The 72,089-nt window shown below is 37.3% G+C and overlaps 2 protein-coding genes and 1 long non-coding RNA gene across 3 annotated transcripts; all 3 read left to right on the top strand.

Moving 5' to 3' along the window:
* The first annotated feature begins 2,872 nt into the window (after nt 1-2,872).
* On the top strand, nt 2,873-4,986 carry LOC113709686 (uncharacterized). The gene is made up of 2 exons (XR_003452768.2): nt 2,873-3,161; nt 4,641-4,986. It is a non-coding gene; the product is annotated as an uncharacterized lncRNA (long non-coding RNA).
* A 31,793-nt stretch (nt 4,987-36,779) lies between these two features.
* LOC113710484 (protein THALLO) lies at nt 36,780-59,470 on the top strand. The gene is given in 19 exon segments (XM_072065645.1): nt 36,780-36,891; nt 37,052-37,143; nt 37,237-37,324; nt 38,014-38,162; nt 38,301-38,447; nt 38,547-38,686; nt 52,722-52,809; nt 53,455-53,634; nt 55,237-55,410; nt 55,525-55,602; nt 55,751-55,890; nt 55,998-56,139; nt 56,906-56,973; nt 57,113-57,125; nt 57,396-57,419; nt 57,421-57,659; nt 58,839-58,902; nt 58,983-59,051; nt 59,140-59,470. Coding segments are annotated over 19 exon segments (2,139 nt in total). The 3' UTR covers nt 59,272-59,470.
* Nucleotides 59,471-68,058: 8,588 nt separating this feature from the next.
* On the top strand, nt 68,059-68,900 carry LOC113709539 (uncharacterized). Its single transcript, XM_027232328.2, has 2 exons — nt 68,059-68,545; nt 68,824-68,900. Exons 1-2 carry the CDS (start codon nt 68,059-68,061, stop codon nt 68,859-68,861), a joined length of 525 nt encoding a protein of 174 aa, XP_027088129.1. The 3' UTR covers nt 68,862-68,900.
* Nucleotides 68,901-72,089: the final 3,189 nt, after the last annotated feature.

Here is a 72,089-nt window from a genome sequence, read left to right as displayed (position 1 = left end):
CTATTCAACTTTTTTTATTTGGGCTTATATGTTACACAAAAGTTCCAAATAAGGGAGTTAAATGAGGTTTTTAAAACTTGAGGGAGCTAAGTAAAACTATGAGAAATCTCAAGGGAATTTTTAAAATTATCCTTATGCTCTAAGAATTATAAAATATTTATTCAAGTTATTTTCCCTTATTTTTGTGCCTAGGGCCGTAAACGAATCAAGCTGCTTGCGAGCCAATCATGAGCGACTCGAGTACGAGCTCGAGTCGAGGTCTAGTTGATCAAGTCGAACTCAAGTTCAAAAATACTAAACTTGTTAGCTTGCAAGTGGCTCACGAATTCGATTATATATATATATATATATTTATTTATTTATTTTAATAGTTAAACTACATATATATCTCTAATATTTTATTATTTGTTAAGAAAAAATATTATTTTATTCATTTTTTAAAAATAAAATATTTTTTTTAATTTTTAAACTCTAGTACAAGTTCGAGATTCGTAAAATTAAGTTGAGACTCGACTCAATTCGGCTCGTTTGCACCCTTATTTGTGCCATATCTACCAAAGTCATATGTTCGTATACAATCATTAATGTATAATTTCCCATTTATTGAATAATTTCTCTAATGTTGTAGTCCAATTTCTCCTCAAGTAAATAATCTGTTTTTTTGGTGTAAGTGAGAAGCTTAAACCCGGGACCTTTCACTTGCACTTCTTCTTTCGAATCACCTGATCCATCCCTCCTCCCAGTCCATCTTACTTCTATTTTATTTTCTTCTTCTCATTTTCAATTATTTATGGGTAGTTACACTAACTTCTCCTCTAGATTATGTAAAAGTTAGGAACCCCCCTCTTGTTTTCAAAATAACATGTATCTCCCCTGTCAATGCTTTCCATCAATCCAACGTTTATTATAGTTTTGATTTTAAATCTTTATCCCTTACTTTTGTTATTAATGTCCTTTACATGTAATAAAAGAAAATTTTCAACACAAACAGTTTTAATTCTCTTCCAAAAGAAGAATAAGAACAATGAGGAGAGTTTTATCATGGAAATTGAAGACCTCTCATATTTGTCATTTCATTCCAGATTTTCATACTAACCTATCAAAATACAAAGATATGTACACGTATTTATTTGTATGATAAAACCAATTTTTGCAATTATAAAGTTAAAAAAAGCTAGCACTACAAAAAGTTGTTTTCTTCGTCACAAACTTTTTGTGATAATCAGCCTATTCATTACAAAATGCCAAGCTCTATTCATTACAAAATGCCAAGCTCTATGTGACACGGGTCATGCAACGGGCCTCCAAAGTTCAAAACGTGCTACAATTTTAAGCATCTTTTTCTATTTATTTTATTGTTTAGAATTGCTTTCCCCACATCATGATTCAACCAACAGGAAAAGCCTTCATCCTCTCCTAATTTTTCCACCACTTTTTTTGTTTTTCCAACTTTTGGACCAAAAATTTAGAAATTTTATAGTCAAATGAGCTTAAAACGACACCGTTAGCGAACAGTTATCTAGATCCATACAATTTAGAAAACATTAACACTTTTCCCATCCCCTCCCTCTCTGCTTCTTCAACTACAGCAACACATAAACAATGGGTGTGTTTGGATAACTAATTCAATAGTGTCAATTTAGTTCTAAACTTTATTCCTAAATAATTTTGATACGTGAACTTATTTTGCTGTTCCAATTAAGGATCTCTGTGGTGACACCATCACATAAAATAAAGCTGATTCATAATTGATCAACTAAATAGGAATATTTTGGAAATGACGCTCATGGCACAGTAATAAATTAAGTAAATTGTGTTAAAAATTACAAGATTAAACTTTAAAAAAGTTTTATCTGATAAATTTTTTATATGATTTGAAAATTTTATCTGATATTTTTTAGATGATTTACTAGTTTTATTGCAATGCCGTGAGTGACATTTCTATAATACCCATATTTAGTTAGTCAACGAGGAGCTAGATGGATTTTAGGTAATGCTGTCATTGTGGAGGTCCTTAATTGAAACTGCAAAATAAGTTCAAGTATCAAATTGATCAGAAATAAAAGTTAGGAACTAAATCGGTAACAAGGTTCAAGAATGAAATTAGCCATTTGCCCTTTTTCTTATTTGCGCTACTGTGGCAGACGAAATCAATGGAAAGGGGAAAGTGAAAAGGTTTTCTAGAAAATTGCATTTTTCTAGGATACTTTGGAATTTTAGTAAGATTTTAAGGGCAAATCGGGCAAATCAGTTGTGTCACTCTTTTATCCCATTGGATTTAGCTTTATTTTAAATCATGTGAAAAATTAAGAGTCGGAGGTAGGAAATTGTGAAAATTAAAAGTTTGGGGTACAAATAGGCCTGTCGACGACCCGGATCCGGACCGGATCTGTGAAATTATTGCGGGTACGGGTAGGGATTTAATTCCGTTATCCGAACCCGAACCCGGATCCATATCGGAATCCGTTTTGTCAAACAAAAAACGGATCGGATACGAAATATAATATTCCGACCCGTATTAGACCCGAATCCGGATATAAATTGATTAATAATTTAAAAAATATATATTTATCAATATAATTTGATGAGGGTGATGTATTTGAGTAAGTCAATTTGATTTCTTGTCTTATTTGATTTTTTTGTATTAGTTAGAAATTAGTTTACAAATATATTTTTTTCTCATTTTTATTAGAAATTGTAAGTTTTGATAAATTTTCGGATCCGGATCCGAATCCGTAACATAGAGTAGAAGACCTATCGGATAAATGGATCGAATCCGGGTCGGGTATGATGCGTCGGGTCCGGGTCCGGAATAATGAATTCCGGCCCGTTGACAGGCTTAGGTACAAACTTCAGTCTAGACATAGTTGGGGAGGGCGAAATGCAATTAACCCACCGAAGAGTCCACAATCCAACGCAACTGCTTGTCTTACTCCATCCCAAAAAAAAAATTCTTCTTTTCTCCTCTCCTCTCCTATCCTTCTTTCATGGACGCCTCGAGGCAGCTGCCAAAAGCCCCTGCAAAAACATTTTCTCTCAAGAACTATATGTTGTACCAGTTTGTTAAAAATCCTCACCTTGAATAAAAAAAAATTTACTTACTTTGTGTGTGCTGCTGATTATTTTCATCCTCTGCTCGGATTTCTCTTGTCCTCTTCACCGTAAGGTTCTTCACTTTTGCTCTTTTTTTTTTGGCTTTTGATTTATTGTTTTAATCCATGTACAGGCTAAAGTCCACCACCTGAACATGTGTATGGATGTGTTTTGGCTTGATTTTTTTATTCTTTTTTGATGCTATGTGGTTCATGGTTTTTTTTCTTTTTTTCCTTTGATTCATTGATGTGATTATTATTGAGATGTGTTCAAATTTTTTTTTTTAAAATCAGAGTTGCGATGTTGTTTATAAAGGCTAGAATTCTGCATAAATTGGTCAATTTGCTCCAAAAAAAAAAAAAAAAACTAGTTGGTTTATCTGCATTTTGGGTATGCATGCCTTTCCTTTCTGTAATGTTTTAAGTTCTCATTTGACGAGCCATTTTGGTAACGAATGGAATTGGAATTGATGTTCAATTGTCTCTCTTTCCTAGCTGGATAATTGTGGATTTTTTGGTATTTTTTTCCTTAAGCGTTATTTTGTTTTGGGGACAATTCTGGAGTCGGTGAGTTGTTATTTATCCCCTTGTTGTTTGAAGCAATTTTGGATATTGTGATTGATTCTGAAGAATAGTTTTGTGTTAGCCGTAAGAGTTCTTTTTTCTCCATAAGTGTGCACAGGCATTTTTGGGTGAATCAGGAAGGAGATTAAATGGTGGTGTGTGAAGGGATTTGAACATTATGGATGATCCCGGAGTAGAGTTTTTTTTTATGGTTTTTATAGTACTTTTTTCCATGTATGGGTGCACGCACTTTTCTTGACGATTATTGAAAGAGATGAATGGTGTTATGAAGGGATTTGGTTGTTGTGGACGATTTTGGAGTAGGGTTTTGTGCTTGCTGTAGTGGTACTTTTTTCTGGGGTTGGGTGCATGGGTGAATGCATGTTTTTTTGGGTGATTTTGAAAGATGGAATGGCGTTTTTCTTGTGTTCTTGAAGGATTTGTGGATTGCTAATGAGTTTGTAGTGGGTTTTTGTGTTGGATCTAAGATTGGTTATTTATTTGTCATGGTTTGAAGCGGGTTCAAAAGGTCAACTCTATGGGGTCTTATCATGTGACAATTCACATAGACCAGTCAAAATTTGGAAAACTGTTTTTTTGGCCTAATTAAATTTCTATGGGTTGCTTCTTTTAGTGACATCTTGCACTTAATCATATGTTGCTTGTGCTTTCTTTTTTCTTTTCCTTAAAAAGAGGCTAGATATTTGTGGGTGTTGAGCCGCTCTTTATGCCTACCTCGTATAAGTGTAGCTGTGATTGTTTTGATGCAACTCTTTTATCTGGTAGATTAACTGCAACACTTTTTTGCAAGTTTCGATGCTTGGGTATCTAATATAAAAGCTGCAAATTTTAGCTTGCCCATTTGATGAAAGAACGATGTTTTATGAGATAGAATCACTATTTATACAATGCCCAGTTTGTCCATCAAATATGAGACAATCTTAACATTTTCAGTGATTCTATTTTTTTTTTTGCCTGACGGAGGGGGTTATCCGGGCCATCGGGTAAATTATACCTGATTAATCCCCCACCGGCCCGAGAGGAGAGGTCCCATCCCCCCGAACACGATAACCATGGGACTCGAACCCTGGCGGGACTGGACAACAGCTCCTAAAGAGGCATGCTGTGACCAACCGAGCTGCCCATGAGGGGCATTTTCAGTGATTCTATTTGAATGCTTGATCTTTAAAATTTACTGTGTTGGTTGAAGTTGTATAAGTTTATAATTGTTTGAAATTATTTGTGTTTGTTAAAGCTATTAATTGTGGAGACACTAGTTCGGTTGTGGGATTGGTAGTTCAATAAATTGAGAGCTAATGTTAGTTTTCAATCTCCAAATGCTTATTTAAACAATGACATTTGAATGATCCGGTTGTTGTCACTTTTATGAAGTGGACATAGACATTAAGTGAATTAGGACCATTTAGTGACAACGCTTTTCATTCTTTTATGGTAAAATTATTATTTGCGTGACATGGTGGCTATTAAGTTTATAAAGATGTAGACTAAGAGCATGTTACATAAATTCCAATCAAGTTTCTGGATATTTCCTTGGGGTTGTATGTCCTAGTCAGCTTATTGGTCATTGAATTAGAAGTGTTTCTGGATATAGCTTAATTAGAAGTTTCTGGGTATTTCCAATTAAGCTTGAACCCCGCTGTGTTCTGGTCAGATTATTGGTCATTGATATTTAAACCAATTAAGTTTTTTGGATACAGCTTCACCCTTTTCTAATTTTTTGAAAATAATTACTCATATTATTGGACTTGTAATTTGGAAAAATTGAGTGAATCCATGACAAACGAGCTTTCTCCATCAATTAACAAACAAGAGAGTAGTTAGTTGTTATTACAAAATCAACAGGATAGATACCTGACTTTTGCAAAAGGGGATCTTACTGTAGTTTACCCATTATTTATTAGGTTAATCTCAAAAACTTCCTTTAAGGTAGGGCTGTCAACGGGTCGGGTCCGGGTCGGAATTCATTATTTCGGACCCGAACCCGAATTACTATACCGGACCCGGATCCGGCCCGTTTACCCGACGGGTCTTTTATTCTATGTTTCAGATCCGGATCCGGATCCGGCGGGTCCCGGATCTTGGTCGGGTCTACCCGAACAAATTTAGCAAAACTTATAATTTCTAATAAAAATGAGAAAAAAATATATTTGTAAACTAATTTCTAACTAATGCAAAGAAAAAACCAAATAAGAAAAGAAATCAAATTGATTTTATTCAAATACATCACCCTAATCAAATTATATTGATAAATATATATTTTTTAAATTATTAATTCATTTATATCCGGATCCGGGTCTAATACGGGTCGGAATACTATATTCCGTATCCGACCCGTTTTTTTGTTTGACAAAACGGATCCGAAAAACGGAATTAAATCCCTACCCATACCCGCAATAATTTCACGGATCCGGTCCGGATCCGGGTCTAGACCCGACCCGTTGACAGGCTTACTTTAAGGTTTGGTCAAAATTGCAGCTTACCCCTTAACGTTTATTTCTTCTCACTTTACCTTTTATTTCCATCCAACTCATTTAGTTGACCATTAAAACATTTGATTTGATCAATATGCCCTTCTATATGGTTTATAAGGGTAGACCACAGTAAGATTCCTTCCGACGTTCGGATTACAAGGCTTGATTTTCATCATGGACTAATTATTTTTTTTTTTTATAAAATAAATTGGAATACCAATATTTTTTTTCTGTTCAGAATCATCATGCATGTCAATAATATTAGGGGGTAGACATTGAACTTTGAGGAAAAAAGGGAGGAAAGTGTGTGTTGTATTGCAGTCAACAGTTGTGTAAGAAAGTTAAACTTTATAGCAGACCACATATTTTTGTTCCTTGATTGCCATGGAGCACATATTTCTCTTTCTTTCTTTTTTATTTTGCAAAGTGCAGAATCTTTTGATTTAAAGTAATTACATGCATTACAATTTTGGGTAAAAAAATATTAATAATTCCAATTTATTTTATATAAAAGTTCAAAAATAAAACAATTATTCTATTGTAAAAATCATATCTTGTAATTTGAACATACAAAAGATCTTGCGAGGCTTACTTTATAAACCATGTAGAGAGATATTTTCGTCAATTCAATTGTTTAATGGAAAATGTCGCGCCCCACTTTTCGAATGAATGGTGTGAATGTGATGTGTGGTGTGTAATGTGTGAACGTGTGCAAAGTGAAAAGTAAAAGGCCATGGGACTTAGAATGCGACGATTTGGCCAAGTGAAGTTCAAAAGGGTTTTTTGTATCAAAAATGGAGTCGCCACTTAGTATAGAGTTAGGGTGTACCAAGTCACCCAAAAATGATTTTTGTTTTTGAATAATAAAAAAAAGTAAATAAACCCTTTTTGAGAACTTTTGGGTCTACGTAACCAAAAGAGGGATCGGGGGTCACATTTGACGAAGGGGAAGGCAAGGATAAAAAATCCAAGGCACCCCTTCGACCTAGCCAAGGCTAGTTGCGTGACTTAAACCAATTTTTCCTAATTTTTCTACCCAAGGTATGTATCGCGTATTGGATATGTCTATATGAATGCAAAAACCTAGACCTAGGGGGACATGGGGGAAATTTCTCTTCAAAGGTTGAGCGGTGCCAATCACATTAATTGTGAAGCCCAACAATGATCCTTTTGGAGAGGTCACACCTAAACCTAAATGACGTGAAAAATGAGTGGAATGCATGCCATGTGAAAGTGTGAGTTTGTGTGAAGTGAGAAAAATGATAAAAGTAATAAGATAAGAGTGAAGGTGTGCAAATGTAGATGAAAGTACTCGTGTGCGAGTGAAGATAAAAATGCTCGTGTGCAAGTGGAGACAAAAATGTGTTCGTGTGCAAGTGAAGGTGATAAAAAGGTGCATGTGTGCAAATGAGACAAAAGTGAAAGTGTAACGATAGAGTGGATTGAGAATGCATGAGCCTAGGGAATTCATGCATATTGGGTACGGGGAGACCTAAATCGTGACTTGATTTTCCCTTTGATTAGAAGGCGAAACTAGCGTGCTAAGGCTATCGAGTAGCCACACTCGCTCGTTTCCCTTATCGGAAGGGGACTCTCAGGCAAATGTACACTATACTAGTATGAGGTGCAAAAATCCTAAAATGAGGGGAAAAGGGGCTCGAGGAGCATGCCAGATGATAAAACTAAGGAAAATGCATGACATGTAGTGAACAAGCAAATGATATGCTAATGAGGGGAAATCCCTAAGGGTCTAGCGTTGGACTAGCCCATTCTATGAATTCCGACTAGCGTTGGACTAGCGGAAACGTACATTCATCCATTCCATTCATTCATGGCTATGAAAGCAAGTAGACATGCCAAAATACTCGTAAACACATAGCACATAGCATTTAGCATGCTCGACTAGATGCAAGAGCCTAATAAAGCAATTAAACATGTAGCAACAAAAACAAGCAAGCAAGGGGAAGGGGAAGTGGACCAGATGCTCTCCGAGCCCTATCTATTACAAGCCAAGAGGTGTACACATACCCCATGAAAGCATAAAGGGGAAAGGGAAATGGACCAAATGCTCTCCGAGCCCTATCTATTACAAGCCAAGAGGTGTACACATACCCCATAAAAACTTAAATAAAAGTAAAAGCAAGTAAATGCATGCAAGGAGGTAAGGAAAGCGGAGTAGGCAGGCATATTCACATAGCACGTAGGAGCACATAGGGTCAAATGAAGTGCAAGTGAGGGATAGAATGTACCTCCCTTGAAGCGACGCCCTAACGTAGTGAAATTACTAACTTACCCTCCAAAATAATAAAAGGGTCAAGGTACCTCAAATAGTAGAATATAACAAAGTCACCAAAGAAAAGGACGGCTTAAGCTAAGACCATCAAAACAAAAGGTTAAGGCACCACTTTAATGATAAAATATAAATAATCCAAATGGCATTCATCAAATCATCAAAAATTTCCTCAATCACAACTTAAATGTAGTCAAAGGTACTTAAAGATCAAGGAGAAAGCATGGCCTATTCAATTTCCAAGTAAAGCATCTATTAAGGACTCAAACATAACCCTTACCCAAACATTCGAGTCAATCGAACATTTAAGAACTTGACAAGGGTCAAACAAGGGTCAAACAAGGGTCAAACAATCCAACACATAAACACGGAATTTGAACAATTAGAAGCATTTAAACGCCTGAGATTTCCATGTTCATGAAATAAAGCCCCCAACTATTGACTGAATCATCAAAACATCTAAAATTCATACAAATGCACATTACCACATAAATCTAGACGAAGCTCTTGAAACCCTTTGAACTCATCCTAAAACCCTTTACCAATCTATCCAAGAGTCAACCCCAAAACATATAACCATCAATTAAGATCCTAGAACGGCAAGGTTAACCAAATAATTCAAGTAATTGAGCCATGGTAGAACTAAGGTAGACATGGAAGTTTCGTTGCCGTTGTTTTAGGACCTAATTGCAAACACATGAAGTCATTCAAGTTCAAATGAAACGCTCAAGAGTCTCAAAGATTTCCCAAACGATAGAATGCCAAACAAAATGAGACATTTTAGGAATTTTAAAAATCCAAGAGCCAAGGAAAGTCAAGCAAGAACTTAAAATGTAACTATTTCATGACCCAATTGCAAGAACTTAGAGTATTGGTGGGCTTTTGTGGCACAAAGAGAAACTTAGAGGGATCAAATTGATTAAATGTTCCAATTACTTGGGCCTTAGTAGAACAAAAAGGGACTTGGGGGGGTTCAAAGGCAATTTTGAAACAATTTCCATGCAAGTTCATGCAAGCTACGTGAGCAAACATTCTGCAACCAAAACAAATATTTCTGCAGCCAAGAAACCATCGCAACTTGCATTCTCACAAGCAGATATCAACCTCAACACTAATTCTGATCAAAAATTTTTCAACCAAACATTCAAAGTTAATCTAAACATCATAACACACACATTCAGAATTCAAACAAGCTCAAATATAGAAGAAAACTGATGCAAAGACACAAGGAAGCTCATGCATTCAGCAGATTCCAGCCACGGCATTTCTTTTCTTTTTCATCATGCAAACCAGATTTTTGATTCAAACACGCAGTTTTGACTAGATATGTTCCTATCCAACATCACAACTTAAACCAAGTAACCGGCTACATAATGATCACAATCTAGATGACCAGAAAACATGGAAATATATCATGCCAAAACTCTAAAATTTATGCAGAAATGGTTTCGGCAGCCTGCTTGTTTGCTTTTCAGCAAATTGTTCAATCATGATCCAAACATGTAAATATGCAGACTCAACACCCAACCCTCCATTGCTTCCCTTCGACACAAGATCAAACATGAAACTGAAGTGCAAAACTCAACTAGCAACCAAGGGAAAGGAAACGCAGTAGAGGAAAGAAAGAAAAAAAATGCAGCAGCTTTTGCTTGCTTTGTTTTTGAAAGGAGGAACTCTTAAATAACTTGGTAACTTCAGCAATTTCATACCATGAGTTTCTAACAAACTTTCAGTTTCAAAATACATCAGAAATGGTCTACATTCACGCTAAACTCTGACCCAAACGAATCAGGAAACAAGTCGCCAACTTCTGCATTTTCCAATTACAACATTGCCGCAGCTTTATCAAGAAAAGCAGAAAATTTTACAACTCAAGATTCACCATGTTCACCATGAATGCACACCTAGACAAACAAACAAGGGATTCCGGGGATAGAGAGGGGCTAAAATATGCATTTTCCAGACATGACAAAGAAAACACCAAACTCCAGCTAATGCGTCAAAATGCAGCGATGGGCAAGAAGCAAATAACATGTTGCGGCAAGCTATATTGCAGCTGGACTCTATCTCAAAACATAACTCCACTTCACTGCATACATACGCATGGTATTCCAATCAAATGGCCAACCAATCAAACACTTTAACTATATGAACTTCAGCAAACGGACAGGTAAGCCTGCTGCCTTTTCGTTTCCAAACTCAAATTGCTTACCCAAACATTCAGCTTTGCTTTACAAATTTTTATCAAAATCATAACTTGAGACCGAGCAGCAAAATGTACAACTTCAACGTTCAAACAGGCAAGAACATATGCTGAAATGAAGCAGATTCTTGGAAGTCTTCATACAAAAATGATTCGGCCAAGATGCACACATGTAAGATGCCGACTCAAATTTCAGTTTTCTCGATACTCAATCAGCCACGTTGAAGCAAAAATAGAACCATGAAACAACCAAGAAATGCAAGCAATCAACTAAAGATAGCAACTTTCGGGCTGTACAATAAAAGGCAGGCATGAAACAGTCTACGTCTGCAATCAATCTCACGGTGTAAGAGCCCAAAACCTTCTGGTTACACAGACCAGATTTCATACGAAAAATAGTCCAGAAAACGAGTTGAATACCTGAATCGAGTAATGGAGAACAGGCTCAGGTGATTCGGCCAACACCTTCTGGTCTTGCTTTCCTTCAGCAATCCGCAGCCCCCCAGCAATCCTCCTTTCTCTCTGGTTTGGTTGCGGCTTCCCTTCTCTTTCAGCCGTAGCCTCGCCTCCCCTTTTCAATCTACCCCAGCTTCACTCTCCACTCTCTTTCACTCTCAGACCTCAGCCCAGATTTCTCTCCTTTCTCTCCTCTCTCCTATCCTCCGTTGTCCAAAAAACCCCAGGCCCTCCTCCGTAACTGCCTTCTTTTGTTTTTTTTTTCCGTTCTCTCTTCTGCTCTTGTTTTTTTTTTTTGTTCCGTTAGCTCTCCAATGAAGCCCCCCCCCTTGCGGCTGCCTTTCTTTTTGCTATTTTATATTCACTTCCCAATCTCCTAAACCTGCTCTCAATGGTGAGGATGAAGGCTTGTCCTTCCCTTTCCATCCAGCCATCCGATGGCTATTGAAATTGTACCTTTGCACGCTGCAAAAAATTGCAGCGTGCATGCTGCGAAAACAATTTTTTTTTTTTTTTTTTTTTTTAACTTTCAACTTAATAAATACAGAAATGATAAAATATAAATAATAATAATAAAAAATTGACAAAAACCAAGTAATAATAATGAAAATAATAATAATGAAAATAATTTAAAAAACTAAACAACTAAAAACAACAAAAATGGCCATTTTTCCATCTTTTTTTGTTTCATTTTTCATTTTTTTCATTTTTTTCAAGAAAGCATTGAATTTAAATTACAAACGACTAAATCATATTTTTTTGAATGCTTTTTCTTTTCCTTTTTTTCTTTTTCAACAAATTCTATGATAAAACTTAAAAATAAAAATAAAACTGGAAACTAAAAACTAAAAATGAACACGACAAACAAATAAAAAACTAAAAAATGAAATTACACCAAAAATTTGGTGTCTACAGTTTGCCCCTCTTTGTCTGAGTTTTGAAAAAACTTGAGACAAAGAAGTAGACACCAAATACTTACCTGTGTTATTGGGCTGCAAAAGATTCCAACGAACAGGAATTCTAAAATGGGACTGACCCGAACATGAATCTAAAATTGGGGATAGACCCACGGGATAGACCCGGGCAGAAATGTAAAATTGGGATGGACCCACGGGATAGACCCGGACAGAAATTTAAAATTGGGATAGACCCACGGGATAGACCCGGACAGAAATTTAAAATTGTTTGGGATAGACCCACGGGATAGACCCGAACAGAAATTTAAAATTGGGATGGACCCACGGGATAGACCCGAACAGAAATTTAAAATTGGGATGGACCCACGGGATAGACCCGGACTAAAATTTAAAATTGGGATGGACCCACGGGATAGACCCGGACAGAAATTTAAAATTGGGATAGACCCAGGGGATAGACCCGAACAGAAATTTAAAATTGGAATAGACCCACGGGATAGACCCGGACTAAAATTTAAAATTGGGATAGACCCACGGGATAGACCCGGACAGAAATGTAAAATTGGGATGGACCCACGGGATAGACCCGAACAGAAATTTAAAATTGGGATAGACCCACGGGATAGACCCGGACTAAAATTTAAAATTGGGATAGACCCACGGGATAGACCCGGACAGAAATTTAAAATTGGGATGGACCCACGGGATAGACCCGGACAGAAATTTAAAATTGGGATAGACCCACGGGATAGACCCGAACAGAAATTTAAAATTGGGATAGACCCACGGGATAGACCCGGACTGAAGTTTAAATTGGGATAGACCCACGGGATAGACCCGGACAGAAATTTTAAATTGGGATAGACCCACGGGATAGACCCGGACTAAAATTCAGAAATTTAAAATTGGGATAGACCCACGGGATAGACCCGGACAGAAATGTAAAATTGGGATAGACCCACGGGATAGACCCGGACTGAAGTTTAAATTGGGATAGACCCACGGGATAGACCCGGACAGAAATTTTAAATTGGGATAGACCCACGGGATAGACCCGAACAGAAATTTTAAATTGGGATAGACCCACGGGATAGACCCGAACAGAAATTTAAAATTGGGATAGACCCACGGGATAGACCCGGACAGAAATTTAAATTGGATTTGATCTATCAAGATATAAGAAATTAAATTTTGATTTTCCAAGAAACAAAAATTTGAACTTGATTTTCGATTTTTGACTTTTGAATTTTTCTGATTTTTCGAGAGAATCTTTTTTTTCAAAAATAATTTGCCCCAGTGTAGGGCCCTTTTCCCTTATTTCTTCTCTTTCTTCGGCATCGGCCTTCTACATCGCCAGATGCTTTTCGTCGACTTCAACTGTGAATACCTGCACAGGGCTTACGTGCACTCAAATGAGCGTGACTGATTTGAAAAATGCATTATTTTGATTCTTGGACGAAATCCTCAATTGTACTACAAAAATATTTGCCCCTGTGTGGGCTTATTTTGCAAAATTTTGCAAATAAAAATTTTGCCCCAGTTTGGGCCCATTTGATTGCAAAAATTGGTTTAGATGATTTCCCATTTACTTGAACAAAGAAAAACCGCACTTTCTAAAATTTAGAAAAGAGTGCACATACAACAATGTGAAGAAACTTTAATCGTCAAGTTTGAACTCATGCAGAAATTTCATGATGAATTCCTCAAAATAATGCCAAATTACAAGATATTTCTTCCTTACCTTAGCATCGAAGCTTTGGGTAATGGGCGTTATTTCTGACTTGGAAATGGGAGGCCAAGATTTGTCTTATTTTGTGCTCATTCGATATCACGTCTTCATGAAAGCAAAATAGTTTGTCACCCTTATTTTCCAAGAAAACTTAGTCAACATACAAGCTTGATAGGCTTGCAATAAAATGGGTAGAAACGATAGCTAAACCTGTGAAAACTGGTTATACTCCCATGATCACAAATGATTGATGGCTTACGAGCATAATCGCCACTTTGGATTGTCATGAAGGAATAAGTCAACGATGGACTTTATCAGCTTGTAATTTGGCTTGAAAACGATAGCTAAAGAAAGAAATAATTTTCAAGGACATTGCACCGAAGATCGCGTTTTTCTCAAAATTACCCTCAATTTGGACTCCAAGATCTTGGACTTTGTTTGACTTTTGTCATCACTCAACAGGGTCTTTCGGCATCAAATCTTTTTTTGCACCTTTCTTTTGCATTCATTTCGCTCATTTTTCTTTTCTTTTTCCCCCTTCGCGGGGTTTCACATGAAGAGCAGTGTCAACCTCACACCTAATCAATTCAGAATACAGCAAAAATTTTCGACATCAGAAATTTTCTTGACAGGGCCATTGCAAAGAACAGAAGTCAGGGCTTTCGGCTTTTGTACTGGGGTCAGGTGGGGTGCTTAGAAAAGTTAAGGCTTGAAAACGGATTTCAAAAGTGGTTTGAAGAATCTGAGATCGCATTGTTGCGCCAAACCCTATTTTAGGGTAAAATCAGAATTTGCCTCAGTTTTTGCTCAATTGAGGCTTTTCTCTTTCATTTTCTTTCTTTTTTGATTTTTCGGCCTTCGGCCATTTTTGAAATTTGCCCCAGTTTATTTGTGGATTGAGGTTCTCTTTTCTTCTTTTGCCTTTGATTTTGTGGCTTTTCACCTTTCACCTTTTGAAATTTTCTTTTCAACTCAAACTCGCCCCCAGTGTGGGGTTTGCGATTCTCAGGGGTTGCCAAACGAAATATTTTATTCTGAAAGCTCAAAAAGGATAACTAGGGATAGAATGCTTGATCGGAAAAGAAGAGGGCCTGACTTTAATTCCGTTCCCTACATTAACTCTGAAAAGAAATTTTCATTAATGGGAAATTTTTGGCATGTATCCGAATTAATTGACTGAGAAAGACCCTTGCATAGACGATCCACCAGATGAAATTCTTCCTTTTCTTTTTTCAACATTGGAACCCAAGTGGAATCAAATTTCCAATTTGCGGTTCTCTCCCTTTTAGCCTTAGCATTTTGGCTTTTCTCTCTCTTTTGGAAAATTCTCCAATCTTCTTCCCCAGTGTGGGGGCGATCATAAGTGCTTTGAAAAGAACCAGTAATTTTGGCTCAAATGAGGATGCAAGGGGTGATCAGTGTTTAGGTTGTAGAAACGACGGCCAAAGCATCATTCTTACACTTCATGACAACCAAAGTAACGAAACGGTTATTGAAAATCCATTCCCCTATTTGATATTTGAAAATTTTCCAATATAGGGTGGTGATCATTAGGGCTCTTATTTGAAACGAAATTATTCTTTCATAGGCTCAAATGGGAGAGCAAGTGATAAAAATCTGTATAGGTAGTGAAACAAATGCTCAAAGTATCATTCCAAATTTTCAAAACGAACAAGAATAATGCACATTTTTGCTTTCACTTAGATGTGAATTGAATCCGGTTAAACCAATGGGGATTTTTCCAAGCAAAGATTGTCCCAATTTGCAATTTATCAATCAATGTGACTGATTTTATTTTGGAATTAAGGGAAGGAGAAAGGTATCTCATAGGGCCTTTTGAGTGACCGTTCACTCTCTTTCTTTCTGAGCACTCTTATTGGATGACTCGGATCAACAATCTGGTGTACATAAGGATTTTTGAAAGCAGACCCTTGTGATCATGAAGCTTTTCAATTTGGTCTTACTTCTTAAAATTCGTCACGAAATCTCCAATGAATAAGAATAAAGAATGAAATGTACATAAATATGCACAAAACAATGATTGTCCAAAAAGTTTATTACTGAAAAAGTTTGAAACAAAATTTCTCATTCAATTACAATACAAATGAGAAGAGAGAAACTTGTAAAGAGCTCCACATATACACTTTTTGTCTCCTTTTCTTTTTGGAACAAAATGTATTAACAAATCAAATATAGAAAATTTTCCTTTGGAAAACAATCACAACATCTCTCAGAGGCTTTAGCGTAGAGCTTCCAGATAGATCATTTATGTTTTCATCGTAGGATCTGCCCAAGAATCAAATAACACTTGTACTCTTCAAACTTTATTGGATTAAAATTATCATCAGATATAGAAGAATATTTTCATCTTATTGAAACATTTTTATGAATGCAGGGGAGGGGGAAACAAAAGAAAAATACCCCGAGTTAGTAGGCAAAACTGCAAAATCGGTATGCATGTCCTATGGGGGGAACCCTTTTTATGCCAAGGGTAGGCCTAGCATGAAAATGCAATCCGCTAGAATAGGCACTATACAATACCTGATGGATCCGATCAACTCATGGAGTGAAAATAATTTTGAAAAATTTGGCCCATTGGAATAAGAAGAGACGTTTGTCAAAATGAGGACCTCGTCCGAAGGGATTGATTACCTTTGATTTGCAAAACGCATGGGTTTGACCTTGACGAACTTCCTATTCAAAGAGATTGGAATTCGTTGATAAAATTTCTCAGTGAATTACGGGTCAAAACCCCAATTGATCAAGTGATTGGATGCAATGGACGGTTTTCTTCAAAATTGACTAGATTTCCCAATTTGGAATTTGACAATGAAACCCCAATAGGGCAAATGGATTGAATGAAGTTGACAATTTATTTAAAATCGACCAAATTACCCTAAAAAGGGAAACAGGTCAAATGAATTGAATGAAATTTATCCAAAATTAATCAGATTTCCCTAAAAAGGGTAAATTGATCAAACAGATTGAACGAAACTTGATTTATTCAAAATCGGCTCGGCTGCCCTAAAAATGGGTGAACTGGCCAAATGAATGAAAGAGAATTAGTGATTTAATCAAAAATCGGCCGCATGACCCTAAAAAGGGTAAATTGGTCAAATGGATTGGTTGAATTGTCCGGCCATTGGTTATTTCAAAATTATTGAGATGCATTAGTCTATGAGCTTCTAAAAATCAAATTTTGGCCTCAATTTATTTGTTGTCTCAAAAGGAGAAATCACTTGTGAATTTCTTCAAATTAATGTCCTTCACGCAAGGGATTTTTACCAATTTTTGATAAAATGGCCAAAAAGTGATTATTAGATGCTCATATTCCAAAAATCACTCTATTGAAAATGATCGGTTCCTACCTTACCTTGTGCACTACCCCTTCGGATGGTACGAGAAAGGTAAACGTGCAAGTCTCATTTGGATTATATATCCGAGACATGGGGTGGTTTATTCCTAACACGGGATCCCCTAAATGGCATTCCCTTTCTATGGTTTATGCATGATGCCATTTATTAAAGCGATGTAAATATGTGACAAATATGGCCTAAAGGACATAAATAATGCATCAGGGGAAAAAGGTCTAAAATGAAATGTACTTATTGAAAATCAGGTGTAACAGCTGAAATTTAAACATGTGAATCATCTAGTGGGTAAGTCACTAAAAGAGTGCCAAAGAGGCCTCTTATTGCTAGGGCACATGAATGCAAACCAAGGAAACAATGAAATGGTTAGTGCAGTTGATAGTACACATAACACATTGGGAGCAATTAAGAAAAGAAATACAATAAAGACAAGTAAAAGGGGTGGAACCCCTTCCCTCGTGCCTAATGTGCTTAAAAGGGTGAAGTTGACTCTAACCTAGGCAAACTAATATGGATGCATGAGGCTGGGGCTCACTAATGCAACTAGACTCGATAAGTCTCGGCTCCCAAGCCTTCAGACCTAAAGGCGAAGGGTCATCACTCCCAGGGCCTTTGATCGGTGGCTCGAGTGATCCCTTAGGTAGCGCTATGGGCGCAGAGCACACCAGCCGCCTACCCAAGGCAATCGATCCTAATCCTATAAGGCGGTGTGGGAAACGCCCACGAAAAATAAAATAAAATGGGATAACAGTAAATAGACGTGCACGTATGAAGTGCTCCCTATTTTGAGGGAAAGGGGTGAGAACCACGCGAGGCTCTAAAGGTGACACACACCCCCCCAAATGCAATGCAAGCGCGAGATACATACATCCAATCAACCAATCATACACACGTGAGTGAGGGAATAGTTTGATACATGCGCGAGGCGAAAAAGTCCTAAAATAGAAAATGCAACCCTAATATCCAAATGCAATGCATAAAAAGGGTAGAAAAAGGAAATGAATGGCTAAGCCAAATGCTTGGACCCACTTAGGAAGTTCCCCAGTGGAGTCGCCAACTGTCGCGCCCCACTTTTCGAATGAATGGTGTGAATGTGATGTGTGGTGTGTAATGTGTGAACGTATGCAAAGTGAAAAGTAAAAGGCCATGGGACTTAGAATGCGACGATTTGGCCAAGTGAAGTTCAAAAGGGTTTTTTGTATCAAAAATGGAGTCGCCACTTGGTATAGAGTTAGGGTGTACCAAGTCACCCAAAAATGATTTTTGTTTTTGAATAATAAAAAAAAGTAAATAAACCCTTTTTGAGAACTTTTGGGTCTACGTAACCAAAAGAGGGATCGGGGGTCACATTTGACGAAGGGGAAGGCAAGGATAAAAAATCCAAGGCACCCCTTCGACCTAGCCAAGGCTAGTTGCGTGACTTAAACCAATTTTTCCTAATTTTTCTACCCAAGGTATGTATCGCGTATTGGATATGTCTATATGAATGCAAAAACCTAGACCTAGGGGGACATGGGGGAAATTTCTCTTCAAAGGTTGAGCGGTGCCAATCACATTAATTGTGAAGCCCAACAATGATCCTTTTGGAGAGGTCACACCTAAACCTAAATGACGTGAAAAATGAGTGGAATGCATGCCATGTGAAAGTGTGAGTTTGTGTGAAGTGAGAAAAATGATAAAAGTAATAAGATAAGAGTGAAGGTGTGCAAATGTAGATGAAAGTACTCGTGTGCGAGTGAAGATAAAAATGCTCGTGTGCAAGTGGAGACAAAAATGTGTTCGTGTGCAAGTGAAGGTGATAAAAAGGTGCATGTGTGCAAATGAGACAAAAGTGAAAGTGTAACGATAGAGTGGATTGAAAATGCATGAGCCTAGGGAATTCATGCATATTGGGTACGGGGAGACCTAAATCGTGACTTGATTTTCCCTTTGATTAGAAGGCGAAACTAGCGTGCTAAGGCTATCGAGTAGCCACACTCGCTCGTTTCCCTTATCGGAAGGGGACTCTCAGGCAAATGTACACTATACTAGTATGAGGTGCAAAAATCCTAAAATGAGGGGAAAAGGGGCTCGAGGAGCATGCCAGATGATAAAACTAAGGAAAATGCATGACATGTAGTGAACAAGCAAATGATATGCTAATGAGGGGAAATCCCTAAGGGTCTAGCGTTGGACTAACCCATTCTATGAATTCCGACTAGCGTTGGACTAGCGGAAACGTACATTCATCCATTCCATTCATTCATGGCTATGAAAGCAAGTAGACATGCCAAAATACTCGTAAACACATAGCACATAGCATTTAGCATGCTCGACTAGATGCAAGAGCCTAATAAAGCAATTAAACATGTAGCAACAAAAACAAGCAAGCAAGGGGAAGGGGAAGTGGACCAGATGCTCTCCGAGCCCTATCTATTACAAGCCAAGAGGTGTACACATACCCCATGAAAGCATAAAGGGGAAAGGGAAATGGACCAAATGCTCTCCGAGCCCTATCTATTACAAGCCAAGAGGTGTACACATACCCCATAAAAACTTAAATAAAAGTAAAAGCAAGTAAATGCATGCAAGGAGGTAAGGAAAGCGGAGTAGGCAGGCATATTCACATAGCACGTAGGAGCACATAGGGTCAAATGAAGTGCAAGTGAGGGATAGAATGTACCTCCCTTGAAGCGACGCCCTAACGTAGTGAAATTACTAACTTACCCTCCAAAATAATAAAAGGGTCAAGGTACCTCAAATAGTAGAATATAACAAAGTCACCAAAGAAAAGGACGGCTTAAGCTAAGACCATCAAAACAAAAGGTTAAGGCACCACTTTAATGATAAAATATAAATAATCCAAATGGCATTCATCAAATCATCAAAAATTTCCTCAATCACAACTTAAATGTAGTCAAAGGTACTTAAAGATCAAGGAGAAAGCATGGCCTATTCAATTTCCAAGTAAAGCATCTATTAAGGACTCAAACATAACCCTTACCCAAACATTCGAGTCAATCGAACATTTAAGAACTTGACAAGGGTCAAACAAGGGTCAAACAAGGGTCAAACAATCCAACACATAAACACGGAATTTGAACAATTAGAAGCATTTAAACGCCTGAGATTTCCATGTTCATGAAATAAAGCCCCCAACTATTGACTGAATCATCAAAACATCTAAAATTCATACAAATGCACATTACCACATAAATCTAGACGAAGCTCTTGAAACCCTTTGAACTCATCCTAAAACCCTTTACCAATCTATCCAAGAGTCAACCCCAAAACATATAACCATCAATTAAGATCCTAGAACGGCAAGGTTAACCAAATAATTCAAGTAATTGAGCCATGGTAGAACTAAGGTAGACATGGAAGTTTCGTTGCCGTTGTTTTAGGACCTAATTGCAAACACATGAAGTCATTCAAGTTCAAATGAAACGCTCAAGAGTCTCAAAGATTTCCCAAACGATAGAATGCCAAACAAAATGAGACATTTTAGGAATTTTAAAAATCCAAGAGCCAAGGAAAGTCAAGCAAGAACTTAAAATGTAACTATTTCATGACCCAATTGCAAGAACTTAGAGTATTGGTGGGCTTTTGTGGCACAAAGAGAAACTTAGAGGGATCAAATTGATTAAATGTTCCAATTACTTGGGCCTTAGTAGAACAAAAAGGGACTTGGGGGGGTTCAAAGGCAATTTTGAAACAATTTCCATGCAAGTTCATGCAAGCTACGTGAGCAAACATTCTGCAACCAAAACAAATATTTCTGCAGCCAAGAAACCATCGCAACTTGCATTCTCACAAGCAGATATCAACCTCAACACTAATTCTGATCAAAAATTTTTCAACCAAACATTCAAAGTTAATCTAAACATCATAACACACACATTCAGAATTCAAACAAGCTCAAATATAGAAGAAAACTGATGCAAAGACACAAGGAAGCTCATGCATTCAGCAGATTCCAGCCACGGCATTTCTTTTCTTTTTCATCATGCAAACCAGATTTTTGATTCAAACACGCAGTTTTGACTAGATATGTTCCTATCCAACATCACAACTTAAACCAAGTAACCGGCTACATAATGATCACAATCTAGATGACCAGAAAACATGGAAATATATCATGCCAAAACTCTAAAATTTATGCAGAAATGGTTTCGGCAGCCTGCTTGTTTGCTTTTCAGCAAATTGTTCAATCATGATCCAAACATGTAAATATGCAGACTCAACACCCAACCCTCCATTGCTTCCCTTCGACACAAGATCAAACATGAAACTGAAGTGCAAAACTCAACTAGCAACCAAGGGAAAGGAAACGCAGTAGAGGAAAGAAAGAAAAAAAATGCAGCAGCTTTTGCTTGCTTTGTTTTTGAAAGGAGGAACTCTTAAATAACTTGGTAACTTCAGCAATTTCATACCATGAGTTTCTAACAAACTTTCAGTTTCAAAATACATCAGAAATGGTCTACATTCACGCTAAACTCTGACCCAAACGAATCAGGAAACAAGTCGCCAACTTCTGCATTTTCCAATTACAACATTGCCGCAGCTTTATCAAGAAAAGCAGAAAATTTTACAGCTCAAGATTCACCATGTTCACCATGAATGCACACCTAGACAAACAAACAAGGGATTCCGGGGATAGAGAGGGGCCAAAATATGCATTTTCCAGACATGACAAAGAAAACACCAAACTCCAGCTAATGCGTCAAAATGCAGCGATGGGCAAGAAGCAAATAACATGTTGCGGCAAGCTATATTGCAGCTGGACTCTATCTCAAAACATAACTCCACTTCACTGCATACATACGCATGGTATTCCAATCAAATGGCCAACCAATCAAACACTTTAACTATATGAACTTCAGCAAACGGACAGGTAAGCCTGCTGCCTTTTCGTTTCCAAACTCAAATTGCTTACCCAAACATTCAGCTTTGCTTTACAAATTTTTATCAAAATCATAACTTGAGACCGAGCAGCAAAATGTACAACTTCAACGTTCAAACAGGCAAGAACATATGCTGAAATGAAGCAGATTCTTGGAAGTCTTCATACAAAAATGATTCGGCCAAGATGCACACATGTAAGATGCCGACTCAAATTTCAGTTTTCTCGATACTCAATCAGCCACGTTGAAGCAAAAATAGAACCATGAAACAACCAAGAAATGCAAGCAATCAACTAAAGATAGCAACTTTCGGGCTGTACAATAAAAGGCAGGCATGAAACAGTCTACGTCTGCAATCAATCTCACGGTGTAAGAGCCCAAAACCTTCTGGTTACACAGACCAGATTTCATACGAAAAATAGTCCAGAAAACGAGTTGAATACCTGAATCGAGTAATGGAGAACAGGCTCAGGTGATTCGGCCAACACCTTCTGGTCTTGCTTTCCTTCAGCAATCCGCAGCCCCCCAGCAATCCTCCTTTCTCTCTGGTTTGGTTGCGGCTTCCCTTCTCTTTCAGCCGTAGCCTCTCCTCCCCTTTTCAATCTACCCCAGCTTCACTCTCCACTCTCTTTCACTCTCAGACCTCAGCCCAGATTTCTCTCCTTTCTCTCCTCTCTCCTATCCTCCGTTGTCCAAAAAACCCCAGGCCCTCCTCCGTAACTGCCTTCTTTTGTTTTTTTTTTCCGTTCTCTCTTCTGCTCTTGTTTTTTTTTTTTGTTCCGTTAGCTCTCCAATGAAGCCCCCCCCTTGCGGCTGCCTTTCTTTTTGCTATTTTATATTCACTTCCCAATCTCCTAAACCTGCTCTCAATGGTGAGGATGAAGGCTTGTCCTTCCCTTTCCATCCAGCCATCCGATGGCTATTGAAATTGTACCTTTGCACGCTGCAAAAAATTGCAGCGTGCATGCTGCGATAACAATTTTTTTTTTTTTTTTAACTTTCAACTTAATAAATACAGAAATGATAAAATATAAATAATAATAATAAAAAATTGACAAAAACCAAGTAATAATAATGAAAATAATAATAATGAAAATAATTTAAAAAACTAAACAACTAAAAACAACAAAAATGGCCATTTTTCCATCTTTTTTTGTTTCATTTTTCATTTTTTTCATTTTTTTCAAGAAAGCATTGAATTTAAATTACAAACGACTAAATCATATTTTTTTGAATGCTTTTTCTTTTCCTTTTTTTCTTTTTCAACAAATTCTATGATAAAACTTAAAAATAAAAATAAAACTGGAAACTAAAAACTAAAAATGAACACGACAAACAAATAAAAAACTAAAAAATGAAATTACACCAAAAATTTGGTGTCTACAGAAAACTTGATGAGTTGGACTGAAATTGGGAATAATGTCAGAAGAAAAATGTGAGGAGGTAAACTGCAACTCTAGCCAAACCTCAAGGGGAACTTTTGTGATTAACCCTTAGGGTATGTTTGGTTCTCCATGGAATTGGGGTTCAAAATTGGAATTGGGGTTCCAATTCCAATTCTGTTGTTTGGATTCTGCTCCACTCAAGTGGCGTTTGGTTCGCATGTTGGAATCGGATTCGGATTCGGAATCATTCATCCTGGATTTGAAATGGAATCAATCATTCCAATACATTTGTTTGATTCAGTGCCAGGAATGTATATGGAGGAGGGAATTTTCGGGAGATCAGCTAATAATACCTTAGCTACGAAGGGAACTCCTACGGTGGGAACTTCTCCACGATTATCATCTGCTCAGAGTGTCAGAGGTGGGGTAAGGTCCCTCGGTGTGCCTTCGACGGTCTAGTTAGAGTATATCGGGTCAGAGTTTTATTTTTAAAGGATTTGTTCACAATGTACCTTTTCAAGTTTTCCAAGGTCAAAAAGTCCAGCCCCAGTCCTGAGTGGCCTCCGGGTATTTATAAGGGACCAAAGGAGGGGAATGGCGGTTGGGATCAACTTCCCAAATCCTGGCAGACTGAACATGTCAATCTGTCCCATCAGGCCTGTCACACGGGTCCCGTCAACCGCCTTGCCTCTTGCTGGGCGACAGCCCCTGACATGGCCTCAGACGTCCCATCAAGCATCCCGGGACTTACGTACTAAACGCCCTGAGCGCTGCGGTGATCTGGGATACAGGCGAAACCCAGACCAAGATTAGGAGAGGCCGAGATCATGAGAGGCCGAGATCATAGGAGGCCGGGCTAAAACTATCACCCTCAATAAGCCCCCCAAGCTTCGGGAGGAGGGAATTTGCTCGCTGCTTCCCGAAGCTTACCAACGGGAGACGACGTGTCATTCTCGTGTGGATGGGATTGGAAGGAGGATGACATGATGGCTGGCAGCTTTAATGGCAAGTCTATGAACGGACGCGAAATAGCCGGTCAGATGAACAGCTCCTTCATTAATGAAGAGAGAGAGTGCACCTTTGAGAATACCAAGAGGGCCGTCCTTTCAGCATCTTACCACTTGCCTATAAATAAGAGGGGCCCTTTCCAGCCTTCAGTTTCTACCGTAAACGTTTCCAACCACTTCAGAGCAAACCTTCGTCATTCCTTCACCTCGGCCATCCCCGAAATCAAAACTCCAACCAAAAGTAAGTCTCACTCATTCCCTTATGGCTAGAACAGCTCGCACACACAAAGAGACAATTAAACCGAACTTTGAGGCAGCAGAGAGGCCCGACCCATCCGAGGGAGAACGCCGACCGATCCCGGGGGAAGACTTCGAGGCAGCCGGAGGGGGCGAAGCGGGACAGAATGAGAGAGAATCTGAGGTGTTGTATAATGACGAACTCGGATCCGAGATACCCCGAGATGAGGGGTACAAGAACCAGCGACTCCCCCTGATCTCTCGAGTATAGATTTCGGCCAACTTCCCTTGTTCCAAAGCGTCATTGATCAAGCTGTGGCTGACGAGGTGATCCGCCGGTATCTCTTTCGCCGAAACTACAGCATTTACACTCCTCGGCCAAGTCAAACTGCCGAACGGCCACCTAAAGGAAGGGTTGCTGTCTACACGGACCAACTGGAAGCTGGGCTAAGGATGCCCACTTCCAGGTTCTTTTGAGACTGCCTTAGATTCTGGGGTGTTAGGATAACACAATTAGTCCCAAACTCCATCCAAATTCTTGTCGGGTTTGAGATGTTGTGCTGAGAGCAGGGACTAACTCCCACTACCAACTTGTTCCATCGCTGTTACGCTATCCATAACAGCGGAAGCAAAAAGGGATGTTTTTACTTCGGTAACCGAGGTAAAAACGTGCCGAACCTGGAGGTTGACGCCCCTATGTCCATTAAGGAATGGAAGCACAACTTTTTTTTCGTTTCAGCCGAAGACTTCCCCAGGGGATTTTGGTGGAGGCCTCCCGTCTCGGCAAAAGACCCTACCCCAGGCAAACATGACGAGGAGGGCTTCCGTAAACTCCTTGGGTCGGGCCTCAGAATCAATTGTTGGGACTATCTCGAGGCAGTACTCGTCAATGGGGGAATCAGCCGAGCACTGATCGGCCCGAGCCATCCCCCTTTTTTCTCTATTCGGCTCCAAAAGCACTGTATTCTTTCATTCTTTACTTTGTACTGTTTCATTTCCTTTGATTCTTATTAATCCTTCTCCCTTGTGCAGTGACAAAAGTCTCGGATCTGATCACTTCTGGAGCAGATTCGGTGGTTAAGCGACCACAAAAACGCAAGGCACCTGGTCAGGCCTCGGGGATCCAAAAGAAGAAAAGCGTTCCTGACGCTTCGGCAGCCACTCCGGTGACTGTCATCCCGGAGGATACCTCCAGGACCTCGGCCATTCCGGAGGGGGTGGCGACCCGCGGGGTGACCGTCGTCGCTCCGCCTCCTCTTGATCGGGGTAAGCAGATCCAGGCCCCAGAGGGGGCCGTAACCGGGTCTTCCCTCTAGAATCGACACTACGTCCAAGCTTGGCGGGCTTATTGAGGGTGATAGTTTTAGCTCGGCCTCTCATGATCTCGGCCTCTCATGATCTCGGCCTCTTCTAATCTTGCCTTGGGCTTTGCCTGTATCCCAGATCACCGTGTCGAGGTCAACGTCGGCACGGCTCCAACATTCTGCCCGGACGCCGCAGCGCTCAGGGCGTTTAGTACGTAAGTCCCGAGATGCTTGATGGGACGCCTGAGGCCACGTCAGGGGCTGTCGCCCAGCAAGAGGCAAGGCGGTTGACAGGACCTGTGTGACAGGTCTGATGGGACAGATTGACATGTTCAGTCTGCCAGGATCTGGGAAGTTGATCCCAACCGTCATTCCCCTCCTTTGGTCCCCTATAAATACTCGGAGGCCACTCAGGACTGGGGCTGGACTTTTTGACCTTGGAAAGCTTGAAAAGGTACATTGTGAACAAATCCTTTAAAAATAAAACTCTGACCCGATATACTCTAACTAGACCGTCGGAGGCACACCGGGGTACCTTACCCCACTTCTGACACTCTGAGCAGGTGATAATTGTGGAGAAGTGCCCACTATAGGAGTTCCCTTCGTAGCTGAGGTATTATTAGCTGATCTCCCGAAAATTCCCTCCTCATATATCATTACTATAGTTGATGTTTAGCTCGTTGGCTCTTTGTAAATGGGATATAACAAATTTTCGCTAATTAAATATAGTCGTATAAATGTATCGGTAAAAATAGTATAACTAATTAATAATTTTCATTAGTAAACATGTATAATTGTTAGTATAATTGATAATATCAATTATATTGCATAGACTAATATATATTATATAATACATATAACTAATAATATTATTATTATAAATTTGTGACTAATTAAATTAAATATTATAAATATAATTAAATATAATTATACAAATATTATAATATAAATATAAATATATAAATATTAAATATACTAATATTATATATAAATATAATGTATATTATATATTAAATATAATAGTAATTATATATTATCAATAGTAATTTATATAATTTATATATTAATAGAATTATATAATTTATATATTAAAATAATTATATAATTTATTAATATTATATGCATGTATATATTATAATTATATGCACATATAAATACATTTATAAACATATATATATATATATATATATATATATATATATATATATATTATGAATATATTATTATATAATATTAATAAATTTATAATAGTTATTATATAAAACATAATTAACTTTTAACTAAATAATTATAATATATATTTATATAGGATACTAATATTATAATAAAATATTATAATTATAATATATATTATATATGTATATATTATAATGCAAATATAAATATATAATATATATAAATATTAATTATACTAATATTATATATTATAAAGTATATTATATGTTAAATATAATTTTTATTATATATTATTATATTTATAATAATAAAAAATGTTTCTAGTTTTCTATTCTATCAAAAATATTATAATTTTTATATAATCTAGATATCTGTCATAATTTGGTGGCAAGGTGCTAGTGCTCATTAACTTGACTGATGCTTATATAGACTCAGGGTTTCGGATTTGAAACCCGGACTTAAGATGCTGTCAAAACTGTTCGGATTTTAAATATTTTGGAATCCGGACTTTCACAAAAGAATGTGGCCGACAAATGGCCAAAGAATAATAGTATCTACTTTTTAGTCAACTGTTTTATATACAACTTTCTTTTCCGGACTTCAAATTTTTGGATTCCGAAAAGTGTCTTCTAGCTGGTTGTTTGCTACTGGGAATGGCTGACAAGGCTTAGTGTTTGTGTCCCACTTATTTTCTATGTTTGCTGCTTCTTCTTCTGTCATGCTTCCAAAATAATATGCACGTATCATATTCTTGTTCTTCTTGGCTAGGTGCTAAGACTATTGGCTCAATGTCCAGATTTCTTCCATCTTGTATCATGTAATCTTTGAGATGTTGTTGGAATAATTCCAGATATGTTGTATGAATAACAAAATCCTTCTCCAAGTTGAATCTATATGGAGCATATATTTTCTGGATCTTGTTTTCAGAAAGCAATCTTAAATCAGTCCATTCTTCTTTAAAATGTCTGTATGCCAATTGGACCGCCTCTGCTTCCCTGAGCTATTCTTCTATGCCAAGAGGACATTCTATAATTTGGGCTTTTGGTATAATTTCAAAAACTAGTCTAATATTGCTAACAGTTATTTTTATCCTGTGTATTGTGGGTTCAAAGATCAAATAATCCTACCAATTCTGATGGTGCTGATCTGATTTGTACTTTTACCTAGTCACCATAGTCTAATATTCTAAGGGCAAAATATCCTAAATGTGTCCCCATCTTGAAAGTGTCTTCTGGTCTTATGAAATAGATGTTTTCAAGAAATCCATAATCCATGAGCGCCTGAGGGGTTAGTACAACTCTTTCCCCATTGATATTGAGCCTTTGTGGTCTTCTGTATGTGTGTGCTATGATGTTAGCTTTTAAGAAAAAATAATCAAGAGTATATACACAATGGTTATTGAGCTTAACATGCTCACAGGGATGGTTCTGGTTGTCTGGACATGTTTTATGAGGGTTGAAAAAATAATTGCAAGAAATTTTTATATTTCTATTGCTTGCTTCTATTGGGTTTAATGCTAGACTTTTTAAATAATTTTGAACCGCTAAAATTTTTGCAAAATATTGATCTTGGACTTTTTGGCTGATGATTTCTAAAATTGGTCTGGTAAGAAAGTCCAACATTTGGTGGGTTTTGAAGAAGAGTCTAGGCCTGAGGTATTCAAAAGGCCTGTCTGTGCTGGGCTTTTCTTTTATAAATATTTCTTTTGCTGGGCCGGATGAAGAATTGGCCAATTGAGATACTGTATGTGACAGTCGTCCTTGAAGCTCCTCTATGTCAGAAATTTGTGTTAATATAGTGTCACTTTGTGACCCTGATATTTTACACATTTCTTTGAGTTGCCCTGTCAAAGATTGAATGTTTTTCTTGGAAATTTTTGTTTTCTTCTTCAAGATTTCTATTTTTAAAATTAAGACTTCTAAATGATTCTTCCATGGTTTTACAGTGTCTACAAAATTGGATGCTATGTGTATTATCATATGCTACTGAATCAGAATAACTTCTATTATAAGTTCTACTGCTGCTACTAGGGGTTTCTGTACTGGGTTGTACTGGCGCCCTCATGCTATCCATACTAGCTTTGCTATCAACATGAAAACTGATGCCAATATTTCTTCTGGCAAAATCTAATGCTTCATGTATGCTATGAAAAGCTTTCCAAAGAGGATTACGAAAATGTTTTATTTGTTCTATTACAGAAATCCACTTGGAATAAATTCCAGGTGTTTTTCCCCTAACTATTACATAGTAAGAAAAACTTTGTTTCGGAAGATTGCTAAAGTAAAATGCTAAAATATTTAAATTTCTAATTTTATCAAAATTATTTCTACTATTCCAGAGGTTATTTAAGATATCCTGCTCGATTTTTTCTAAATTACCTTCCTCACAGCTGTTAAAATGTAAATTGGTTCCCCTGGGATATTTGTTAATTCCCATTGGCCAATCTGAGCTTTGGGTAACTGTTGTGCCACCTGTATCAAAAATTGTGTTAGCAGTTCTAGATAAATAATCTGCTATTTGATTATCACTACCTTTTTTATGTTCGAAAATTACCTTGTAACCGCTACCAATTATACTTTGAAATTTAACCATCTTCTGGTACAACTTCTTTTTTCTCTATGGGTGTTATAAAACCTGACTATTGCTTCACAATCTGTTCTAAGAGTTATTTCTAGTTTGTTAAGAATAAATAACCTAAAACTGTCTAATCCATATCTAACTGCTAAGAGTTCAGCATCTATGCTACTAATATTTCCTTTTTCTTTATATTTTCCACTGCTATACCTACAAATTTGTTCTTCTATTTTCTTGCTATATTTATTTGGTTTTGCTAATAAAATTGCTCCCAATCCTAAATTATTTCCGTCACATTCTATTATTAAATAATCTGTATCTAGGGGTAGTCTTAAGTCTGTTAACTTACTAATTACTTGCTTAATTTCTTGTACTAATTTTATATCTTCTTTATTAAAAAACTTCTGTCCTTTTAAAGATGTTTTGCTGTAGAGTGGTGCTACTAATTTATTTAGATTTGGTACAAAAGGTATTGCATAATTTAATAGTCCTAAAAACTGTTGCAATTTTTTAGTTTCTTCTATTTTATCTGGAAATTCTAAAACCTTTTTACATATATGTGGTTGTAATTTTATCCTACCTTGTCCTATTTTTGTTCCTAAAAATTCTATATATTTCTAAAAAATTGTGCCTTTTGTAGTAAAACAAAATACAAGGTAGCAATAATCCATTAAATTTTGTTAATAGAATAGAAGAAATTCTTTTAACTAGCAGCCCTTATAGAGAAGGAATGGAAATTCAATTTGAATGGGATATTAGTAAATTTGTAGAAGATAAAAACCCGATCGTACCTAGGAATAATATTATGTATAATAACAGCCAAGGTAGAGTTAGCATTAGATTTCATAATTATGAATCAACATCTTTAGGAATAAATAATGGAGAAGTAGAATCTGAAATAGAGACAGATTTAATAGAAATTAATTTAATAGACGAAGAATTAATAGGAATTGATAGAATAATATATCCAGCAGAATTAGAAATGAAATTAACAGAAAAAGAATTAGATGAGTTAGCAATGCAATTAGAATTAAAAGGAACCATAGGTGTAGATGAAATTTTATATTATGATGACATAGGAAATATTAGAGTAAAAATAGAAGAATCACGACTAATAGATGAAGAAATAGAAAAAATTAGTATAACATCATATAATTATTTTAAATGTCCTACATGTTCTTCCTTTGTTCTTGAAAATACTAGTATATCATCTATGTATACTATCACAAAATCTTTATATTTGCTAAAAATGTTATCCATTTTTCTTTGGAACATGGCTAGTGCATTTTTTAATCCAAAGGGCATTACTAACTATTCAAAATGTCCTAATGGGCATGTAAAAGTTGTCCATTCTATACTGTCTTGATGCATTCTAACTTGCCAAAATCCTAATTTACAGTCGAATTTACTAAATATATATCCTATTAATTAATTCATTTTTATATGGTATGTCATAACTATCTTCTTTAGTGTTATCATTTAACCTTTTATAATTTATTACCATTCTACTTTTACCTCTAACTATTTCACTATGTTTTCTAACTATGAATGCTGCACTCCTATGTAGACTTTCACTTCTTCTAATTATTTTTAATTTATTTAAGTCTCCTATATGCATTTCAAATTCCTTGATATCCTCATTGCTAGCTTCTATTTTTGCTGTGCTAATTTTTAATCCTGAATTTAAGATTTCTATTTTGCATAAAGTTTTATCTTTTTGCCAATGTTGTTGTGGGTTTTCTTCAAAGATTTCTAATTTTTCTAATTTGCTGATTAAACTATCTATTTCTTCATGACCTGTTTCTAACAAATTATAAATTTTTTCATTTTCTAATAATTCTAAGTTAATTTCTATTTCATCATAAGATTCTAAAATTTCTTCTATATCTATGAATTCTTCAAGTACGTGGACCTCTGAGCAATCATGCTCCTTAATTCTTTTGGACATGTATGGAGGCCTTTCTCCAGTCATCTCCATATTAAAAGAAAGAGACTTAGAAATATATAGAAATAACGAAATAAATTTATTAAATCCTAGAACATTATATTCAGCAGGAATTTTTACGAGCAACACAGGACTATATAGACATAGCAGAGAAGAACCAATAAGTGCTTTAATAGAACCGGTAAATCTGAGAATTATATCACAAGAAAGCATTAATAAAATAAATAGAAATTATACTTACATGCATTTAGGATTAATTGTTATAGGAATAAAAAGGGTTAACTAGAAAAGGACTAGGAAAAAAGATATTATTAACATTATTAGACAAAAGACATAAAGATATAAAGGAAGCATTAATAGCAAACATAGAATTAGATATGAATCAAAACGGAGGTATTTTTTATTGTAGTCCAGATTTTATGATAACATTAAGAGACATTAAAAACATAGAAGTAGGAATACAAACTATTATTCCTAGTATGTATACATTTCTGCTGGACTATGTTCAAATCCTATCTGTATGTATTTCCTTACTACTTTTGATTTCCATTGGCTAATTACATCATCTATCAATTGTGGATCATATGATGTTAACATTAATGTTTTTCCCTCATATATAAATAATATAAATATATTAGTATATAATATTAATGAATTTATTTATATATTATGTAAATATAATTACATTTAATTAAGTAATTATAATATATATATTTGTATAATATATTATATATGTCTATATAATAATTATAAATATATTATATAATTATGCTCATATTATAACAAAATATATAATTATAATTAAATATTATAATTATAACATATATTATATACATAATTATATATATGTATATAATTATATATAAATTTTTTTAATGGACGGCGGGACGGGTTCCATTTCTAAATGGGAATCAGACTTGAATTTTGTCCAAAACCCTCCAAGTTACTAGGAAATTGAGGAATTCTAAATTTTTAAGTATGATTCCAAAATCCCGATTCTGATTAGGAGTGTGCAAATTCGAAAAATTCCGATTTATCGACCGATTTCGAATTCGAAATTTCTGTAATTCGGAGTTGAATTCGGTAATTCCTCGGGTCGAATTCAAAACTATATTTTTTGAAATCGAAATTACCGATTTCAAATCCCCAATTCGAAATTGAAAAATGGGATATCGAATTCGAATAATAATATTTATATATAATATAATAGTTTTTAATAATACATATATAATATATATTATATAATTATAACATAATAAGTTAATAATTGAAATTGAAATAATAAGTTAATACTGATACAGTGATACATGATATTGTAAAAACCAAATCTGTTAACTCACCTTACTCTTCCGCAGTTCCACCGCCTCTTCCTCATCGCCTCTTCGTCATTGTCTTCCTCACTCCTCACAGTCTCACCTTCCTTCCTCCGCCTCCACCGCCTGACTCACTGTCGGAAGCAAGCTTCCTTCCTCCGCCTCCGACTCAGCTTTCTCTTTCTCACTCTCGGTTTCACTCTAGGGCCGACAGAGACAGACATCATCAGCCTTCATCTTCAACTTCAAGCCTGACAGACATCTTCACGCCATCATCAGCCTTTATCTTCAAGGACAAATTGAGGTACGCCGGTGGTTGTACTTGGCTTTCATCTATGTTTCTAGTTTATTTTTCTTAGGCATTTCATCAAACAGCTTCCAAGCATTTCCGAATTAGGTTCTGGATGAATTAGGCGGTGGCTATTATGTTTGTTGTTCCCTTTCAAGCCTATGCTCATCTCTTTTCTTTTATTGTGTCTTCATTTTTATATTCCCTGGCTCTAGCTTCTAGTTTCTCCAATCGATCTTTCCCTTCCCCTGATTCTTCTTATGGTTTTTCAGTTTCTTCTCCAGCTTCTACTTCTGCTTCTGGGTTGCAGGTTCCATCTGTTTTGCCTTTTCTGTTTCCTCCTCCATCATCCTTAATTCTTCCTGTGCACACAAATTACAATCCAAGACTACGGATTCCCTCTGTGAAGCCATAAACATGTCTGCTATTGTTTCATTGACACCCAGAGATGCTGCCAAAACGTTTGCCTAAGGTCTTGAAAATGGAAGTTTTTCCAACCAGATATTGATGGCTAATTTTCTTTTTTGTGGTACTAAATGAATACGGTGTTTTGATGATTTGTGGAGAATTAGTGTTAAAACTTGTTGAAAGGCCTGGTTTTCAGCTTTTCAGTTGTGACTGTGTAGTTAAATCTCTTGAATGGCTTAGTAGGTTAAAAGTATGCTGGAAGGTGTTTCTGATTTCTGCTTAAAGCTTATGATGAATGGAACGTCTCGTCTATGGAATCCTTTGAAAAGAATTCGGTATATTTGGAATTCACCGAATTCTGAATTCAATTCGATATCGAATTCGAAATCGGAATTATCCATTTCGAAATTGAATTCGGTCGGAAAAATTCAAGTCAAAATTTTGAAAATTTTCGATTTCAAACTTCCAAATTACCGCTTTTGCTTTCGATGCACAACCCTAATTCTGATAGCAGTAATCCAAATAATAATTATGGGGTTTATTCCAATTCTCCATTCTGAAACCCTCTTACCAAACATCACCTTAAAGAATTAGAATTGAATCTGAATTCTATGGGTCCAATTTTACAAGTAAACCCTGAGAAACGGGTTCACACACGGATCTGGCGGGCAAAAAATTAAAATCGGGTCAACTATATAAGCATCCTTCTCTCCCCACGCAATTAACCATTTTTCCTCAGCCACAAGTGCTTCCGCCGTCTCCCCCATCGCTCTTTGCTTCTCCAGCCATCCCGCTACTCTTCGCCACTCCTGCCACGCATCCACCCAACCTCGCCAATCGTAAGACCGCTTTGAGTGCTCTCTCCTTAACCCAGCCTAATTTTCTCGAACTGGGTTCTTCAGTCCAGAAGGTAACATTTTGATAATCTAGATTGCAGATGGTTTACTTGCTTCAGAGATGTTTCTAGAGTTTATATGTTGTGAATTGAAATATGTGCATGTTTTGATTGTTCTGCTTTTTTCTCATTGAATTTGTTGGTCATCCAATGGTTAAATGTATATCATCCAATGGTTAAATGTATATCATCCAATGGTTAAATGTATATACAAGTAACATTTTGTTTTTCCTTCTAAGACGTTCTCTTTTTCCTGGTTTGATTTTGTGTCAGTCTAGTAGTGAAACTTTTGCTTTGCTCTATTTCTCTAGATCTTTGTTTAATGCCTGGTTTCTTTGGCAGCTTAATTACCAGCTCTCCCTGTTTTCAACAAAACTGAATGCTTGTTAGTTTGTTCTCAAATTTGCTCTTCTACTTCATTAAGGCATTGTCCCTTTGCCCCAGCCTTCGTTTTTTATACTGGTTTGTGTGTTTTCTCTTCTTTTTATCTTTCAATGTTGTATCCTTAGATTTCTTTCCTTTATCTTTTCCCTTTATGTGCTGTAACTTTACTTGTGCATTTAGATTGTGCTCGTATTCTTCCATGTCTTCCCTCCTTTCCTCTAGCTTACTAGCTTGGTTTCAATGTGGCCTCTTGATCAGGGTTACTTTGCCTGAAGCGCTTAATTATGTAAACTTTGCTGTATTAATTTGGAGGGTATCCAATCATGTAAACTTTGCTGTACCAATTTTCCCTGCTCTTTCTTTTTCTTTATTATGTTGAATTTATCCTATCAATTTTCGAGCCACTGTTTGTGTTCTGATATATTCCTATCCCCTTCTGTTCTTGCTTTTCCTTTTCGCTTTGCTTCTTCTGGTCTCCAGCTCATTATTTTGCTGAGTGTGAAATCTGTTTTTTTTTTTTAATTGTGTTAGGTAGATTATTAAAGTTCATATGCTCTATGATTGAAGTCACTTGTGTTGATTATCTGCGGTTCATTTTTTTGCTTATTTATCCTTAATTAAGTTAAGTGGCTGATTCAACTGTTTGTTGACACGGATTCTTTGTTATTATGACTGGTCTATTCTGGTTTATTGAAATCAGAAGCCCTTGTCCTTGTTCTTTTGTGTGCCTCTCAGTGTTAGGAAAATTGACTTGCTCTATATATACATTCTTTGGTATCCTAGGTTCTGTAATTGAGGATCTCTTGTTTCAAATTGACAGTTTAAGGTTGAAAATGGCTGAATCAAAAAGAAAACCAACCATCTAAATATTTAAAACTAGAGCTCAGGTTCTTTGTTGTCTAATCTCTTAATTACTTGGGCCAAACTTGGACTTTAAGTGCTTCTAATTTTTCCTATCATTTTTTCCCTATCTCTGGCTCCGGTACAAAAGCCCACATTCTCCACCATTTAGTGTTGTTCCTCTTAGGTTTAGCCGTCTAGTGTTGTTCCTCTCAGTCCTCCATTTTTTTTTCCAATTTCCCTTTCGCACTTTTTTCACCTCCTTCGCGGCTAGATGACAAAGAAATTGAAGCCCTTCAGCTCCGGAATCAGCCAGCCGTCAACTTCATTCTTTCTTTTCCTTTTCCTTTCCCTCTGTTGTCTTCTTCCCTCTGTGCCGTCACCTCTGTTTTTCTTCCCTCCTTCCTTCACAGCCGGACGATGAAGAAATTGAAGAACCCTTTGGCTTGCTTCTCCAAATAATCACTCCAGATACTGCTGTCACCCTCATTCTTTCTTTTCCCTTTTCCTTTCTCTCTATTTTCTCATTCCCTCTCTGCAAACCTGAAGATATTCCCTCTCTGCAAAAGGCACACAGAAATTGATGGTACGTTTCTCCTCTTATCCCCACTTTCCCCTAAATCTTGTCTTTGTGGCTGAAAAAGAAAACAAGAAAGCATGGGGAAAAGACTCTGCAACAGCCGTATTGCTGGTGCACAGCCTTTAATATGTCCTGGTCAGATTGTTGGTTATTGAATTAGATGTTGTGATGGTTTGAGAAATTAAATGTAAAAGTTAAGTATATATATCAATCTTAGAGGAGTAATTTCAAGGTTCATAAAGTTGAAATCAATAGGAGGTATTGAAAGAAATGGAATACTTAGCCTGTATAGTGCAAAGGGAATCCTGTATTTTTTTAATTGAGTTTTTATGATTGTTTAAGCCTTTTTTTTTTTTTTGCTCACAAACATGGTGAATGAGCAGTCTTGTTGCTTGATGTTGAACTTGATAGTTACCGATAGCTTAAGAGGTTAGCTAGAAGCAATATGGGAAGAAGAGCAGGCAAGTACAAGAAGAAAGAGAACAATGACTCGAAGAAAAAGACAATGTATCACGATGAGGACAATGATGATATGATGAATGATCAAATTGACGCTTGTAAGCTTTCTTTGCCTTTCAATTTCTGTTTCAATTTATCAGTTTTGGTTGTATTTGCTTCTCAAATTGTTCACTGAGAAAAGAAAATGAATGTTGCAATGTTATTTATTTTTGGAATTTGCTGATTGAATAAGGTTCTGTTTTTTTTGGTTGATTGAAGTTCACAAACAGAGAGATATAGTTCCATTAGATTTAGATGAAGATGTAGGGGAGTCTGATGCTGATTTTGAGCATCCAGTTCTTGACTTTGAGGTACATCCTGTTTTTTTATTTCCTTTGGAAGTGTAGTAGTATTGTAGCTGGATAAGTTTTCATAGGCTTATTTCTTTTTATTGTTGTTTGTAGGATGAAAAATATGACATGGATGATAATGAGGAGGACGACGACGATGACATTGAAGACGACTCTCAACTTACGGGCTTTGCTGTAAAACGTAACGAGTTATCTTATTTTCTCTTTTGGTTGGTTAACATATTGGATAGTGTTGTGATGCTTTGACAAATTATGTGCTGATTGCTTGGACATGGTTTATTGACTTGCACTTGATGAAACTGCTTTCGAATTGTACTTGTTACTCATATTTTGGGGTGATGAAGGGATTGTGTCATTCGAGGTGTTTTTTTTTCACGCCTTTCTAACTTCAAAATCTTAAATCTTGATAGTTCTAAACAAGTATGTTATGATATTTTAGAAATATATCTAAGGATGAACAAAGCATCTTCCTTTTTAGTCCAAACTTTCAATAGTATAGAAGTACTACATGCTATTGGTTACTTGCGAACATTTGAAAAACATGGCAGAAGACATTGATAGTTTAGAGCTTTATGACTACGACATCTATCAAGCATTGTTACTCAAGAGCCTACACTTTCATTCTGAACCTACTACTTTTTAGATTTGCACGATTGGGTGCACAATATTATATACACTACTTTATATGGTGCAGGACATGATGATTGGACTTGAAGCGCTTGTTTCCTTCTTTTTTTTTGCTTCTAGCATTTCTTTCAAGTTCAAAATTTCTTTCAAGTTCAAATCTTGTTTCCTTTTTCATTAGTGAAGTGTTACTCCTGCCAAAAATGTCATTTCATCTCACTTGAAATGTTCAATTAATGATTGTAGTTCTGAGGCAACAGAAATATTTACGAGCTAAGACTGGTGGGGTTGAGGAGGAAATGGATGATGATGCTGAAAAGGAAGAAGAAAAGGAAAGGGCTGTTTGGGGCAGAGCAAAGAGTACTTTTTACGATGCTGACAACACTGACTATGAGGTGAAGTTCGTAGGGCCAAAAGGGGAATGCCCATGTAAATGATAGCTAATAGATTAAATATGATATTGTGCAAGCATATGAATATCTGTTTGTTACATGCTTGCCATGTTGAGCATTGAAGGGACACTAAAATTTCAGATACAATCAAGTGATGAGGAGCTACCTGCTGAAGAGGAGGAAGAGGTTTTGAGATTGCAGAAGGAAAAGGCAAAATCTTTGACGGAAGAAGATTTTGGTCTTGAGGATGTCACCGACAATGAGGGTGACAAGGAACGCACATTCGAGGTGCGTTTCCCTCTTTTAAATTTGAGGAATTTATGCTTTGTATTCTGATTATTGCAGGAGAATTTTGCAGATCAATTCATCTTTAGTTGGCTATTTCAGGAAATTTTGGTCCATGGAAAACCTGCATGTGAACCTTATGCAAGCAAAGAAGGTAAAGAAGATAATGCAACTGTTTATGAGGAAGTGAAGAAAGACATAAATGCATTGACCAGGGAAGAGCAAATGGATGTGCTAAATAGGTGAGCGGCTCTCTGTTATAGTTAAGACTCAGTTTAATTGTCCGCTATATTGAACAGTGCTGAGATTGAATAATAGAAGAAGCTTCAATTGCTAATTTGACAAGGATTATTGAACAGTATTAATGTATTCTCGATTGCTTTCTAGTCTGGGAATGTGAAGATGTGACAGCCCCACCTTCCTCTAAAGCGTACCAAAGGGGTTAGCGGACTGCCTGCCCAACTCTCGCCAGGACTACTAGCGCGGTTATGTACAGTCTAAAACGTTCCGGAAGGTATTAGCGCGCTCCAACGAAGCAAAAATCACGCAACGAAAAATGGAAAATTGGAGCCGCATGTGAACAGTGCCGGCCACGTCACAATTCGGCCGGAATCTGGCCGGATTCTTGGCCGGATTGGAGGCAGTAGCCAACTGCCCGGATTCCAAATTTTTCAAGGCAATCCGGCCAAGTTCTGGCTGGATTCTCCGCCGGATTCCCCTCTGACCTTTCTCGCCAAAAATTTTCGTTTGCCGTTTGAAATCCGAACCTGTCCGAAACCCAATCAATTATCAACAAATCATATAAACCTTGAAGTTGAACCTTTACAATCCAAAATAAACATATGAACATTACCACGCACGTTTATACCCATATAGTTGCAAATTTACAACCCCAAGTGGCAATGTTGAGTAAAAATACATTTAAGGTTTCCGCCATCAATGAGCTATACAAAAGAATATTAAACTAACTCAACTCGGCTTCAAAATTACAGTTTCCAAAAGGTATTCATATCCCTGTAAGGAAAACAAAGGCAACGTAGTGAGCTTTTGTCGAATGAGGTACCCTCATGCAGATCGGTAAAGTTCACATAGGCACAAGTTGCTCAAACCAAATAGGTTCAACAAGTAAGCCGAACTAACATCACATTTTAATAACAATAAAAGGATACAGACGGCTCTCAAGAGCCCTTTTCCACACTGGCCATACTTGATCTTACCCTGTTGACTCTCCGTCAACGCTTAAAGAAGAACCAATACCGTAGACTCCACTCTTTCCAATTTCCATCCACCTCACATATCCCTACCGGGCCCGAATTCCAATCAGTTCACTGTAGTCATACTCGAGTATATCGGAATCAAGAATCTCATACCCAATGATTCCATAGAAACAGTCCCCACGGCTTATCAATCTCCTCGACCATGCCCTTGCTGGCTCGAGTCAATCGACTGCCAATGGGGTTGAGCTCAGGGTAAACAGTAAGAGTCGTTGGATACACTTCCAAACGACACCAATTCAAGTATTCAAAGACATTTAGTTGATACAGTAACAGTCACATGAGCTATTGAGTGTAAGAGTAATAAAGTATACCCTTGACTCAACCAATTTCAACAATACACACAAGCATTCAAATCATAGATTTCACGTATAATGAAGCCATGAAGTAACACTCATGTGAGTAGTACACTCACCAATCAAGCAAAGGAAGGTTTCACAAATTTCTGTCCAACGAGCGCCTTGGGTCACCGGCACGCCCTAAAACATTCAATAAAACACAATGAGACTCGATTACGAGTCATAAATCCAAACCACACTTCACTAATGCAAGGCCGATAGAATTTAAAAGGAATATAAGAAATACATGGGCTAAGGGTTTAGACAACCCCAACGTCATTAATTAACACTCTAAGCAACCCAAACACAAGAAAGCATATGAACCTAACATTTGGACAGCATTTCCCCTTAAAATTTCAGATTTCCAACCTACAATTCACCATTCATTTCCAACCATAACAACCACAACTACAAGTATAAGTCCTACGTCATTCAATACACTTTATTAGGGTTGTAATACCCTTTAAACAAAGCCAATTCAAGCATTCCACAATAACCCTAGAAAAGCCCCAATTCAAAATCCTAAATATGAAATTTTCAGTACAAAGCGGAAATTTTTCGCAAATAGCTAAAAATTAACACACTAAAGCTTCATTTTAGACCATACTAAGCCATCAGCCATGGCCAAAAATCATGAATAAAAATAAAAATTCATCAATTTCTACCAAAAGTCATGAAATCTTCCACCAAATCACATAACTAGCCACCACAAGTCATGAATTCACCATTATTGGAAACGAACAATGAATCTTTACACCCCATACCTTGATGCCTCCCAAAAGGTAGTAGCTTATGTCTTTTTCTTCCAAAACAAGTCCACTAACTACCTCAATACTACTTAGCTAGAGGTTTTTATGGAGTAATTTCAAATTGTAACAGTTAAGTTGTGAGATTGAGCAAGATTGAGAAGAAGAAAGTTGGAGGTTTTCCTTTCTTTTGCTCCCTAAGGAAGTCGGCCAAGAAGGAAAGAAATGGGATGAATTTTGGGTCAATTACATATTTAGGAAAGTTAATGAATAGTGGTCAAAGTCCAAAATTAAATCACAAAGTGACACTTGTCACCTTTTTGGTTTATAGCTATCCTTTTGTCTCTCTAATACTAATCCATTTAGGTAACCTCTAATTACCTCTTAACACCTAGGAAACTAATTCCAGTATACAAAACCTAACCTAATTGACCGAATTCTACCGCACTTGCGGGTCCCACATCCGGTATACACTCCTAATTTCTCCAAAACTAACTTATATTAGAAAAATGATTTTAAAACTATATTTACTCATAAAAATTATCTAAAAAATTTTTCTAATAAAGAAAAGGTAGAAAAGGCGTGCAATTAAATAAAATAAAGCTTAGAAAATTAGAAAATTTTGGGTTCTCACACTCTCTCCCCCTTAAAAGAATTTCGTCCTCGAAATTTCTCATCTTAATTCTGTGACGCCCCGAAAGAATGAGTGTGAGAACCCAAAAATTTTTATATATTTTCGAGACATTATTTTGTTTCCTTGTCTATAATTTTATGCCTTTCTCCAATACATTAATTCCTATACATTTTTATAAGGGAATATAGTTTCCAATCATTTCCTTGATACAAGTTAGTCCACGTTAAGTTTGAAGTGTATTATGGACGTGGGACCCGCTAGTATGGTAAATGCGATATATTTTTGACAACTTGTTGGAGTTTTGTATTAAGTGATATTATTTTATAAGGTGTTAAGAGAAAATTAGAGGTTAGCTAGATTAATTAGTATGGAGAGACAAGAGGATAAGGTTAAACATATAAGGTGCCACATGTCGCGTTTCTATTCGAGGTGGACTTTTGACCAAGATATTTTTACCTTCTTAAATCTAATTTTGACCAAGATATTTCTTCATTCTTAGCCCCTTTTGGCCGAGCTTCTAGGGAGAGAAAAGAAGAAAAAAACCTCCAACTTTCTTCATTCAATCTTGCTCAATCTCACAATCCAACCGTTAAAACCTTGATTTGCTCCATAAAAACCTTTCTCTTAGTAGTATTGAAGTAGTTGGTGGAGTTGTTTTGGGAGAAAGAAACCTAAGCTACTATCTTTCTTGAGTTGTCAAGGTAAGTTGCTAAGAAATTTTCCTTTTGTTCTTAATAAAGATAGATTAGTGATTTCTAATGGCTTAACATGTTAATTTGTGGAAGACTTCATGGGTTTAAGTAGTGTTTGTTAAATTTCTGATTTAATGGAGATTTTTCTGATTTTATATGATGATCATGGTTTAATCATGGTATGATGGCTTGTAATAGTGTAAACTGAAGCTTGTATATGTTAGTTACGATTGTTTGCGAAAAATTTCAGTTTTGTGCGAAAATTCCAGGTTTAGGGTTTAAATGTGCCCTGTTCTGACCGGATTTATTTGAGCATGTTAGAGGCCGAATCAGGCTTAGATTAAAACATGAAAGTTGTAGAAAATGGTGTTAACTAGTTGCCTACAAAATTTCAGCTCTATCCGAGTACTGTAGCATGTGAAATGACAGAAATATTCCTGACTGCCCATGAACCCTGTTTCGCGCCAAGATTTCTGTTTTCGTGAAAATTTCCATTTTCGACCCTGAAAATGCATAATTTGGTTTTGGAGGTATTCATGAGAAATGTAGGTACATGCCTTGGCTTCGAAACACCATAAGATTCGTTTCAATCTGATAAGTGTAGCTTCAGTTGTGGTTATTGTGTCGAAAGGTGTATTTGATAGTCTATTATGTGTATATGGTTGATTTGAGATGAATTAGTGTTGCTTGTAGGATGGAAAAGTAAGGAAATTAAGGGGATATGCTGTCCGATCTTTGAAAGCATTTGCTTGCTTTGAGTTTGAGTTGAAGGGTTTGGACTTGAGCAAGGCAATGATATATGATGGATGGTTCCTGAGCCGTGGTTGGTGAGTAACCCCTCAACTATTTCCAAAGTTACTTTTGAACTACTTCTTGCATCGCTTACCCGATTGCATAACTAATTCTTGCATTGGTCGCTCAATTTGCATATCATTTGTGTATGTGTGTATGCCATGACATAACTTGACTCCGATGAGTTCTTGGAAAATCTCGTGATTAGAACCAACGTCTCCACTACTGTTTAGTTGGAGCAATTGGCTCCCTTGTACTGTTTGACTTTTTTGGATCCGTTGGAGCATTGGAATTCTAAGTACGATGATTTCACTGGTTCACATGAGTATTAAATGTACATTTGATTACTGATTCATGTCATCATCTAAATGCACTATTGTGAAGCTTATTTGATTTCTGATTTTACTGGTTACTCACTGAGCTTTTAACTCACTCCCAATTATTTTCTTCTCCCCACAGGGATTGAGGCAAAGGAAGAACTTGTATTTGGATCTTTGTGTGACTGGAAGGTGTATATTTTGTATAGTTTAGATTTGGATTTATTCTATGTACTAGTTGGACTTGTACAAATATTTGGATTTGAAATGGATGTATATGTACGTTCCACGCCTAGAATTAGTTTCCGCTTCGCTTATGATATGTAATTCTTGAGAAATTTGATGTAATATTTAATATTTATATTGTATTTTGTTTGAGGGTTGTAGTGAGTGACTGAGTCTCTGCGAGAGTTGGGCAGGCGGTCCGCCGAACCCTTTGGTTCGCCTTAGGGGGAGGTGGGGCTGTCACAAATTCACAAACAGTTCAGGGTATTTCTTCTTCCACCTCTCAGGTAGCCTCTTCTATCCCATGATTTCTCCACAAGATCTTCATCAAAGGAATTCGTTTGTTTCTCAGCTCCTTAACCTTTCGGTCAAGCAACTGCACAGGTTTCTCTTCGTAGGTGAGTGATTCGTCTATCTCAATTTACCCCTGTTGTAAGATGTGAGACGGATCGGGTTAATACTTCTTAAATATCGAGACGTGGAAGACATCGTGAATCCTGGACAGACTTGATGGTAGTTCAAGTCGATATGCTACTTTTCCAATTCTCTAGAGAATTTTGAAAGGTCCGACGAACCTCGGTTGAAGTTTCTTTCCTCTACCCGCCGTGATGCTTCGTAACGGTATGACCTTAAGGAAAACACGGTCCCCAACTTCGAACTCCAGATCCTTTCTTCGATTGTCCGCGTAGCTCTTTTGTCGACTTTGAGCTGTTTAAAGTTTTTATCATATTAATTTGACTTTTTCGCGTGTTTCCTTCATCCATGGAATAGCTACTGGATCTAGAACTTTCCTTTCTCCGACTTCCTCCCAATAGACTGGTGACCTGCATTTTCTCCCGTAAAGCGCTTTGTAAGGTACCATTTGGATCGACGAGTGGTAACTATTATTGTTGGCAAACTCTACCAAAATCATGTGTTGACCCCAATTATCCCCAAAATCCAAAATATAGGTCCTTAACATATCCTCGAGAGTCTGAATGGTTCGCTCAGATTGCCCATCCGTCTGAGGGTGGTACGTGGTACTAAGGTTGAGTTTAATCCCCAAAGTCTCTTGAAATTTCTGCCAAAACCTAGACACAAAGCGGGGATCTCTATCCGAAACGATACTCACAGGAACTCCATGTAGTCTTACGATCTCGTCCATATACACTTGAGTCAGTTTGTCCATGGAATACTTCATGTTTACCGGCAAGAAATGAGCCGATTTGGTTAACTGATCGACGATTACCCAAACGGCATCATGTCCTCGTTGCGTTCGCGGCAAATCTGAAACGAAATCCATTGTGATGTTTTTCCACTTCCATTCAGGTATTTTCAAGAGGTTGTAACAAACCCGATGATTTTTGATACTCCGCCTTAACTTGTTGGCAAATGAGACATTTTTACACGTATTGAGTTATTTCCTTCTTCATGTTGTCCCACCAGTAAACTCCTTTTAGGTCCTGATACATCTTGCTACTACCCGGATGGATCGTATACTTGGACCGATGAGTTTCCTCTAAAATCTCCTTCTTTAATATTTCATCTCTGGGCACCACCACTCAATTTCGGTATTTCAAAACGCCTTCAAAACTAAAGTTGAAGTCGGCCAATTCCCCTTTTTTTCAATTTCTCTCCCCACTTCCGTATCATAGAATCTTCCTTCTGAGTTTCTTTAATTCGCTCCAGTAAAATGGGCATTACCTTAATATTACTAAAAATCACCTTTTCACTTCCCAGACAGGGTTTCCACTCACAAATCGATTTTAACAGATCCCACTCCTTAATCATTAATCCCGCTACCGGAGCCTTTCGGCTTAAGGCATTCGCCACCACGTTGGCTTTCCCTGGATGATAGTTGATAGTGCAGTCGTAGTCCTCCAGGAACTTCATCCACCGTCGTTGTCTCATATTCAACTCCTTTTGCGAGAAGAGGTATCTAAGGCTCTTATGGTCTGAATAAACTTCAAAGGTTACCCCGTATAGATAGTGTCTCCACTTTTTCAGAGCGAAAACAACTGCGGCTAACTCCAGATCATGGGTTGGGTAGTTCTGCTCATGGGGTTTCAATTTTCTAGAGGCAAAAGATATCACACTCCTGTTTTGCATCAGTACACACCCCAGACCTTCCCGTGAAGCGTCGGTATAAACAGTAAAATCGTCTATTCCATTTGGCAAAACTAGAATCGGTGCCATCGTTAATCTTTTCTTTAACTCCCGAAAATTCGTTTCACACTTGGCATCCCATATAAAACGACCATGTTTCTTCGTCAGGTCGGTTAAAGGACCGGCCAGTTTGGAAAAGTCTTTGATGAAACGCCTGTAATACCCAGCCAACCCTAGAACACTACGAACCTCCGTGGGATTTTCTGAACTCTTCCAATCAGTCACGGCCTCTACTTTTGCCAGGTCAACCGAGATATCCTCTTGGAAAATTACGTGCCTTAAGAAAGAAATTTTCTCCAACCAAAACTCGCACTTACTAAACTTGGCGTACAATTGATGTTCTTTTAGGGTTTGTAAAATGATTCTTAAGTGCTGCTCATGCTCCTCCCGAGTCTTTGAGTAGACCAGAATGTCATCAATAAAGACAACGACAAAGCGATCCAAGTAGGGTTTAAAAACTCTATGCATTAAATCCATGAAGGCGGCAGGGGCATTGGTCAGTCCAAAGGGCATGACGGCGAACTCATAATGCCCATATCTTGAATTGAAAGCAATTTTTGGGATGTCCTCCTTTCTAATCAACAATTGGTAATATCCCTGTCGAAGATCTAATTTTGAAAAGGCCACTGCTCCTTGCAACTGGTCGAACAACTCATCAATATGGGGCAGTGGATACTTATTTTTAACCGTTACATTGTTCAGCCTCCGATAATCTATACACATCCGCAAACTCCTATTCTTTTTCTTCATAAACAATACATGGGCTCCCCAAGGAGACCCACTCTCTCGAATGAACCCCCTCTCCAAAAGGTCTTGTAACTGTAATTTCAATTTCTTGAGCTCAGCAGGTGCCATCCGATACGGGGTCTTAGAGATAGGTGACGTCCCTGGTAACAACTCGATTGTGAATTCTATCTCTCTCTCCGGAGGTAGGGTTACTAACACATCCGAAAATACGTCTGGATATTCCTTCACCACGTGCACGTCCTCTACCTTCAGTTTATCAGTGGTGGAATTGATTAGAAAGGCTAAGAACCCTTGCGCCCCTCTACTTAGCAATTTTCTAGCCTGAATGCCCGAGATTAATGCCGTTGAGGCCAACCTACCCCTTATATCTAACCTCAAGTTTGCCTCCCCAGGAATGTGGAATTCTACTACCTTTCTCTTACAATCCAGTTGAGCATTATACCTGGCTAACCAGTCCATGCCCAAGATTACATCATACCCCTTAATGGACAGACTTATCAAATCCCCTAATAACTTTCTCTCTCCTACCCAGACTTCGCAATCCTTATAAACCATACTAATACTCAATCGATGATTTCTCGTAGGAGTACTAACTTCCAGGGTACAGGGTAAACTACTAGGTTTTATATCTATTCCGCACATAAAATTGGGGTTAACAAATGAATGGGTAGCACCAGGATCTACTAAGACTTTTGCAAATCGGTGGAATACAGGGATCGTACCTTCTACGACTCCGGAAGAGTCCGGGACCTGTTATGGCTCTAGTGAATACACTCGAGCCGGCTCCTTGGGTTTAGTCCATTCTCCCTTAATTGGTCCAGAATTGGTTTTCGGTGGTTGTTGGCTCCCCCTTCCATCTTGATTTAGGACCGGACAAGTGGCAATTTAGTGGTCTGCACTCTCGCAGCGTAAACATTTTTTTTTTCCTCCAGCAATTGTTTTCTGTGTGGTTTGACTTCCCACAATGCCGACAGGGAGCGCGAGATGCTGAAACTGAGCCCCCCTGGAAATTTCCTCTCTGGTCTCGCCCAGCTTGGCCACCTCTGGACTGAGCCTCTCTCGATACTCCCGGCTGGCTTCCACCTCCGGCTCCCCGTCCAAACTTGGAAGGGGTATTCTTATCCTCCTGTCCAGAACTGTTACCAGGAAATCCTATCTTTTTAACTTGGAAGTTCCTCACTTGGAGCCTAGCATTCTCTACTCATTGCGCTTTCTCCACAGCATCGCTGAAGGCGTTAATTTGGGCTACCGCTAGATCCTTCTGGATCTCCACGTTCAGACCCTGGACAAAGCGCCTTATTCTTCGTTGCTCGGTCATGGTGAGTTCGGGCGCAAATTTGGACAGTCGAATGAATTGGCTCTCGTACTCGGCCACCGTCTCGGCTACCGTCTGGGTCCCTTGACGAAACTGGATAAATTCGTCTTCCTTTCGTTCTTGAAATAAAGGAGGGAATAATTTGGTATTGAACTCTCTCATGAAGCTCACCCATGTCCTGGGCGTTTGCTCTCAATCCCACTTTTATCGTATTACGTTCCACCAGGAATAGGCCGCCCCTCCTAGTTGGAAGACAACAAACGTTACCTGCCTTTCCTCCGTGTAGTGTAAGGCGGCAAAGATGTCTACCATCTTTTCTAGCCATCTCTCGGTTACATCCTGATCGGGTCCCCCAATAAATTTCGGTGGGGCAAACTTCTAAAACCTCTCGAGGGTCCTGTCCTCGCTCTCCACATTGTTACCGGGGTTGGGGTTAGGGTTTTGACCCTGTTGTTGCACCACTTGGGCTAGCAAGTCAGTTATTTGCTGCATGGCAGCAGCTATTTGGACATTGGGATCAACCCTGGGTTCAGGATTTGGTTCGGATATGGTTCCCCGATTACCCCCTTCAGTCGTGGGTTGCCTAACTCCGTGACCACGACCACGTCCACTACGAGTGCCTTTCATGAAGTTTAGTCGATCTAGAGTAAAACGTAAGTATAACATTAAAGATAACAGTAAACGTAAATAAGGAGCCAAAAGATATGCACAACCAAAACGTATACACATATAACACAACAGTGTCAAACAAGTCACATATTAACAGTCAGTCAAGTACAATACAAAGAAAATCCATGAGAAAACGGTGTCATCAAAAGGTATATAAACATCGCTAGTCCACACGTACAAAAACGACTAGTTAAGGGTTCTTTCCCCGATCTACAGTTCCCATGGAAGCAAAATGGTTCACAAGAGTTCTAGTCTAACTCCCTACGGAGGCCACAGACTCTCCCCCGTGACTAGAACTAGGGGTGCTCCCCTCTCCAGAGGTTCCATCACTAGGAGTCTCTGCTTGAGCATTGGCGCCAATCATACCTTGGATCAACGCCTCGCACTCGTTAATAATGCCGCCGGAACGGTCTCTCACTTCCCGGACGACATTGGTAAGGTGATGGTTAACTCCCTGCAACTGCTCTCTAAAAGCGTTAATGCGTTCTTGCTCCATAGTTATGTCCTCACGGAGCTCCCCTATCCGGTTGGCTTGTATCCTCGTGATGCCCCTCAACCTAAGTATCTCCATGTGATCCCTAGCGGTGGCACGCCTAAGTCTCCTCCATTCGCCTAACACTGCCACGACCACGTGATCGACGTAAGAGTGGTTCTGGCAATGGTTACAACGACGAGTCCGACTAGCGGTATACCAAATCCGGATCAGGCCTCCCGGCCTTTCTTGATAGTCAATCACATGAGGACGTCTCTGAGGCGGCTCACCCCTGCCCTCTCCGCTTGCTCCAGCAATGGCGTATAAGAATAGCAAAAGGGTTCATAACTTAAACAACGTAAGCATAATCACACTTAGCGGTACCGTAATATTTCCCTCACACAGGTCCTAAGGAGCAAAAGTCAAACTTGCCAAAGTCATTTCTAATCTAGGCTCTGATACCACCTGTGACAGCCCCACTTTCCCCTAAGGCGTACCAAAGGGGTTAGCGGACTGCCTGCCTAACTCTCGCCAGGACTACTAGCGCGGTTATGTACAGTCTAAAACGTTCCTGAAGGTATTAACGCGCTCCAACGAAGCAAAAATCACGAAACGGAAAACAAAAAATTGGAGCCGCACATGAACAGTGACGGCCACGTCACAATCCGGCCGGAATCTGGCCAGATTTCCTGCCGGATTCTTGGCCGGATTGGAGGCCGTAGCCAACTGCCCGGATTCCAAATTTTCCAAGGTAATCCGCCCAAGTTCTGGCCGGATTCTCGGCCGGATTTGCCTCTGACCTTTTCAGCCAAAAATTTTTCTTTTGCCGTTTGAAATCCGAACCTGTCCGAAACCCAATCAATTATCAACAAATCATATAAACCTTAAAGTTGAACCTTTACAACCCAAAATAAACACATGAACATTACCACGCACGTTTATACACATATAGTTGCAAATTTACAACCCCAAGTGGCAATGTTGAGTCAAAATACATTTAAGGTTTCCGCCATCGAGGAGCTATACAAAAGAATATTAAACTAGTTCAACTCGGATTCAAAATCACAGTTTCCAAAAGGTATTCATATCCCTGTAAGGAAAACAAAGGCAACGTAGTGAGTTTTCGCCCAATGAGGTACCCTCATGCAGATCAGTAAAGTTCACATAGGCACAAAGTTGCTCAAACCAAATAGGTTCAACAAGTAAGTCGAACTAACATCACATTTTAATAACAATAAAAGGATACGGACGGCTCTCAAGAGCCCTTTTCCACATTGGCCATACTTGATCTTACCCCGTTGACTCTCCGTCAATGCTTAAAGAAGAACTAATACCGTAGACCCCACTTTCTTCAATTTCCATCCATCTCACATACCCCTACCGGGCCCGAACTCCAATCAGTTCACTATGGTCATACTCGAGTATACCGGAATCAAGAGTCTCATACCCAATGATTCCATAGAAACAATCCCCACGGCTTATCAATCTCCTCGACCATGCCCTTGCTGACTCGAGTCAATCGACCGCCAATGGGGTTGAGCTCAGGGTAAACAGTAAGAGTCGTTGGATACACGTCCAAACGACACCAATTCAAGTATTCAAAGACATTCAGTTGATACAGTAACAGTCACATAAGCCATTGAATGTAAAAGTGATAAAGTACACCCTTGACTCAACCAATTTCAACAGTACACACAAGCATTCAAATCATAGATTTCACGTATAATGAAGCCATGAAGTAATACTCATGTGAGTAGTACACTCACCAATCAAGCAAAGGAAGGTTTCACAAATTTCTGTCCAACGACCGCCTTGGGTCACCGGCACGCCCTAAAACATTCAATAAAACACAATGAAACTCGATTACGAGTCATAAATCCAAACCACACTTCACTAATGCAAAGCCGATAGAACTTAAAAGGAATATAAGAAATACGTGGGCTAAGGGTTTAGACAACCCCAACGTCATTAATTAACACTCTAAGCAACCCAAACACAAGAAAGCATATAACCTAACATTTGGACAGCATTTCCCCTTAAAATTTCAGATTTTCAACCTACAATTCACCATTCATTTCCAACCACAACTACAAGTATAAGTCCTACGTCATTCAATACACCTTATTAGGGTTGCAATACCCTTTAAACAAAGCCAATTCAAGCATTCCACAATAACCCTAGAAAAGCTCCAATTCAAAACCCTAAATCTGAAATTTTTCGTACAAATTGGAGATTTTTCGCAAATAGCTATAATTAACACACCAAAGCTTCATTCTAGACCATACTAAGCCATCATCCATGGCTAAATAACTCCAATCATATAAAATCAGAAAAATCATGAATAAAAATAAAAATTCATCAATCTCTACCAAAAGTCATGAAATCTTCCACCAAATCACATAACTAGCCACCACAAGTCATGAATTCACCATTATTGGAAACAAACAATGAATCTTTACACCCCATACCTTGATGCCTCCCAAAAGGTAGTAGCTTAGGTCTTTTTCTTCCAAAACAACTCCACTAACTACCTCAATACTACTTAGCTAGGGGTTTTTATGGAGTAATTTCAAGTTGTAACAGTTAAGTTGTGAGATTGAGCAAGATTGAGAAGAAGAAAGTTGGAGGTTTTCCTTTTTTTTGCTCCCTAAGGAAGTTGGTTAAGAAGGAAAGAAATGGGATGAATTTTGGGTCAATTACATATTTAGTAAAGTTAATGAACAGTGGTCAAAATCCAAGATTAAATCACAAAGTGACACTTGTCACTTTTTTTGTTTATAACTATCCTTTTGTCTCTCTAATACTAATCCATCTAAGTAACCTCTAATTACCTCTTAACACCTAGGAAATTAATCCCATTATACAAAACCTAATCTAATTGGCCGAATTCTACCGCACTTGCGGGTCCCACATCCCGTATACACTCCTAATTTCTCAAAAACTAACTTATACTAGAAAAATGATTTTAAAACTATATTTACTCATAAAAATTATCTAAAAAATTTTCCTAATAAAGAAAAGATAGAAAAGGCGTGCAATTAAATAAAATAAAGTCTAGAAAATTAGAAAATTTTGGGTTCTCACGGAAGAATTCTGATCTAAATATATAACTGTATTGGGATATTTCGCAAGCATTAACACAGTTCGTGATTGCTGCCAAGGCCAGGATTGTGAAGCATTTTATAGTATGAGGGGACATTTGATTCCCTTCTCTTAGCCCTGATAAGCTTTTAGCTAACCATTGTTTGCTTTTTGCCGATAGATAGAATTCAATTCTTTCTTTTTCTTATTTTTACTTTTTTGGGTGATAGGTGATAGAATTCAACTCTAGATGTATAGTTACTTCTCTGTTCCAAGCATTTTATCTGAAGGTTTCTTGAAATACAGTTACAATTAAATTGTCATATCCCAACTCTTTCTACAGTTCATGTTCTCTGAGTCTGGTAATGTTACAAAGTCCATTACTAATATGATTGTCGCCTAGTATAATGATTGAAATGTTAGTTCCATTTTGAGTTTACAATTTTATTCTCAAAAATTTGTTCATGAGTCCTTATGGATTACATTTTGGATAAAAAGTTAATTATTGTTAGCAACTTTTTTTTCTTTTAGAAATCATTGCAACGATGTTTCATTGAATGATTTCTTGAGCTTTCTATGTGCATGAAAGTTTTTATTGAATTTACTGCATCATTTCCAGGCAGATCTCAACATATTTTCCTGGAGGTTGTTTACCAAAACTAATAATGAACGTGTATTAGGTTAAAGTGGGATATGCATTTCAAATACCTATACCCCGATAACTGTTTTTGGAAGACTTGGTTTTATTTATTGATGCTGTGTGGCTGCAGTTTTCAGGTTTGCAAAAATTGATTTTGCGTTTCTCACCTCAATTAATTGTTTTTGCACAGTTCTGCACCAGAGTTAGTTGGTTTACTGTCAGAACTTGATGATGTTCTTGGGCAGCTTGAAAACAAGGTGAATCCACTCTTGAGCCAGGTATACTCACCTTTGGCCCAGTCTTTTAAGCGTATTGTGTATCAGTACATAGATCTCCATGATTGACCAAATCTTGAAAAAAAATTGCCTACCTCTCCGTTGTTCTAAATAATGTGTGATGCAGACAAATCATGACTAGAGATACTAAGTCTCTTTAAAATTTGATTGAACCATTTTGTGACAAATAAAATGTATCCGAGGTTGTCTAGGAAGGTGGAAGTACCGGGTTTTGTTCTGTTGCATGTTTGTTTGTAATTTTATGAACTTAAATATTTTCGACATGTACTTGACCTTGAATTTTTTGGTCGGTCAATCCAATTTGGAATTCTAAAGTGTAAATGGATTGCTTGACCCATCTGTGGTTTGTGTAGCTTTGCCTGTCATAGCCAATCTGTATCAAGTCTATGCAATACAAGATAGACAATTGTGTGACTAGAAAGCATTGACAAAGATGTGTTGAATTTCAATAAAATAAAGCGTGACAATGAAATTTTGCTAGCTTCTTTCTGCTCTGATTGTAATATGCTCTAGTAATTTTTTCCTGTCTCTTGTGAATACGTTTCCACACTTGTTAAAGGACATAGTAATCAGCACAGTGTTAGAATGCAATTAACATACTGATGAACCTTTTGTGCTTTGGTGAAGATCAGAGATGTAAAGAATGCAATCAAAGGAGGGATGCATTATATGGAGATCAAGCAGCAACTTTTACTCTCCTATTGCCAGGCAATTGCGTTCTATCTTCTTCTCAAGTCAGAAGGGCAGCCTGTTCGTGATCATCCTGTAATTTCTAGGCTTGTGGAGATCAAGAATTTATTGGACAAGGTTGTTTCCTCATTATTAGTATCTAAGTGAATCTAAGATTTCTGTAATTTAACCTATCACATGAATATTTCGTATCTAAGATCACTGTGGTGTTTGGTGTATGCATGTTTTGATTGGTTGAAGATTTATATTTCACCTAAGAGTAATAAAGTCTGATGCAATAACTGCAAGCCTTTGTTTTTTGCATTTCTTTTTGTAATGATTTTCTTTCCCAAATAGAAGTAGGATTATCTTCAGTAGGTGTAAATGACAGTTTACTTTCTCATGTTCATAGTTTGTGTGGTTATCCTGCATCAAATGTTAAATAGGTGGAATAAAATACTAGAATCAATCTCTGTTCTATTTGAATATGCTCATTAGATTGCTTTATCGTTTGGCATTTCATTTCCCTTTATAGCTAGACATCTAATATGTGAAGTTCAACCTGTTTTCAAATACCTTCAGCAACTGAGCATTTAGGATTCATCTTGAGTTTCAGTTTTTTCTTTTGGTTATGTTCTTGGATTTGTTGTTACTTATAATGTGTTTCCATTACATTAGCCTTCTGTTCATAGTTTAGTTGCAAAAAAAGGCTTTCCCAATCGGATCCATGTTTCTTTTCCAAAAAAAAAAAAAAAAAAAAAAAAAAAAAAAAAAAAAAAAAATTCTAGATGTGATCTGGTGACCTGCAGAAATTGAGCTTTTTTGACCTTGCTGCTAATGGAATCTGTCCCTGCTGTCTCTTTGATTGTATGAGTGCCTTATTGTAGTTTGTTATTTGATGCATGCGCATGTTAAACAGTATTTGTTATTAATCTGTGTCTAAAACTCTTTGATTTATCCAGAAACTGTATACTCATCGGTGAGTGAGACAATTGGATCCTAATAAAAAGAAGTTGCATGTATAGTATGGTAATGCTTAATAAAGGGATAGCTCACAACCTGTAATTGTGATTTTAATTCTATTTCTACCTGAACTTGCATGTCTTTAGTTTTGTGTATGTATATATATGTATCTAAATATCATGGGAATCATTTTTTGCATGGGAATTCTTCAAGCTATATGTTTATGACTTGTGATTGGAGGACTTAATCTTTTGTGCGTTATAAATAAAGAGGATTTAGGACTGACGTAGGTAGGGAGAGGTAAGTAGTTACTACTTGATAATCCATACAAGTGTTTGTTGCTTCATAGGAATCTTTCTCTGGTTATTTCTCATGACATTTAGTTGTAATTTATCTTAGTTGATGTGGTACATCATGGGCAGCATTACGCTGTTTTACATTAGTAAAGTAGCTTTATATCATCTTATTGTGCATCAAGAGGAGAGCTTAGAGGTGTCAGTGCACAAGTTGATCATAGTTTATATGCTAAAAGGTTACACTTTAGACTATTGATTCCTCTGGGTGCTATTGCTTGGATGTCTTCTTTTAGTTGTCTTGAGTTTGTTCAGTTTTTCTTACTGGGTATGGCTTTAGTCTCTTACAGTTATACCCCAAAGTAATGTTTTCTATAGTTGTTTCCACCACTTAAGCAATTTCTGCAGTTCCTAAACCTTCACAATTACTATGCTATTAGTATTGGAATCCCTGAAAGTAGTAACCCTGCTTCTCTAATTGTAGATGAAGGAACTTGGTGACAATCTTCCTCCTGAGCTTCAGGATATTCTGGACAAGAATGAACCTGCTCTGAGAGTGGAGAAGCTGGTTCAAGAGAATGTTGCGGCAAACTTTGTATCTTGTTCGGAGGTTCACAAGCCCACTGCGGTCCCTGTTGAGATAGTAGAGAAACCAGGGGTAACTAATGTGTTGAAGTGCCCCAATTTCCTCTTGATTATCTCTTATTTAATACTTTTCAGTCCATTCAGCATTTGTTCGTTACCAGACATAAGTATATTGATTTTATTTTAGGCTCATGAAGGAGCTCCTTTAGTAGAAGAGGATTCTTTCAAGGAGTACAAGGTGATGAAATCAAAATCCAGGCAGCAGGTTAGTCCTACACATGGAGGTTATAGGCTAATTTGCTTTGAGTTGTTGTGTTTGTGCTGCTGCTATTGCTTTCATGACTCGCAGGCATAATTTTTCTGAAGCTATAACCATTTCTTCTCTATTATCTGTTTGGATGTGAAATTTACAGGATGATCAAGTTGGTAAGCAGAGCATGGAGATGTTAAAAGTAAGAGCTGCCCTTGAGGAGAAATTGAAGCAGAAAGGCATCTTTAGTTCTATAGCAAACAAGCATGATAGAGATAAAAAGTGCCCCCGACCTGTTAATGGGTATCACTCATCCTTAAAAATTCATCAATTCCACTTACCTGCTTTTCTATAGGGAGCAGCCAAAGAAAAATGATGATACTGACAAAAGATGTTCAAACTTGAAACAGACAACTTGAGACATTAGAGGACTTTGATGATGATGCTATTGTGTTAGAAAAGGTCCATCATCGAACAGATCTCAGGAATGGAAGTCTTTTGCATCCACTTAAACCCTGCAAGCTTGTGGCTTCTCAGGCAAATAAGCTGAAGGTAATGGACATTGATTTGGTGTCCTGGTCAAATTGCTTGCTAACTATGGCATTCACAGTGTACTCTTTTTTCTGTTATGCATGACTTTGGGATTTGCATTTCATACTTCCAGTACCATCAGTTATTGGAGATCTAGGATTCCATGTCAGTTATTTAGTAGTCCAGCACTTGACAGGACATTTTGTCCTGTGATTCATTGAGATTCTTTTGTGGTTGGAGAAATGGGATTCGTGTGGCTTAGTTGACTTATACATCATTCTCAAATTTGATTTATTTCCCAAGTCTCTTGATTTTATTTTGGATTGAGCCTTCTAGGAGAGTTGAGATGCATAAGACTCGACCAGACTTCATAGATGCAACTGCTAGAAAGCATTTTATGCTTACCTGTGTCATTGCATGCTAGACTTTTCTCCTTTTTTCTCCCTGAGAACAAAAAATGGTGAGAAAATGGGAAACAATAAAAAATGAGATATGTATAACATACAACAGAAAGTCTCCTGCTGCAATCTGGAATGTGCTAGGAAACAGGTTTGTTCAGTGCGTCTACACTGTAAAGCCCTAGCTCAAAATGGAGCCACCGTTAGTGTTGCACAAAGGCAACTTGGAAGACAAGTTTTAATCGTAGAAACAATGAAGGTTTCTGAACTACATGGGTCTAAGCTTTTCAGTTCACTGGTGGCCTTGGTGTAATTGTAAATAACTGATCTGGAAATAGCATCAATTATATGTGTTCAATGCTATATCATGCTAATTATGCCACTCTTAGTTCTCTGGTGGATGTATCAGGCACATGGAACCTGAAAGTTTTTTGGTGCTTGATGCATCTTCCATGAGGTGATGATTGCTAAGCAGTTCTTAATGCAGTTTGCCTATCTAAAATAAATCTCATGTGAAAATTTTTTTAACCCCTTCGAAGTCCTATATAGAGGGCTTTGCAATGTTCTTTTCCTTGGGTTCTATATCTTTTTGTCAGAATGGCCCCTGAAGTCTATTCCCACCATTTTTTTTTTTTTTTTATAAAGCTCACATGTGGTAGACTACACATGAATTGTCGTTTCTCAAAGTTCTTTGTGTTTTGTTATTTCTTGGTTAAAGAATTTGGACTTTTTTGAATGTCTAGGCAAATATTATTGACTTGTAATTATTATTCTTTCCTGGTTTTGTAGGATCTGCTGTTTAGCCATTTTAGCTGTCAATAAGCTGTGTTGCGTTTATTAGGCTTTTAAATATTTCATGTAATGTCTTTCCTTTAACAGGTTGTTTCTGGTGATGATGATTTATGATGATTTACCAAAAAGAGATGACATAGGAGAGAGGCGACAAAAGCATGAACTTAGAGTTTTGGCTGGGACTGGAATAGGAACTGTTGATGATGTGGATGATGAATCTGGAACTCTTGTGAATGAGGGAGTTCCAGAAGTTGATTTGGATGGTGAGACCGAATTAGATTTGGAATTTTACAAGCAGGCAGAACTAAAACATGCTGCAAAGCTTGCAGCAAAGGCAGAGATGCATACTAGGTTTGTTTCTGGTTTAATTTCATTTCGTAAGCGCAGTAAAAGCTGAGATCTTAAAATTGTTCATAATTCTTGTGACACTGAACTTGATATCTATGTCCTGATGAGTTACAGGCTCAAAAATCTGGCATCTAAACTTTATTATTGAACAGAAACAATAGCTAACCTAAACTTGCAAAATTTGGGGAAAAGTCTTGTGAGCTTTATGTTTGAACAGAAACACTACCATTTAAGCTCAACTCAAGTGGCAAAATTTGGGGAAACGTCTTTGATGGGATGGCTCCACCTATATGAGCATCCTCCTTGACCTAGTCATTTGATCTATAAGGAATGCGTGAATATAATTATGGAGAATTTGGTAATCTGCTTTCAAGTATTTACTTGTACATCATCCAGAGCTCTGTTTTAAATCTTTAGGCTGTAACGCCTCTTTTGATACCTGATGTGATGAGCCCGCCTTGCTGTCAAATTTGCAGTTGTTCCAGTTAGTACAATTTTGACATTAGATTGGATTGAGCCACTTCATCAACTGGAAATCACATACTTCTGCAAGTGGCTAAGATATCTTTCTTATCTCTGTGTTGACCAAATTAGTGTACACTTCCATAATATTCTGAAGACTGGCGCCAACAGCTATTTGTTTTGTCTTCCTTGAATCTTCCACTTTTATAGTTGTAGCTCTTTTACAAACTGCCCAAGCCTGTAAATATTAATATACAAGATAAGGATTTTTATAAAACACTTCCTTAATACAGGATTTCAAAAGAAAAGATTTCCTAGTTTCTCTACTTATGGGAACTTCAATCACAGTAGTGTCAATATTTAGGACAAGAAAAAGGAGAGCCCAGTAGGTGTGAATGAATGCTGCTGGATTGTGAATTTATTGTTTAACCAAAGAATGAAAAGTAACAAAGAAAAGGAACGCCTTCAATGTACATCTCTTTTGACCAATGCCCGCATGTTATTTTTTCTGCATTGGTAGGATGTTTAAAGTTTCCAGTAATTCATGGTTGTGCTGTTTTCAAGCAGTGAACAGATTCTGTCTTATTATATTTCTGCCATACATGTTCAAATCCATCTCCATGCAGAAGAATCCTTTTATTAGCTTACTCTTCATTGTGCAGTCAATGTGTGAGGAGGCATTTAGGTTGCTTATTGTTTGCTTTCTGTTCCTTTCTTCAGATCCACAAAGCTCACACCTTTGCCAGAAACTGTTGTAGATGGGAAGCGCCAAATTTCTTATCAGGTCAGAATTTCTCATTTTACCTGTGTTTATGGGGTTATATCATGTTTAACTGTTTAAGTATTTGTGCTTGCAATTATCAGATGGAGAAGAACAGAGGGTTAACTTGTGCTCGGAAGAAGCTAACCAAAAATCCAAGAAAGAAGTACAAGGTATCTGGCGATGAACTGCTGATCTTTTTCTTTAAATAAACAAATTAAACTCCTAATTACATAGCTGATGTATCTCTCTCTCTCACAGTTGAAGCACCAAAAAGCAGTGGTGCGTAGAAAGGGACAAGTGCGAGATATCAGGAAGCCAACTGCTATTTATGGTGGGGAAGCCTCGGGTATTAATGCTGCAATCAGCCGCAGTATTAGGTTTAAGAGCTAGTCATTGCGATGCTGCATTTGTATTTTTTGGAAATATGAAGTTGTTTTATATATATGTTTTTGCAGTAATTATCATGTTGAAGAGGGAATTTTAGGTTGAGGGAAGTTCATGTCCGCTGTCTATTTTTTAGTAGACATACAATTTTGGTGATTGTGACAAAAAAGTTTTGGAGTTTTCAATTAGATCTTACCTTCGTGCATTCATGGTTCAATAAGTGATACATGTAAGCTCTTACTTACCTGGCGCTCAACACTCTAGTAAACCTGGTAGTAGTTTCATTTTATCATATTTGATGATACCACTTAGATATGTGGCTTACTGTATCTTTCAGCTCCATCTGCCAATCATTATGCGTAATTACCTGTTTAAGAAATAAACATACCCTTTTTGGTGACCTGTTACCAGATTCATTTACACTTACACGGAAAAAGTGAGAAGGAACCCTTCGATTACTTGTGTGTTTGCGTGTGTGTGCGAGTTTTTGTTTTTTCAATTGATATTCTTGTTGAAAGCCTTTGTTTTCGCGATGGGATTCTAGATCTTTTCTCATCATTACTGTTTCTGCTCCAATATTCTTGAAAAGTGCATGTTTGTTGTTGGTTTTCTTACCTTGAACTCCAAGTTCTGGCAACGTGTTAAAATGAATCAATGCATAAACACAGCCAGTTTTGGAGTTTAGGGGAGAGAAAAGAAAAATTAGTTATGACAAAAAAAGAATAGGATATGAGAAGCAAGAGATTAGAGAGTTTTGAAATCTGTTTTGGAGTTTAAGAGATGAAAGAAATGGTTTGGTAAATTTAATGCTATCCTATTTTCCATATTTTTGAAGCTAAAAGTTGCATTTTTTTTGGGCAACTCTAATCCATTTCTCACCTATTTGGTCATTTATTTGACTGTAGCTCCAGAAGCCATCTGCTCATATCTGTCCATCTTCTCATGTCTCCTCTCTCGACGCTTATATAGTGCAGACAATGTGGTTTGTCTACTAGCACAGAATAACTAACATTTTACTCATTGACCAGCCAAACAACGAAAGCCATTAAATTGATGGTATCTTTAAATAGGATAAAATTGGTACTAAAATTAGGCCCCCGGTTGTGTGGGCAAAGTACTTTGATCAAAATGTGAAGCGGAAAGCTTGGTTCTATCGCGGACATGATAAATTTAATCATTAAAACTAGGGTTAAAAACAAAAAAGTCTTCTGTGGTATACTTATTATATAGAAAAGTTTTCCATGGTTTCAAACACATATAAAATGATACCTCATGTTTTGAACTAAATTGTGAACTAAAAGAATTCGTTAAACTTAACGAAAATGACGGGTTCGGCCGTTAAACTTATCGGATTTCGTTAAGTTTACCGGATTTCGTTAAATTTTCCGTTAAGTTTACTGGATTCCGTTAAATTTAACGAATTCTATTAGTTTACAATTTAGTTCAAAACATGAGGTATCGTTTTGTATGTTTTGAAACTACGGGTAGACTTTTCTTTATATTAGGTATATTACAAGGGGCTTTTTTTGCTTTTAACCCGTAAAACTAATACTTTTGATTATACTCCTTTTTCAGTCCTAATTTGTTAGACTGGTTTTTCTTTTTCATCTGTCCCAAACTATCACTTTATTTAATTGTACTAGGCATAATACTTAATTTAATTAAATGTATTGGCACATAAAAGGTGACAATGATACCATTCCCAGCCTATTCATCAAATACTATTATATTAATGGTCTTGATTGTTATGGTAATCAATTAGTCATATAATATTGATGTAAAGGTAATTCAGGAAAAAAGAAGACTAAATTTATTCTTCGAAGAATGTTAACTAATTTTTTGTAAACTATGTGAAAAAAAATAAAAAATAACACAGTGGGACGGAGAGAGTAATTAGCATAGTTTGTTACTGGCACAACATAATTGTAACCTAAATAGCATATCTTTGTTAAATAAGTTATAATTGGATGTTAATATGCCAATAATAAATAGAACATTAAGTAGTGAAAGAAAAAGAGAATTCTAGTTTTATAATCTAAGTTCATTTTAGTTACTGCTACAAAAATTGTTGTTTGTCTTATGCACATAGATTTCAAATTCTTGTAGTTAGCCACTGTACAAAGATCAACTTAATTTATAAAAAAGATATATTCCTTTTGATTTAAAGGAATATTGAATTAAGTTTTTTTAATTATCATTACAAATAAAAATAATAAAACTTGTTATCAATTAATTATTAATAGTGAGAAACATTAATACACATATATTATATCAAATTTTAGATTAACTGTGCAAAAAAAAAAATGATGTATTATCAGCAAGAATAAATGAAATAAAAATAAAAAAGATGAAAGAGAAATTTAATTAGAATTCTTATTACCCATTTAATACTATTTCATTCTAATTTGCATCTCAATTCATGCTAAAATCCTTGATATCACTATTTAAAAATTAAATAAAGTATAATGATTCAAAATCAAAACATTGGAGACCAAAAGTGCAAAGTCAAAATTGTTGACTAACGACAATTTGATGTTGACCATCGGTTATTGTTCTATTAGCTGTCCTATACCTGCCTAAAATCATAAATTTTGGAGATTAGATTTATTTGGCCAAAACATTGGAGACTAATTTCGCATGTAGGCCAAATATTAGGGACCAAAACAATAATTCTCCCATTCACTATAATTTTGGTAGAAGTAACCAATCTCAAACGCTATCATATTTAATTTTTGTAAGGTTATTTTAAAAAATTTAGATTGTAAAGTCTAAGGCAATTAACATTTATTTCTGATTTTGATACGTCACGTTTGGAACATTATGCTTTTAGCGACTAAACTTAACTAATAAAGGCACATTTTATATTCAATCCAAACAAAAGGCATTAATGATATTTTGATCGATTAAATAAATAAAAATATTGAGAAAAAAATTTGGTTTGTAAAATCTAAGGTAATTAACATTTCTTTCCTATTCATTAATCCCGTAACAATTTTCCATAGTCTATACAATTCAATCGACAGATGCAAAGTAATTTCTTAAAAAGAGTAACTATAGGCCACAGCTATGGGCTAATTACTTAGAATATTGTCAAAAAAAAAAAGAAAAATCGGATGCTTATGGCTCTGACAATGATCTAGTATTAAATTATTGCTAAAAGCAAAATTTTTTTTAAAAAAAATCACTGTCAAGCCCGGCAGCCAGTCAAAAATATATATTTTTTTTAAATTGACTTGCTGCCGGGCTGACAGAGCCCGGCAGCGCCTGGAAATATACGAGGCCAGGGGCGTTGCGTTGAAAAAGCAAAAGAAAATGGCGCATCCCACAACATAAATAAGGTTGTGGAATGTTGAGATTTAGTGGAAAAGAATTATATTTTCTTGGTTTAACTGAACAATGATGACAACAATATACACCAATAATGGCCCTATAGATAAATGGGTAGGTGTTAATCATACTTTACGATGGCTAAACAAGACGTGGCTGTTCTGTTGCGCTTGGAACCCCAGCAAAAGTCCACTTTGCTAATCTGTTTTTTGGTCCCCAGGTAGCCTTGGAAATTTGAAGCTCCACAGTGGCACCTATCCTCTGGCCCGAATTGTATGAATCTGAGAAGCATATGCATAAGTTTACAATGATGCTAAGCAGCAGAGTATAACTGGTTCGCTGATTTCCAAGATAAAATCATTCCTATCAAAGAATGGCTACAGGGAATTAGCCTGACACTTGCACCAACTAGCAAAACCTTTTCTTGAAGATGCTTTATTTGAGATGGTGTAGAGCACTAGACTAGAGTGTGAAATAAAATGAAAGGAGAACTAGTACTTGTAGAAGAGAGCCACTGCAAATTGAGTAAAATAAAATGAAAGGACATTTTAAGTAAATGATATTCACTGCAAATTGGGTAAAGAAACTGCATTAAGACTCATCCCCAAACGGTGTTAAAGAACAAAGAGAAGTTCCTAGTAAACTGAAAACTCGGAAAACTCAGATTCCAGCTATATCCAATATCTGTCTCATTGAGGCATACCCTCCATATCAATTAAGTAATATTCTCTATGTTAGGAGCAGCATTAGCAATTTTTGCATCAGCCAATTTTATTAATAGCCAAATCAGCGGCCTTTGAAGATTTTCCTCAACAGACAAAATCAAACATGTAATTACCAACGAAGTCATACCGATAATCATATGTTAGTGGTTCTCCAACTTCAATAGCTCGAGAAGCAAAGCCAGTTGTGTCAGTGCCCGGCCTCGTATATTTGCATGTGCTGCTGGGCTCTGCCGGGCTGATAGAGCCCGGCAGCCCTGACAGTCGATTTTTGAAAAAAAAAACTTTTGACTAGCTGCCGGCTGAGTGATCTTTTTTTAAAAAAATTTTTTGTGTCAGGTGTCGGGCTCTGTTAGTCCGGCACCAATAATTTGATACCACATCCTTAACACCGTTTACTAGTAATTAGCCACAGCTATGCTAGTCGCTGATTCTAATGCTTCAGTGGTTTCACTTTCAAGTGATTGTTATCCAAGTAAACGCTCCAAAAGAGTTATAACAATATGCAGGTTATGCATTATTTACAGCCAAATTAAAAATTTGTGAGACAGGTTTAACATAAAGAAAACAACACAAATGTGAAATGATTCTGAGAGCAAAAAGGACGAATAAATTTTGGGTAAATTACACGTAATCCTGTGTGATTTTTATATTATCACATGATCTATTAAGGTTTTAAAATAGTAATATAATCTCTCTATGATTTTATGTAAAGTGGAAAATGGAAAAAAAGTATCATCAGTTATAATATTTGAACTAAGTACATTCTAAAAATTCATGTGATAGAATCATAATAACCACTTAACCCTTCTATGATTTGCATGAATATTTATTGTATTCCCTATAAGTTTTCTATTAGTTAGACGTTGTTCTCGTTTAAGACTGTATTGATATTTCAATTGATAACATTAAGGAGGCTATCTTCTGTCAAGTTTTCTTTTATATGAAACTACAGGAAGGTTATGTAAATATTTTGAAACGTTAGAAGGCCATGTGGCATTATGTAAAATCACATGAAAGATATGTGTAATTTACCCAATAACTCTTAAAAGAAGTATTAAAAGTGCATGACAAATTCAATTCGTTATGTGCTTTATAACTCAATATCGAGGTCCATTTTAACCATGGTTTGGCAACTTGATAATTTCCTTAAACTTCCAAAACTTCCAATTTATCTAAGCATTGAATTCTTATATTTGGAGGAGAACGATTGCTCCAAATCAATAAGGAAAGAGAGCAACACATTTTTCAGAGGGGCCACTAGAATGTGACTGAGAAACATACAAAAAATGCATATAACTATTGACACTATGGAAATAAGTTTCTTGATCATTGCCGTAGAATGAATGCTTGTTATCTTTCTAGTCCCTCCAGTACAAGACACTGAAGAAACAGCAGATACCCAAACGTTGGGATTCCTTGCATTTTTCTGCAATGCAGCAATTTGACCACCATTAAATTGTTGAGCTAGAGAATCAGTCATCTCCACTATCATATCCCATCAAGCTAAATGATATCAATTCTTACATACAGTCTCAGAAAATATTAAGCTTTTCAAAATTTGCGCAAGGCCGGAAAACTTCCAACCCAAATTTGTCATTCCTAATACCATTCCTGTCCCAATTCCGCACAAATTCTATCTTGTACAAATTTGGCTTTCCAAACACATCTGCACCCTAAGCTACTTCTTTACTGTTGACATGCTCAATTTTGCAGATAATTAGCCTATTAGAGAGGTTCTTTAAATAGTCCAGTTCTTCAATTTGATGAATCAGTTTGACCAACATTAAAGAATCTTAATGTTTGAGAACAAGATAGTTGCCCGATTTTAGATGACATTTAAAAATTGGAGTCAAATGCAGACAGATCAAATTGCCTCAGGCTTATCAAAATCCTGAACTGATCAACTCTCGTAGACACTCAATTCTCAAAAGTGTCTTCAGTTGCAAAGTTTTGATTGTTGTAAATGATAGATTAAGGTACACAAAACCTATCAGCTTGCTAATTGAAGTTGGGAACTGCTTAATATCTTACCTCTGTTAATACAAACACACGCAAAAGCTTGCAGGTAAACAGATCATCAAGAGTACTAGTCTCCAAAAACAATGGTGGTAGATGCCCTGCATTCACATTTCTAATTGTACATTTCTTTCCTCTAAAATAACAAAATTTTGCAAATTCTTTCCGTACCAGATTTTTCAAAATTCAGATACATTGTGCAAGACCACATACCTTACAATGTGTTCTGCTCTGATACTCAATTCACTTTCATGTATAGCAATAAGGGTCTGTTCGACAAAATGTCAGAAGAATGTATAGCATCATGAGATTGAATACACAGAACTAAAGATGGCATTATAGAATTTGCAGAATTGAATACATCCTTAACACACATGTAGACTAGAGTTTTCTTAGAATTTAAGTAGATTGTGACAACTTAGCATCCAATTAGAATATGATCGAAGTAGAAAATCTCAAAGCTCTTGCACCACTCAGTGCTGGAGCAGCTCCCCTAGTGACAGCATCTTTCCTATAAATCAAAAGATACGCATCCTATATCCAGGCTTCTGATGGATTGGTGGGAGGATATACTACTCAAGCTTTTTGCATTTGCCAACTTAGAACCCTTCAACAGATGAAAGCTTCTCAATTCAACCAGGCTATGCTTCTTTAAAAGGGCTGACAGGCCTCATTCGTAGCAGTTGTCATCTAAATGGAAACAAATTTAGTTTCCACTGTGCAATAGTAAATACACTCCAGAAAAGTGGAAGTAATAGACCTAGGAAGTAAATGCATGATTATGGAAGCAAGGACATACCGCAACTTAAAAATCCAACCAGTAGCTTTCCCATGTATTGCTTATCCATAGCTCTGTTATTTACCTTGTAAACCATGGGTGGAAGATTCACGATTTCAGACAAGTTTAAAATAAACGACAATTTAAGAAGACCTTACTAATTCTATTGTTTATGAAAATTTCATAAAGCCACAAAGAAATCAGCAGTATTGACCAAAATCAAATAAATTTTCTTAAATCAGAGAATTTTCATCACAAAGGGAAGTGTACCTCATGCATGAGAATCCCTGTAGCAAGCCAGAATGATCCGTCGCTGTCAGCCTCATATGTTCTTCCACGATTTACCAATTTGAGAGTAAACTCTCAAACTAGACTCAAAACTGCTTACAACCACGGGAGGAAATGGCATCATACAGAAGTTGCATAGTAAGCATACACCAATATAGAAAGCATTACACTCATGCTGAATTGTATTTTAACGTTCTCTATATGGAATTGAGCTTACCTTTCTGCTGCTCCTCCTGCTTGGAAAGTGCAAGAATCTTCCTTTTAGGGGAGATAAGATTAATCCCTCCAACAAAGGAAGTTTTCTTACTTTTTCTTGTGCAACTGTGAAGGAGGTCTTGAGCTAGGCCAGATATAGAAGAGATTCCTCACTATGTGCAATGACTCTGCTTTTCACAGACAGTCCTTTGAGCAAAAAAGTAGCTACCATCAGGCACCAACAAAGCAAGAAAAATTAGTAACATTCAATTCTTAGAAGATAACAACCTAAATGAGTGCTTACTTTTTAAAGGAATTAAGTGTAGATTTAGATCTTGAGTAGTTAATACTAACATGAATATAACAGGATAAGTAGCTAGCTAAATTATTCTAATTTATTAAACTTGACTTTTTTTCCTTGGAACCCACCATCTTAATGTTTTTGGTAGTGCCAAATTTGTCATGAATAGATTAACATCAGGTTATTGAGGCCAGAAACCCTTCTGTATCAATGGTATCAATGGCAGAGATTGTGGCAGAGGTTATGGGAAAGATTGTGGCAGTTATTATGGGAAAGATTATGGCAGATTATATGGCAGAGGTTATGGGAAAGATTATGGCAGATTATGACAAACATTATGGCTAAAATCTGTATATATTTCTTACCTAGAATAGAAAATCAGTTACCATAGCTGTATATTAGGTCAATCAATCAAGTATATATAGGGGTTTACCAAAAATAGATTGTACAGGAATTCTTATTTAATAGAAAGGACCAGGAAGAGGAACTGGATCCGATTCCAGTCAATTTACTCAAATTTTGTCATGGTATCACAGCCTACCTTTTGAATCTATAAGATATTTTGAGTATTTTTTTTTCTATAGCTTTTTGGGTTGATTTCTAATCAACATTCTGGTTTTGATATTTCTTAGTTTATCAATCTGTGATTTCGGATTTGCATTTGAGTTTTGTTAAGAATGGCTGCTGAGAATTCTTTTGGAAGACAATCTGCAGAGACTTTGGGTATCAGACTTACAGGGAAGAATTATGCAACATGGGAATTTCAGTTCAGAATGTTTCTGAAAGGGAAGGAGCTTTGGGGTCACATTGATGGGTCTTCTACTGCTTCTGGAACTGAGAAAGAAATAAGTCAATGGGAATCAAATGATTCACGAATTATTTCATGGATTTTAGCATCCATTGAACCTCATATGGTGAACAGCTTACGTTCATTTAATACTGCACAGGAGATATGGAATTTTCTGAAACGCATATATCATCAACACAACACTGCAAGACGATTTCAGCTTGAACTTGATATCAGTAAGTTCAGTCAAGGTAATCTCTCTATTGAGCAATATTATTCTGCATTTCTAAATCTGTGGGGTGAATATTCTGATATCATCTACTTTGAGATACCTAAGGAGGCCTTAGCAAGCTTTTAAAAAGTTCATCACGTTAGCATGCGTGATCAGTTTTTGATGAAACTGAGGCCAGAATTTGAGACTGCTCGGGGTGGATTGCTGAATCGAAATCCAGTTCCTTCTTTGGATGTGTGTGTTGGTGAATTGTTACGGGAAGAACAAAGATTGGCTACACAGTCAATTCTAAGTGCAGCTGGTGGGACATCAGAGGTTGTCAATGTTGCTTATGCTGCACAAGGAAGGAATAGAGGAAAGGGACAAATGCAGTGCTACAGCTGCAAGGAGTTTGGCCATATTGCTCGCAATTGTGGTAAGAAATTCTGCAGTTACTGTAAGCAAAGTGGACATATTCTCAAGGAATGTCCTACACGTCCGGAAAACAGGCGAGCCCAAGCTTTTCAAGCTACTGTTCCAGATGCTCCTGTTATTGGTCCTACATCTACCACCAGCCAGACTGTTCTGACCCCAGAAATGGTCCAGCAGATGATTCTTACTGCATTTTCTGCCCTTGGACTTCAAGGTCAAGGTAAGCCAGCTTCATCTACTTGGCTTATCGACTCAGGAGCGACCAATCATATGACTGGTTCATCTGATTTTTTACAAAATTTGCGGCCATATACTGGTTGCCAAAATATTCAGATTGCTAATGGTAGTAATCTTCCAATTACAGCTATTGGTGATATTGGACATTCTTTTCGCCATGTATTTGTTGCTCCTAAGTTGTCTACTAATTTAATCTCTGTTGGACAGCTAGTGGAGAATCATTGTGATGTACATTTCTCTCGTGGTGGTTGTCTTGTGCAGGACCAGATGTCGGGGAAGGTAATCGCGAAGGGGCCTAGAGTGGGAAGATTATTTCCATTGCAATTTACTGTTCCTAGAACTTTATCTTTAGCCTCTATGATTGTTGACAATAAGGCTGAAATTTGGCATAGACGATTGGGTCATCCAAATAATGTCATTTTATCTGATTTAATAAAGCGTGGTTTTCTTGGTGCTAAAGATCAAGGTTTTGCTCATGCATCATCTCTTGATTGTTCTGTGTGTAAATTGGGGAAGAGTAAGATGTTACCTTTTCCTACTTCTGTTGGTTGTGCTAGTGCATGCTTTGAGATAATACATAGTGATGTTTGGGGTATTACTCCTGTCATTTCACATGCGCAGTATAAATACTTTGTGACATTCATTGATGACTATAGTCGGTTCACATGGATATATTTCCTGCGCACTAAAGCTGAGGTGTTTACTGTTTTTCAAACCTTTGTGGCTTACATTGAGACACAGTTTTCCACTTGTATTAAGATCTTACGGTCTGATAATGGTGGGGAATATGTGTCATATGACTTCCAAGCCTACTTGCAACGCAAAGGGATTGTATCTCAGAGATCATGTCCTTATACCCCTCAACAAAATGGGGTGGCTGAACGCAAAAACCGCCATTTGTTGGATATGGTTCGAACATTACTCTTGCAATCTTCTGTACCCCCTAGATTTTGGGTTGAAGCTTTGTCAACTGCTGTGTATTTGATTAATCGATTGCCTTCTCAACAATTGGGTTTTGATTCTCCTTATTATCGTCTTTTTGGTGTACATCCTAATTATCACATGCTACACACATTTGGTTGTGTTTGTTTTGTTCACCTACCACCTCATGAGCGGCACAAGCTTGCAGCTCAGTCAGTTCGGTGTGCCTTTATGGGATATAGCACCACTCAAAAAGGATTCTTATGTTATGATGCTGTTGCTAATCGTTTGCGTGTCTCTCGACATGTCATTTTCTTTGAGCATGAGTACTATTTTCCGCAGCACACTTTTCCTTCCAACAATGTTGTTCTTCCTAGCTTTGATGATATCTCTCCACCAATTCAACGATTTAGACCTGGCATTGTCTATCAACGTCGACGACCTCCATCAGTAGAAATCCTTCCCGATCCTGCTCCACTGCCTACCACTTCTGATGATTCTGTGACTCTGCGACGATCTTCCCGTATCAGCAAACCTCCTGATAGGTATGGTTTCTCTGCCGCTTTAGTTGACACTGCAGTACCTTCCTCTTATTCTCAAGCAACTAAACATGCATGTTGGGTAAAAGCTATGGATGAAGAACTTCAAGCTCTTTTGGAGAATCATACTTGGGACATCGTACCTTGTCCTACTGGTGTAAAACCCATTGGCTGTAAATGGGTCTATTCCATTAAACTACGGTCCGATGGAACGCTTGATAGACATAAAGCGAGATTGGTGGCCCTTGGTAATCGACAGGAATATGGAATCAATTATGAGGAGACATTTGCTCCTGTAGCAAAGATGACTACGGTACGACTTGTTCTTGCCATTGCTGCTTCTAAGGGGTGGTCACTGCGACAGATGGACGTTAAGAATGCCTTTTTACATGGAGATCTGAAAGAAGACATTTATATGACTCCACCACCAGGGTTATTCTCCACACCTTCAGGTGATGTTTGTAAGTTGAAACGATCACTCTATGGTTTGAAACAAGCTCCACGTGCTTGGTTTGATAAATTTCGTTCCACACTTCTTGGTTTCTCCTTTGTCCAAAGCCAGTATGATTCCTCTTTGTTTCTTTGCAAGACATCTAAAGGCATTGTCATACTTCTTGTATATGTTGATGATATTGTTATTACCGGGACTGATTATGCATTGATTTCTCAACTTCAAGACCATCTTCAACGTTGTTTCCATATGAAGGACCTGGGTTCTTTACAGTATTTTTTAGGTCTTGAGGTATATTCTAGTTCCACCGGTATTTTCTTAACCCAGCACAAATACATTCGGGAGTTAATTGCTTTGGCTGGTCTTCAAGATGGTCGATCCGTTGATACCCCTTTGGAAGTGAATGTTAAGTATCGTCATGATGAAGGTGATCTTATCTCTGATCCGTCTTTATATCGACAGCTGGTGGGTAGTCTAAACTACCTGACTATTACTCGCCCTGATATCTCTTTTGCTGTTCAACAAGTTAGTCAGTTTATGCAAGCACCTCGGCACCTTCATTTGGCAGCTGTTCGCCGCATTGTTCGCTATTTGAAAGGCACTTCTTCTCGTGGTCTTTTCTTTCCAGCAAACTCTCCTATTCGCTGATTGCATATAGTGATGCTGATTGGGCTGGTTGTTCTGATACTAGACGTTCAGTTACTGGTTGGTGCATGTTCCTTGGTACTTCTCTCGTTTCCTGGAAAAGCAAGAAGCAAGACAGGGTGTCTAAGTCTTCTACGGAGTCTGAGTATCGTGCTATGTCTTCTGCATGCTCTGAAATTGTTTGGCTCCGTGGATTGTTAGGTGAGCTCGGGTTTCCTCAAAAAGGGTCTACACCGCTTCATGCCGACAACACTAGTGCAATTCAAATTGCGGCTAATCCAGTATTTCACGAGCGTACCAAACACATTGAAGTGGATTGTCACTCTATTCGTGAATCATATGATGCTCAGGTCATCTCTCTTCCGCATATCCCCACTGATCTCCAGATTGCGGATGTGTTTACTAAAGCTCTCTCCAAAAATCGTCATCACTTTCTTGTTGACAAATTGATGCTTGTTGATCAGCCAGCATCAATTTGAGGGGGGATATCAATGGTATCAATGGCAGAGATTGTGGCAGAGGTTATGGGAAAGATTGTGGCAGTTATTATGGGAAAGATTATGGCAGATTATGACAAACATTATGGCTAAAATCTGTATATATTTCTTACCTAGAATAGAAAATCAGTTACCATAGCTGTATATTAGGTCAATCAATCAAGTATATATAGGGGTTTACCAAAAATAGATTGTACAGGAATTCTTATTTAATAGAAAGGACCAGGAAGAGGAACTGGATCCGATTCCAGTCAATTTACTGAGGTTATGGGAAAGATTGTGGCAGATATTATGGGAAAGATTATGGCAGATTATATGGCAGAGGTTATGGGAAAGATTATGGCAGATTATGACAAACATTATGGCTAAAATCTGTATATATTTCTTACCTAGAATAGAAAATCAGTTACCATAGCTGTATATTAGGTCAATCAATCAAGTATATATAGGGGTTTACCAAAAATAGATTGTACA

Source organism: Coffea arabica, chromosome 9e (assembly GCF_036785885.1).
Source record: "Coffea arabica cultivar ET-39 chromosome 9e, Coffea Arabica ET-39 HiFi, whole genome shotgun sequence".
NCBI lineage: Eukaryota > Viridiplantae > Streptophyta > Magnoliopsida > Gentianales > Rubiaceae > Coffea > Coffea arabica.
Note: the sequence above shows the minus strand (reverse complement) of the source record. Positions and strands in the feature narration are given on the sequence as shown.

Coding starts and splice junctions, on each gene's coding strand:
- LOC113709539 (XM_027232328.2), top strand. CDS start 68,059: ATGCGTGATCAGTTTTTGATGAAACTGAGGCCAGAATTTGAGACTGCT. Junction 68,546..68,823: donor CCTTGGACTTCAAGGTCAAG/GTAAGCCAGCTT, acceptor TGTCTTGTGCAG/GACCAGATGTCGGGGAAGGT.